Source organism: Triturus cristatus, chromosome 6 (assembly GCF_964204655.1).
Source record: "Triturus cristatus chromosome 6, aTriCri1.1, whole genome shotgun sequence".
In the NCBI taxonomy this organism is placed as follows: Eukaryota; Metazoa; Chordata; class Amphibia; order Caudata; family Salamandridae; genus Triturus; species Triturus cristatus.
The window spans coordinates 851,501,632-851,573,720 of record NC_140589.1 but is presented as its reverse complement, the minus strand read 5'-3'; positions in this window follow the sequence as shown (position 1 = coordinate 851,573,720).

The following is a 72,089-nucleotide window of genomic DNA, read 5'->3' as shown; positions in this document are numbered from 1 at the left end:
GACACATGTATCAACCCATTCTAATTATGCATGAGGCATGGCAATACTCCTCTTTAAAGGGATACTATGGCTCACGCATCATGTGTTTAGTAATCCACAGGGCTGGTTCTTCATCCTAGCAGGGATACTACAGGGTCACCCTATTGTAATAACCACAGTCTATAGCCCAAATGTGGATGACCCTGATTTCTTTACCGAGGTTTGGTGCTTGATGGCTGCTACGGGCCTAGTTACGGTGGTCTGGGGAGGCGATTTCCATGTGATAATTGACAAACATGCAGAAAGGTCCAATCACACCCACCACCCACACCTGGGAGGTGCTAACCAACTGCAAACACTCATGAAGGACAATGATCTCACTGATGTCTGGCGACTCCAGCATGGCAATAGTACAGAATAGACTACTGGCTCCTCACTATAGATGTTGTCTTCTGGACCTCCGGTGTTGCTCACTTTCCCAGGATGCTCTCTGACCATGCGCCTGTTCTGCTAGAAGCCTCCATTCCAGGGCCTGGTCCAAGGACCTTTTTCTGGAGACTTCCTCCAAATGAGCTCAAAAGAAAAAGAGTTTATGGCTGAGATTAGAACAGCTATCCTTGACTACTTTGAACCTAATAAGGACTCTGTTGAGACCCCTTTGACAGTCTGGAAAGCGTTTATGGTGGTGATCCGGGGGGCGTGAATTGCCAATCAGGCGGGAGTGCTGCAAGCATTGAACATGGATGTTGCTTAACCAAAGATGGGCAGCAGCAGATTAGAACTCCAACTTGCTTCTTAGAGTATGAGGAAGTCTCGCTTTGGGAAACACATTTCCTTGACAAAGATGCAAGTGCTCAACAATATGGGGAGAGTGTCAGGGCGGGAAAACCGTAGGAAAGTAACTACATCACAAAACTGGTGGATAATAGGCGGTCAATCCATACAGGCCTTGGAGCTATCCAACATGTCATTACTGCGTTCTGTGCTGACTTCTATGCCTCCTCACTGCCTCATGATCCTAATGCCCTGGCCTCCTCTTTGGAAACAATACAATTGATGTGGCTTGACAACACACACAGCCGGTTCCTGGATGTACCCTGTACAGCTAAGAATATCCTACAGGTCATCCTAAGTATGCCTGGGGACAAAGCATCGGAGCTTGATGGCCTCACTGTAACCTTTTATAAAGAATATGCTCAAATACTCGCTCCTCGCCTCTCGGCAATGTATGAGGAATCTATGATGCAGGGCATATTTCTGCCCTCCCTCAGGGAGGCATTACTTGTTACCATACTGAAACTGGATAAATCTGCCTGTCATTGCAATTCCTATGGACCACTGTTTATGATTAAAGTAGAAAACAGAGGGGCATATTCTCAAGGAGCAATTGCCGAGTTAACGGCACTTTAGCGCAGCCAAAGTCACGATAAATGTATCACCCCATTCACAAGCTGGTGCTAACAGCCCATAGCACCAGTTTACCTGCAATAGCAGCCGCAAAAATCATCACCACAGGTGACCCCGACAACTATTGCTAATGAGATCCAGAGTAGGCGTTCCCGTGCAAAAAGCCACAACAACACCACCACACAATATTCTCAACGACCAGCCAGATCAGTGATAAAATCACAAAACATGCGATAAGGCGTGTTAGCAGCAGGAAATTAACACCTGCTCTGACCTGGTGCAAAGTCGGACAACAACCGGCAGCAGACAAGGGAGCACAGCCCAGAGCCAAACATGAAGAACAACAGATGCACCCGGGCAACTGAACATGCAGGCCGGAGCCCCAATAGAGCAACAACACCAGCCGCCACCACCCCCAAGACCCCCCGGCCCCGCTGCCCCCACCCGGACCAACACTGAGGCAGCGCAGACAAAGAAAGCATCCTGCTGAAAACGCACCAACCTCACAGACCCAACACCTGGGAACGTCATTGCCCACCACAGGCTCAAAAGGACAACCATCCTATGCATCCTGACCACCATTGCCCACAGACCAACGGTACCAACACAGCGGACAACCAACATCCCTCCCCAGACAAAGCTGCTGACTGTGCTGCACCTGTTGGCCTCTGGGATCTGCCAACCAACAACCGCTAGAGTCCGAGGAGTCTCACAGCCAGCCACATCCAAGCCCCCCCAACTATCTTGGATGCCATCATCAGCTTGGTACCACACTACCTATCCTTCCCCCACACAGCACAGGAACAGCTGTAGACCAAGCAAGGCATCAAAGCCATAGCTGGATTCCCTGATGTGTCAGGGGGCAATTAAATGCACACATGTCCTACTTGTGCCCCTGGTGACACTGCACACAATATCCGCAACCAAAAGCACACGCATACCATCACTGTGCAGGCAATAGTGGACCACCTGGGAATCTCCACCAACCTCGACGCCAACCACCCATTCCAAGTGCATGAGTCCTACATCTTCCGACAGCCCATCATCACCTGGCGCTTCCTGGCTGGCACCTACGTAAATGCGCTGCTCGTTGACAAGTACTAAATGAACTCACCACATACCTCAACTCCACAACCATGCAATTCACAACACTGGGAATGCACAAGTCACAAACTCACATACAACATGCCAAACAACATGCCCACCCACCAGACACGACAGCACAACTCACAGATAAGCCATCAACTGCATGGCACCTCAGCCACACGATAGCAGATTGTGGGAAGAGGTGGAGACCAGGCATGTTCGAAGGAGGCAACTGACCGATGAATGGCAATGTACACAATGCCAAGTGTGGCATCGAAGCGATGGCCAGACTACAGTATGCAGATCACACACATATCCATGTCGACATACACCGCTGGTGTTTGGAGTGCAGTGAACAGTATACACAACCATGTCACCCCAGCCTGTGGGAAAGATACCAGAAATGTAGCTTGTTACGTCCCCCCCTGTAAGCGTGAGCAGAGTGGGCTCGCCCAGCGTATGACAGGCCACACGTAGGGGTGTGAATGAAAAGCACGTAGCTCTGGGCGTGGTCCTCTTCCGGAATGTCCAACAACTCTGACAGGGTGGTACCCCTCAGCCCCACGAAGCCAGACACCATCACCGTGAGCGGTGTTGCCTGGGTTCCTTTGCGCCTGCTGCACCTCAGGCTGCAAGGCCCCATACCAGTCCTGCCAGGCCCGGCACACCCAGGCCTCAATGCACACCTGCCAACACTGGCGTGCGTCGATGAGGGCCCACCACATGCCAGTGCAAGCTCCAAGCCAGAGTGTCGTGAACCTGGCAGCCTCCTCAGACCATCATGGCCTCCACGGCACCGGCCCACTGTACTCCCTTCTTGTTGAGGTACCGCCTGCATGCACAGCAGAAAAGTAGGTCACACATTTGGAACTGAGTCTTGATTACACTATGGCAGAGAACATCAATGATGGTACATTTTATCTCACTATACTCCCATCGATGTGGTGCCACCAAGTCTGTGCATAGCAGTCCATCCACAGGTGTCTGTCGGCCCATGTGGACTACTGCCCTCGGGCCATGCTGCGTTTGAGTCGTTCGCACATGTGGGACTGAGTCTTGATTTGTCAATGGCAGAGTACATATCATAGCACACAAGGAGAGGTGTAAGAGGATGACACGTTTCAGTCCGGAGGGTAAAAGGATCATCATTACGGAGGTGATCGAACACTACCGACAACATCCCTGGTGTCACTAACTCTGTGCATCGCAAGACAACGACACGTGGCTGTGTGCCCGCGCTGACCGCTGCCTCAGGCCTCCACTGCGGTCGAGTAGTTCACACTAATCAATTTCAGTCTTGATTTATTTATGGATGATTTGTTATCATTGTACAGGCCTCAACGCAGACTGCATCCCCTTTCAGCCCTGGTGCCACTAAGTTTGTTCCCCGAGACCCATGGACACTTTCTGGTTGAACTTTGGTGGCGACTGAGACCATGGACTTGGGGTTGTCATCGCCATCATGTCGGTGATACTGACTTTGTGGCTAAAATGATACCGTGGCATTCCACTCCTCCATATGCTGCTTCCGGAAAGCTTCCATCCTCTGCATCATGCCCTGGAGGACACCTTCCACTGTCCCCCGCAACCCTCCGCCACATACACCTCCAACATTGATAAGGACCCGCTCAGCTCGTGTGGCCCATCTGACTGCACCACAAGTCACCGTCCCGTGGTGGGGTGCCTGTGCCAGCCGCAGTGCATCTAGTGGCCACTAACTCTGTGCTGGTCAGGTCTGGGACTCCTTCTTCTGAGATAATGGATGGCCTCTGAGGCGATGGCCTTGGGGTCATCAGTGCCATGTGTCTGTGGCCCTGCGCTGTCCGCTGCCTCCAGCCTCAAATGCGGCCCACCAGGGGTCACACATCAAATTAAGTCATGACCAGCCCGGACATCGCATCACCGCAGGAGGCCTACGCCACCACTGCCAGGACCAACTCCAACCGCCAACTGCCAGTGTCAAAACAGTCGTACTAGCACACTGACGGAGTTGCCCAAACATGTTGTGAATGCCATCTTCTGCCTGATCCCCTGCTCAGCACTCCAGGTACCACTAGCTCTCTGCACCATGGATCATCGTCCATTACTGTTTTGGTTATGTGCTGTGGAGAGCTCACGCAGCAATGTCTTCTCAGGCAGTGTAGGAGACCTGGGACGGCGATGAGGAAGATTATGCAGGTGTGACACCCCCCACTGCAGCTGCATCAGGAATGTCCAGAAGGGACACAAACCTAGACATTTTCTTCACATGAGCACGCTCAGCTCTGGGGACCCAACCGCAGCGCACTGCAATTCACGGACACTTTTGTTTGTATTTTGGGTGACCTCTGTACTTGCTCCGGCTCTCTCCATGTTGCTCAGCAGTTGACTCTGTTATGCAGATGTTTTCTGTTTCCATTGCACTGGTGTCCACTGTTCAAGTTGTTGCCAGCACCAAGCACTCCGTGCGAGCTGCCTTTTACTCACCCCACACACATCGAGCACAGATGTCACTGTACATGTGGCCCTGCCAATAATGGGGCATGGCGCATGTGCCTGTAGCCAGTTCAACATGATATCTGCGTGTATCCCTGTCGTCTTGTTGTTTGCATGAGGGCCCTGGGCCCTAGGACATTACATTGTGCTGTGTACAGCGGATGCAGACATGTCAACGCAGGCAGCGGGTTAGAGCTTGGACATGTAGCTTTGTCGTCACCCACATAATTCCTAAGGGCAGTATACTGTGCCGTCGTACGCAGAGCCAACGTGGGTGTGTGACTGATATGTGCGTGCCCCTGGGCATGGTTCTGTACTGCTAATGTGCATTTGCATATGTCTCTAAGGCAGTGTGGGTCTCCTTTGTGGGGTGTAGGTGGTACCTGAAGGGTGATAGACACCCACGTATGTGATCAAGTTCACCTTCCATGGGTTCGGAACACACCCACACCTGTTGGGCCACCTCCTTTTGGCGTCTGAGACCTGGCATTGGGGTGCCATGTGTGGGTCAGTGAAGTGTTGTGAGCCTGCCATGCTTGCGGGTGCTTCATGCTGTGTGGTCTGTTGCAGGTGCTGGGTTCTCCTCTAAGTAGCTTGGCTGCCCTGGTTCTGGTGGTGGGTTGTGTGGGACGTCCATGGGCTGTTGTAGGGCATCGGTGTCGAAGGTGTGGTGGTCCTCTCCAGGTTCACTGATGTGTGGTCTTCTGTGCTCTGCTGGAGTTTTTGTGTGTCCCTCTGCAATGTGGAGGGGGAGATGCATGTTGACATTGTGTTGACATGTGTGTTGGCGCATTGTTCTTGTTTACATGCAGACTGTGTGACAATGTACATTGTGACTATTTTGGAGGTGCAGGATTTAGATGCGGGACAGTGTACACTTGGACTACATGACGTGTGTGAGGTTTTACGCATACATTTTCATTTCACAGTTTCCAGTCCTGTCAGATGTAGCGAGCCTGTTTCTGCGTGTTTGCGGAGCCAGTTTTGTCCTCTGATCTGCAGTGTCGGGGTTGCACATTGTAACACATTGTTGTCAATGTGGATGCGCTGTTATTGCTATGTGTGTGTGCTGCAGTGTGCCATGGGGATGAGGGACATGAGCCAGGGTCATTGTGGGTGTGCAGTGTGCTCTGCTTATTTGTGCATGTGTGCCATTGTGCCCATCTCCCCCGTCCCCCCTGTCCTTGGTCTTTACTCCCCCTGTTGATATTGTGTCAGGTCCTCCCGAGCTGTGTCCGCACTCCCGACTCCTTGCACCGTCTCTGCACTTTTGACTGTGGCCTCCGTTTCCTCCAGCTCCTCCTGTGGCGCAGGACTCCTACCTTCTGTCGCCGTTGCTGCCTTCCTTTTGGCAAAGCTTTGTGCCTGGTTTAGATTTACACGCGTCATGTCAGCGCCTCTTGGCCTCCTCCATTGACCTCCTCAACACTCCGGCTGCATTTATGTTAGTCTGATTGTGGGTCAGTTGCTGGTTGTGTTCTGTCACCTCCGTGACGCTGGTCTTGTTTTCCTGTGGACTGCACCCCGCCCTCCTCTCCCTCTTCTCCTTGGTCTTCCCCGACCCCGTTGTTCCTTGCTGGTGGCCTGTGGGGCTTGTGGGGTTCACGTTGGCCTCTGCGCTCGGTCAGGGTGCATCCATGTTACTACGCCCTTTGGCTTCTTTCTGGGTGTTGTTTTCGCTGCTTTTTGTATCGCGATTGGCCTCATTGCAGCTTTCTTGGCGTTCGTGTTTCACATTTTGGCGGCGTGGCATTGATTTTAACGTGGTCAGTTGACGCGTTGTCTGGTGACTATCGCATGGTTACGTCGTGTTGTGAATAGTTGGTTAATACGGCGTAAATTTCCCGTGATGGACTGTTGAGGGTGCGTTAAGTAACTTTTGCAATGGTTATCACACGTTCTTGAGAATATCCCACAAAGTTTTGCCAAACTGATAGCTTCTTGCCTTCGTCCCTTACTGCTGGATATGGTTCGCCAGGACCAGTCAGGCTTTGTTCCAGGTTGTCCGATGGCACGCAACTTGCAAACCTTATTCACAGTCCTTCACTCAGTGGGTCCCCAAGTTAGTGCCTCAGCAGTCCTCCTTGATGCCACCAGGGCATTTTACTCTTTAGAATCGCCAAACCTTTTCCAATTCTTGTCCCACATCAGACTCAGCAGTAGCTTCCTGCACATGATTAAATTTCTCTTCATGCAGCCCATATCCCACTTGCGGTTCAATAGCTTGATTACGACTGTCTTTCCAGTCTCTCAGGGCAAACCACAAGGATTACCCCTGTTGCCCATAATATTTGCCATAGCAGTGGAACGCATGCCTGCCAGACTGCGGCAGCACCACTCATGCCGAGGGCTTGCATTCACTCCCAGAAGAATATATGTATGCAGATGATGTCACCCTATATGTGCATGACCCTGAATCCTATATTGCCCCAATCATACAGGATATTATTCACTTTGGTGGATATGCTGGAATAACCAGCAACTGATCCAGGCCCATCATTTTCCCGATTGCCCCATATTGGCAACCCTTTGATTCTGATTTCCGACTGCAGTAGGGAAAATCACCCGTCCGCTACCTCAGCAGAGACATAGATGAACTCTGTTGGTCAATTTATGGCAGGCAATTGACATGGTTGAAGATCAGGTGCTGGACTGGAAGAGACTGCCTGTCCATAGCAGGAAGAGTTGTGATTGCCAAGATGGTGGTGCTCCCCAAATCCTGGTACCTATTCATCAAGCTTCTGCTCCTGCTCACTGCCCACATCCGTAAACAACTCTGATCTAACTTGATTGCCCTTAGATTGGCTGTTTAACAGTCCCTTGTGACATTGGAAGTACTGGCACTTCCCTTCAAGTAAGGGGGACTGGGTGCTCCAGACATGGACCTCAATTGCTTATGTGCACATGCACAGTTTGCCCATTACTGGTTGCATCCTACCATGATTCAGCCCCATACAGCCCCTGAACACAACCAATTAGTTCTTCGATATCTAGGCACAGCCCTGTTTCTGCCTCCTAACTGACCTTCATGTGGAAATAACCCCAGTGGCCTGGATTATATGGGCTTGGGATCTGTTGCCTGCCCCATCAGGTCTTGACTGCATGTGCACCCTGAATGTATCTCTTGTGAGATGCTCCTGCTCCCTGCTTTTGCAGTTGCTGGCAGAGGTTTGAAGCAACTTCAACTTCATACCTCTGGTGATGTGTACCCGGATGGCTGCTTTCTCACTCCACAACGTCTACTTGGGGGTGATGCATATACGCCTCTGGATGTACTCACCGGTCACCAGCTGTGTGCTGCTATCCGAGCCTTGCACAACACATTCCCTACAGCTAACCCAACATATGATAATTGCTAGCTCATCCTCACACAATCTCATGAGCCTCTACGCCATGACACAAGATAAGGCCCTGGTCTGTGTCCCCTCAGCCCATCCACTTGGACCGCTGACCTGCAGTCTCCCATCAGGGAGGGGCAGTGGCACTACTGCTGCTAACAATCCAGAGCCCTCTCCCCATAATACAGACTTAGATTGATACATTTAAATACTTACATGGGATCTATAGTATACCAGCCCATTTACACAGAATGGGATTGGCTGACAATGCAAACCTTCTGCTGTGCATTGTGTCTACTACCACTTTCTTGCATTTGGCTTGATAGTGTCCAGCTGCTGTACGTTTCTGGTCAAAAGTATTCAACACTAGCTTCTTAATTACAGATCATACACCTCAGCATTCACTGTTGATAGCCTTATTAGGCTATATGAAGTATATCCCTCCCAAAATATGCAAATGAACCTTTATCTTGCTATTTTTGGCCAATCGTAGGATTGCCATCCGTTGCAGCAGGCACCCTGGGCCACGTCTCAAGCAGTGGCTGCATGATGCTGCCTATTGCCAGGAACAACTGAAGGCCTATTGGGTAGGCCTGGGCTAAATTTCCGTTCCGCTCGCGGAAATTGCGATAATTTGACATCTTCGCGTTCCGCGGAGAGCGCGAAAATGTCAAAATTTCCGCATTCCGCAGCTTAGCGATAATTTTTTTCTTGCTCGCGCTGTAAATTAATACATTCTCGCGCGCGCGCGATCGCCTTACCTGAATCCCCGCGTTCGCCGACAAGTTTTCCCGATCCGGCCGCGTTCTCCACAAGATGTTGGATTGTTGGTAGCCATTTGTGCTGTCTCGTGACAGTTCGCGCCCACAGTAATGTCATTGGTCGCGCGATCAAGTCTTTCTTCTCGCGATCATGCACCGCGAGAAGAGTGAAAACAAGATGGCCGCGCCCGCGAGCAACCGCATGGGTAAGTTGGCGAGCTGCGACCGCGCAGAAAATACTGCGAACGGGCGGGAAAAAACTTCTGCATTTTTGCGATTTTTCCGCATGTTTGCGGAGATTTTTAACATTTTCGCGATAATTTGCGAAAGTCACTTTCGCAAATTCCGCCCACCCCTACTATTGGGAACAAAATCCTGAGCAGTCAAGATCAAGAGACAGTTGGGCCCTGCTTGTAGTCGACCTGGCAGTGCAGTGAGAGGCAGTATCACACTGGGATTGAGATGCTCTTGTATATGAATCACATCAATGCACAAAGGGTTACATTCTCAAAACTTTCTTTTATGAAGGAATGCCTTATTCAAGGCCTAGGTGTGGCATACACGAATTACTAGGAGTCATATTTCCTCATGGATTCTGTGAGCGGAGATCTCCAAATATTATCAACTGTCAAGCAGCCAATTGGATTCCGCAAAGAGGAAAAACTCAGCTAGACTTCTGTTTGTGACCAGGACTCGGGAAAAGGCCTGCTAGTCTCCCATTTGGGTGAGGGGACATCACTAGGAAATCCAAGACCACCTGCCTTGGAGCCTGGAGCACCAGCACCTGCCAGCTTGCCAAGAACAATGTGCCTCATGAGGAAGAGGAGTCAATGCTGGTGTGCAGGAAAAAGTCAGCGACTCCTTTGTGCTGGAGGGTGGTCTCTGTGAAGTGGGCCAAGTGCAATGAGGAATCAGTGACCCCATATGCCAGGAGGGTCTGCTGTAGACAGAATGACATGCTGAATCGGCTGTAGCCCATGGGCAGTGGTGAGCGGTGAGTCTGTATGCCAGGAGGGACCACCGGGGAGGAACCTGACATTCCTATTGGGTTAGAGCCGTGTTGACAGGAGCCTCTCCCTATTGCCTCAACCTCACTACATTAACCCAGTCAGTCACACACCCGCAACAGAACATGTCTGCAAAAGCAGAAGCAGGAATTGGGTTTATATAGAAATAGGAGCACAGTCATGGTTAAGCCCAGAGCTCAAGGTCGCTGGTTTGTTAAATGTGTATTTTGAAGTCAAAGCTGTATTTTCCGTTGTGCCAAATAATCACTCTTGTGAGCATCATGTATTCAACACCTTTTTTTGTATTGTTCTGACTTATTTATCACATTCACTGAAGTAAAATGCATGTAATATGACCAATGCTCAAGAAAAATGCAGCATAATTCCCCATGTAAAGTGTAACTCAGACCTCACTAGGGGCATGTGTGCAGAAGCCTCCTGCCGAGGAGCCACATGCTGAACGCATGAGGAGGCCTCCTGAAGAGACCTTGAGTGTGGTCAGCAGTCCTCTACTTTTACTGCGCCTGACTCCCAAGGCATGCTTTGCCTCAAGACTCTACAGGGCTGGCACTGGTTTCCTGCCTGCAGCATCAGAGCCATTTCTGACCCTGCCTCCTTCACAGCAGCATCACTACTACAGCGACATCGCACCAGAGAATCACTACATGCTTCAGCCTAGCATCGTGCCAAGAACCAGAGAAACCACTTACCTCATGATGATCTGTTTCTGGCCCGCATCACAGGTACCTGCAATGAATAAAAGAAAGAAGAACATAAGGTACATTATAAAACTTTGTGGCATATTATCAAGCCCCTATCGCCACCACAGCGTCACTTTTTGGGATGTTGTGGTGGCAATAGGGTCAGCGCACTATTATCAAGGCAGCGTTAAGCCACTTAAGGTGGCTTAAAGCCACCTTAAGTGGCTTAATGCTGCCTTGATAATATGGCTCCTTTCACGTTAAACTTAGCATGAAAGGTGGCGTGCAGTGGGTGTTGGGGTGGGTGTTCCACCGCAACACCCATTGAAGTTGACGTGCCACCTATTATCAAGTTTGGCGATAATAGGTGGCATCGCCAAACTTAAGACCAGAACAATCCTGATCTTAAGGTGGCGAAATGAGTAGAAATGCTTTATTTCTCCTCGTTGTTGCTTTTTCGATGCGTGCTGCCTTGTGCAGCACACATGAAAAAAGCAAAGTGCCATGGTTTGTTCATGTACAGGAAGGTGTCCCTGCACATGAACACACCGTTTTTCGAAATTCCATTTTGTAACTTCACATGTGTGCTGCACGAAACAGCACACATGAAAGTTACAAAATGGCATTTTAGGTTTGTTTATGTGTAGGAAGGAAGTCCTTCCTACACAATAACAACCCTCCCTGCTCGCAGTCACCCTTGCACTCTGGTGCAAGGGTGCTTGCGCTGGCGCTAAGTTGTGTTACTTAGCGCCATCGCAGGGGGAAATGCCAGGCTGCACCATATCCTTGTTAATATGGTGCGGCCTGGTGTTTCCGAAGTGGCGGAGAGAGGCGTTAAGCCAAGACGGCTAACACCTCTCTCCGCCACTTCCTTGGTAATATGCCCCTTTGTTTTCTTAGTGCAAATAGGAGAAAATTGTCTTGACTTTGATGTAAGAAAGGTGCTGTTGTGGAATCTAGTCAACCAAGAAGAACAAAAGAGACCAAGTTAAGCACAGAACTTTTATGAGACGTCTAGATATTAATATAAAGGAACATGAATATCTCTTATGCAGTAACTTTCCCGAACTCTACCAGATATAAAAACCGGCACAATGCAACATAATACTGTATATTAAAAATTGTGGCTATTAAGATAGTAATTGCATACATGTACTATGTTGTTATGTGTGTAACTCTTTGTTTTTGACATCAAAATAGAAACTTTTATGCGGATAACGCTGACAAGGATCCTTGCATTGTCCACTCATCTCCCAGGCGAATCCCCACCTCAGTCACATCTGCTGCTATTGCAACAACTTTTTCCTGGTGCTAGATCACTCAAGTAGACCTGCAGGTATTTAAGGAACACTGGGGTTGGGTTGGAGCATGGTAGGGAACAAGAGCAGCTGTCAAACTAGCACATAATGATCAAAGGCATTTCCATATTTTTTGTATCACTTCCAGTCGACAACTTGACAGTGGACCAAAACACCATATCCCCAAGGGTCCATCTCTCCTCTTTTGCTCAGGTCTCTAGTTGTGCAGTCATATACTAACTGGTAGGTACGGTCAGGAGAATGGATTTGTTTCCCTACTGTATTTGCAAGGCTGTTGCACCTCTTAAGGTAAGAGACTGCAACAGTATCATTAACAGAAGCCAAAGCCCTAGATATTGCCTTGCCTAGACGAAATGGAAGCATTACCCTGCGAGATATCGCAAGTATGTTAGAAGTATTACAGGGTGAGAACCGAGCTCTTCACCAAGACCTCATGGCCCTACAAAGTCAGTTGAGAAACCACTCGAGAGAACCTGGGAAGGAGCTAAACCAAAGAGTACTCCAATTTTGAAACCAGCTATGCGGAGGTGCAGATTCTGAAGGTCAGTCCACACCTACACAAATCCTCCAATTCATGTGTAAAAGTAACATCTAATAACGTCACAACCCATAGAATTAAGACCATCACCGGAGTAAAGCAAGGTTGCATTGTTGCGCCTTTTCTGTTCAATGTTTACCTGGCCGACATTAACAAAGCATTGGGAGCCGCAAGTGCAGTACCCCTGAAATTTGCAGGCCACCATTATGCGGATTACACTTTATTAGTTGATCACACGGCAATGGGGCTGCAGCATTTACTGGTGGCTCTAGCTTGTTACTCTGTAAAGAATAAACTTGAAATTAACTACAGGAAATCGAAAATAACGCATTGAGAAATGAACTGCCTGACAAATTTGCACTTTTTAAATTTTTGCACTATTTTAAAACTTACGGCTCACATGTTACACAATTGGAGTACCTTAAAGTTTCTGCTTTATCAATGACAATGAGCTTTAAAAAGTTAGCTTTGACGATGATTCGGCTGGATCTTACTGGCATCTGCAATGTAATCAATGTGAAATATATGTCCACTCTTAATTATGACACCTTGATCTTTAAGGAACATATTTCAGGCTAGCTGGACAAAGCCCAATTGAGGTGATACAGACAACTTTTTAATCTCCCTGATGCCGCTCCATCTTCACAGGTTCGTCTGGAATTCGGGCTTTTAACCCCTTCCATGCTGCGCAAATTCCGCCGCTGTGCTGACGGTTTCTTGCGCGGGCGTGGTCATGACGGAACGGTTCCGTCATGAGCACAGCTCAACCGTGGCTCATGACGGAACCGTTCCGTCATGAGCACCGAAGGGGTTAAACAATCATTAATATCAAAGGCTCGATTTCTGGGATATTATGGGAAGCTCAGCACTGCAACTCCAGGGTCACTCAAGGAAATGATTTGCCAAGGCATCCATCACAAAACTCTACCATGGGAATGCTACCTGAGGGATGCAGTGGAAGCCCTGTAGATGACTGACATTCCACTCCCTGATTTATTGCTGAAGCTTACAGCAAAACTACTACTAAAAATGGCAAGGATCCAATTGAGGGTCACAGATATTCAAGATCTGTCATGGAAAGCTCACGCTAACCTATGTTACTCATTGCATCAAGACCCAGAGAGAGCTTCGTATTTAGTTTCCCACATGAAACTGTCAGTTAAGAAAGGATAATTGAGATTGAGATGTGGTCTAATTTCTCTAAATACCTAACAATTTGGAAGACTAACAGGGTCTCTTAAGCAGCAGTGCTGTTTATATAATTTTTAGAAGGAAAGTTTAGTCCACATAATATGTGGTGGCCCAATTTTAATAAATCTTAGATGTTTTTGGCTGAAACCGCTGTTTTTTAATCTTGGCATAAGTCACTACAACATAGCAATCTTTGCATGTTTGAGCAGTACTAGCTCACAACTAACAGCCTGTTGTGTGAAATTTCTTAAGGAAACTCAAACATTATAGACTTTGGCACCAACAAACTCCTGAGCATCAGTGTTGTTAAAATGTGTAATGGAGGGTTGGCCTAAACCCTTTTTAGGATTGGTTTTATTCTGGTTAAATTATTTTTCCAGGCGATAACTATTTATGTTGCACTTTTTATATTTCAATAAAGTAGCATAGGGGTGCCAGGCGGCCCCTCTCCCTGGCCGATTGTGCCCCAGGGGACCCCATCCCCCAGGGCCCAGCCTCTAATATCAGCACCCACTCACAACTGTTGGGGACCGCGGGGGGAGCCTCAAGACCCTTGTGGTCCCTGTCGGCTCCCTGCCTCTTTCAGGAGCCAGCATTGCTTTCACAGAGAGGTAGCTGCTAAACATGCCCTCCCTCTCTGTGAAAGAAATTCTGCTCTGCTTCCAGCAAGCAAGAGCATTTTTATTAGTGCTCTCGCCTGATGGAAGTGGAGCATTTGCTGTGGCTTGGTGGGAGCGGTAACGCTCCTGCCAAGACACAGCAAGCAGCTATGTCCCGGGTGTGGGCACCCTGGGACATAGCAGGAGCTGACCCTGGGGGATGGCAGTTCTCACGGCCAACTATGGCTTTAGGAGGGGGTCATGCATTCCCCCTCCTTGATGAATTTGGCCCTGGGGTGGTGGTGGTCTCCGGGGCCCAGAGGGGTCTCCCAGGCCCCCATTACAAATTAGAAACCCCTAGGGAGGTGGTAGCCCACATGGCATGGGGTCCAGGAGGCCCCCCTATTTCATTTTGTAATATGGGCTCAGTAAAGTGGTGGTCCCTGGGATTCAGGGGGGTCCCTGATGCCCCCCATTATAAATTTGAAAGCCCCAGGGAGCTGGTAATCCAGGAGGCCCTCTCATTTAATTTTCCAATATGGCCCCAGGGAGGAGGTGGTGCCCGGGGGTCCAAGAGGCCCCCCATTTAATAAAAAATTAGCCGCAGCAGCTAGTGGTTCCCAGAGAACGTGGTCTAAGAGGCCCCCCCATTGGTTTTCGGCATGTGGCTCTGGGGAGGTGGTGGTCCCCAGGGCCCAGGGTGGTCTGAGAAGCCCCCATTTTCAAATAAATAAACCCTGGGGAGCTGGTGGTCCCTAGGGCATTAATAAGCCCCAGGAGGGGAGCACTCCTTTAATATGCAAAGCCCACAGGACCTGGCCCACCCTGGGGCTGGTCACTAGTGAAGCGCGAGAGCCTGTGCTTTGGTTTTTCAAAAGGGTTTGACGGGAGTCACAGATCCAGCATGACCTCCACCAAATTTTCTTTAACAAAGTACTTTTTTAGCCCTACAGGGTCCCTGTGTGACCCTTCCAAGAGGACTAGGAGGTGAGGGTATTTCTACCATGCCCCCATTTTTTAAATGCTTTTTGTGGGACTAGGCTAAACCTAAGTCCCAACATGGTTGCTAATACTTCCTCATTTGAAGTGTTAACAGTCAATCAGATCTCAGCACGAGATTAGGTGGGGTCGCAGAACCTCCACGTCCCTATAAATACAAATTTGGATTTTGATTAATATTTCCAAAACTTTTGAATGGATTTGCCCAAAATCACAGTAAGCAGTTCCCTGGCCCAACATCTACTTTCCTGCCAAATTTGGCATAATTTTGTTCAGCAGTTTGGGCTGTAGCCGTGTCTAAATGTCCTATGGGAATTAGTATGGGAAATGCATGTTTTTTCACCCCCTCCTTTTTCTCGCTCCCGCTTGACGGATCACCCCCAACATTACATGTGATATAAGAATCAGGACAGTGCTGTTTTTGGAAAATTTTGTGAAGATTTGTCAAACAACGGTAAAGATATAGGCAAGCCAAAAACGCTTTTCCTATGGAAACTGCGTCCTAACTATAACTACCTCCTGGCGACCGCCAGTAGGTAATATATATATAATATATTCACTGAAAAAACCATAGGTTTCACACACGTTATAGTTAGGAATTAGCATTTAAAAAACCTTGCAAAGTCACTTAAAAAACCATAGGTTTCACACATGTTATAGTTAGGTGGATATTTCACTCGTAAAAAACCAATGAAATTCCACCGTTATAGTTAGTTCAGATAACTATAACTCGCGCGCCCACAATCCTCTGCTCATGACGTCACATATTACATCACTCATGACATGGTCAGTGGCATCACTCTTGACATCACTGATGACATCATCCTTGTGATAGAGTGGCGGTCGCGCGAGTTATAGTTATCTGAACTAACTATAACGGTGGAATTTCATTGGTTTTTTACGAGTGAAATATCCACCTAACTATAACATGTGTGAAACCTATGGTTTTTTAAGTGACTTTGCAAGGTTTTTTAAATGCTAATTCCTAACTATAACGTGTGTGAAACCTATGGTTTTTTCAGTGAATTTGTACGTTTTTTTAAATGCTAAGTTATGTATGTATCATTATTTTTTTATATATTTATTTTTCAATAAACTACGTATTTTTTTTTAATGGTTTTTCACCGTGCGCGCACGGTGCGTGCACCCCCGCGATTTAAAAAAAAAATGTAAATGTTTTTTTCTGCCTTCGGGGTCCTTCAGGGACCCCCTGACAAGGGCTAGGGGGTCAGGAACTCTCTACCCTGCCCCCTTTTCACGTTCGCCACCTTCCTTTTCCACTGTCGCACTGAAAACAAACAAAATGGCGGCAGACACTTCCTGATTTCGACCGATTCGAACGTTGACTGACATGTAACAACCAATCAGAATTACGCTCATGCACGTTAGGGTGCGCGCACGGTGCGCGGCTATAGATATGTATGTGCTTTTAAATGCAATTTTCTCAGGAACTACTGAACAGATTGACTCCATATATGCAAAAGGCACATCCCTGACCTGAGGACTACCTCTCTGCCAAATTTCAAGTAATTCTGTTCCGCCGTTCGGGCTGTACCTTCGACTAAAGGTCCTATGGGAAAATGCATGGGGAAAACACGTTTTGGGACCCCCCTTTTTCTCTGCCCCCGCTTGATGAATCCCCCCGAGACTTTCAGGGTAGGAGCTGAGCTAACTATATCTGCTGAATTTCACTGGTTTTGTATGAGTGAAACCTGAGCCTAAATAAAACGTCCCTGTAACCTTTTGTTTTTTCTGTGAAATTCTAAGGCTTTTCACACTCTATTTCCCAAGTATAACGTCCACGTAACATGTGATTTTTAAATTGAAATTTTAAGGTTTTTAATTTGTATTTTCAATCTGAAATGGCTCTATAAAGTGTATTTTTATAATCTTGTATTTTCTTCAGTGGATTAAAAGTGTCATTTTTTTCATTACATTTTTTATATTCTCAACAATGTCGCGATACCCGAAGTTCTCACTTAACCTGTATTTCTTCCAAAGTGGCTCTTAATGAGGGACATCTCGACCATCAACTCATGCTATGTACAATAACATTTTATGTAGTTAATATATTTTTATTCTGATTGATAATCATTTTTCTGTTGGCTTATTTTCCAAGCTCATTTGTGTTCTCCAGAGAAATTTCAAAACATAGATTACAATTGTATCAAAAAATACTGTACATATAGATACATGACAAAAACACAGTGTATTATACAATAAAATGTACACATATTTCATCACCAAATTTAACATATATTGCCCCATATCAACTCTCACTTTGTCCTTCATACCTCATATTTACACATTTATACTACAATCTTACATTCATGCCACAGACTTATCTCACATACATCTTTGATTAAATACAGGGATATTTTAATGTTGTGAGCTGGGGTATTCCAACATACAGTTGATGTACGTTTCAGTGGTAAAAAATATATAACAACCACCTTCCTCAGGACCCTAAAATATGCATCATAGATTCTGACGACACATTATGGGGTAGTCTGTCTGTCTTGTATCCTCATCACAAGTGCTATGAATAGTTAGAGCACTGCCTCACATGATTTTATTATGGGAAAAGCAGGTCTATTGAGTAACCCTTTCTTATATAGGTATGGGATTGATACACATTGCCTGTAGTGAGCCTTTTTTTATCCATTAGACATAATTGCACTATATTACAGTTCAATAGACATGGGCAGTGAACTCCGCTCCGTTCACGGAGTTTGTGGGTTTTTCTGCACTCCACGGAGCTCGTGGAATACGGAAAACTCCGCTTCGCGTAGTGCAGCGGAGTTTTTACCCCGTTCACGATCGCGAATGGTAAGTTCACGAGCGCGAGCTGCTGATTGGGTAGAATTTCCACCGGAGCAGCAGCAAAACCAGCACAAACTGCAGTTCGCACTGCACTCTGCCACTCGCATAACTTCACGGAGTTTTTTTGTAACTTCGTGGAGTTTCGCGTAGCAAAACTCTGCGAACTACGCCCAGGGCCTGCTCTTCAGTACAATAAGGATGGGACTGCCTCTTCTGGAATTTTCAAAATCTTTTTATTCCCACATTGGCTGGATATTCACATCCTAGCCCCAGTGTGCTCTCGTTTGTCACAAACAACTTTCGGGCAAGTCTTAAACATATATATCGACAGATATAATAGCAGACACTAGTTTTCACGATGACGCGAGAGTCGCAATGACTTTGGTAACCGTGACGATTGCACCTTTTCTAAGCGGTGTAAAACAAATAAATGCACACATTTTACAGTATTTTAGACACTAGTGGTTTATTACTGCACTGCTTAAAGTCATATATCTGTAGTTAATTTGTATAAAAACAATCATTTAAACCAATTTCCGTGTTCACGGTGACGCCGAGCGTCGCAATTATATCGGTAGACGCAATCAAAGCGAATAAGTTGTGAAATCACAAAACAAATGCAGACATTCAATAGCCACCAACACATACAAAACTCATAACTGCAAAATGGTATAGAGCCAACAGCTAAACACATTATTATCTATATGATTGTATAATAGCAGTACAACTCCCGTAATTTCTCTAAAACACAGTGAATAGCTTTTTCACTGTAATCTATAACTGCATGCATCACTGTAGCAGTACGACTCTCATTCAGTGTATAAGTATTTGAGTGAATATGTGCATCAGTCTATCAATGCTTCTGCAATGAACTGCATGACTGCCTCAGTGCATCTATGAGTGGGTGCATCAGTGTCGCAATAGGTCTGTGATTGGTTGCATAAGTCTCTCACTCAATCTGTGAGTAGGTGCAAGAGTGACTTTGTCCATTTTTATAAGTAAGTATATGACTGTCAGACTGAGCGGATACCTGAGCGTCTAGGTGGGTGTCTGAGTGGGTGAGTGAGTGGGTGAATGATTGTCTGAGTGAGTCTATGAGTGAGTGCATAAGTCTCTAAGTGAGTCTATCACTGGAGGCGTGGTTCTGTCAGTGGGTGTGTGGGTCTCTGAGTGTACAACTGATTAGGTGCATAGGTCTCTGAGTGGGTCTATGAGTGGGTGTCTGAGTGACTGTATGGGTGTATGAGAGTCTGAGTAGATCTGTGAGTGGGTGTCTGAGTGTCTCAATGGGTCTGTGAGTGAGAGCATATGTCTCTGAATGGGTGAGTGAATGAGTGTATGCATGAATGTGTGAGTGGGCCTGTGACTGGTCTTTGGGTGGATGCATGAACCTTGAGTGGGTGAGTGAATGGGTGCTTGTATATCTGAATGAGTTTGTGAGTGGGTTTGTGAGTTTCTGCATGTATGAGTGAGTCCATAAGTCTCTGAGAGGATCTGTGACTGAGTTTGTAAGTAGTGACTGTATGGGTGTGTGAATGTGTGTGTGAGTGTCTGAATGTTTCTGTGAGTGGGTGTATGAGTGTCGCAGCGGGTGTGTGAGGAAATATGTAAGTGTGTGAGCTGGTCAGTAAGTGGGTGCATGAGTCTCTGAGTGGGTCTGTTCATTGGTGCGTGACTCTGAGTAGGTCTCAAAGTGGGTGTATGAGCATCTGAATGGGTCTGTGAGTGGGTGCATGAGTGCCCAGATGGATTTGTGAGTGGGTGTAAAAGTCTCTAAGTGGGTATGAGACTGTACGCATGAGTCTATGAGTGGATCTCTAAGTAGGTGCATATGTCTCTGAGTGGGTATGTACATGGGTGCATCACTCTCTGAGTGAGTCTGTAAGTGAGTGCAAATATATTATTATTTTCATATTTTCACCATTATTTGCAATGATGTTGCGATATTCGCAATGTCCCTGCGACGGTACACGAGTGGCCACTCTGGCAATCATGGTGGTGTCGCGAATGTCATGCTAGATTAATAAAATCAATTTTGGACACATGATTGTTGTCACTAATACTCCCATTTCTCAAACATGGGGACAGAGTACCTCCACCCTGTCCCCTTATGTTAGATTTCACAGAAAGTTTCAGCCCCGGTAACCATTCCTGAACAATAAAATGGTGGCCGCAACTTTCTGTTCAGGTTGTGTCCAGCACCTCAGAGCATTCACTATGGTGCACGCATTTAAGATTAATCGTGAAAGTGTTGCAAAATATCTGCGACCAAAGATGTCACTGTAATTTTCGGCTTAAATGTAGCAAAAAGTACTGAACCTATTTGCAACAAATAACAAAAAGCACACTCTGCATTACAACATTGACCTTTCAGCCAAATTTGGTGTAACTCCGTCCAGCGATTCGGGCTCTAGGTTTGACAACACATTCCTACGGGAATTAACATTACAAATGCACCCTTATTTCATGCCCCCATTGCTCGGCCCCACTGCATGGATCGCTCCCAAACTGTCCATGACACACAGAACCTACTTTGACACTCTTTGGGAAAATTTCTTGCAGATTAGTCAAACGACGCCAAAGTAAAACAAGCATTTGCAATGCATCGGTCTGGCCTTTGGGACCTTATATGTATTTAGCTGTGAAGCACATAAGCCTGGGTGCTGAAACATCTACTATTCTTTAACACGGAGGGAAAGTAAGCACCAAACTGCGTGACACGCCAATTATGGGAACACATGGAGAGAAATATTGCATTTAGTGGGAAATGGTATAGTCCAAAGCTCTGTTTTTAATATAAAACCAGGGCCTTTAGTGGTCATATCACTGAAAATACAAGATTTAAAAAATATATATATTATTGTCTATGGGTGCTCGTGGAAGACAATTTCTATGGACTAGAATCTAGAGAATGCTAAAGCGATTCTGGTATTTTACCGACCTCTGCTGGTCATTTCCTATCAAGAAAATTAAATAGAGGCAGTTGCCAGAAAAATTTAAAAAAGAAAGTCCCTCAGCAGAAAGCAATTTTGCTATTTTACTGACCTCTACTGGTTGTTTCCTATCAAGACAGTTAAATAGAGCCAGTTGAAGAGAAGAATGAAGTCGCTATGCGGAAGCAGACAAGTCCGTACTTGCTTTCAGTAGAGTTTTCTACGAATTTTGTATTCTGTTCATTAAAACTCTCCTCAACTAAGAACTAGGTTTAGAGAAAAGCTGCCATACAACTAATGAAGCAGATGACAACACATTCCACAACATACCCATCTATCCAACTGAATGAACACCACAGGCAATCACAACTGCTGCACAAGACCCACTGCCAATACCCACACTGTGGTTTGGCAGCAAGCCACCCGTTCAAAGCAGTCATAAATACATGGGAAAATGATAGACATTTCTGGAACTCCTCTAAAAAAGTCTGAAAGCAACAATGAACTCACGAGCGTGAAAGCAATGTCAGTGGAAACACAGCGGATGATGCAGCAGGACCAGGGGACACAATTTACAATTTATGATCAATCACAAATTACAAGTGAGAAGAGGAGCTGTGAATAGGAATACCAACGCCAGAAAAACAAACAGGGCAAAAACTTACTAGAACAAGGAAACCGAAGGCCTGGACACACCAGCTTGGAACTGGTAAATGATTATTAGGCCATTGGCAAGGAGACAGAGTTTCAGGTGCTTGAGGCCTAATCGCCCTTTCATATTTACATGAGCACGTAATTAGCACGCAGTGTAAGAGTTGTTTCCTACACCCACCAGAGTTCAGTAGCCCATCCTGTTGAAAACTAATACAGCGATATGATTAAGCATTTACTAAAGACATGAATTTCCCTTCCTTAGAAAATGTTTCTTGTCTTATGTTGACTAATGTCTGGACTCAATTTTGTATTGTCATGTCTCCACGTGCTGTGCACGAGAAGAGTCCTACCTTCTCGCTAGTTGCTCTTGTAATCTGCCTAGTAACAGTCTATAAATAGCTCCTGTGTCCGTCTGGCGCATGCCCAGACTTGACCACATCTGTAATCAGTTAGTCCTTGCTTGACCATGTTTTCGCGGGCTCAGGACATTGTCGTCCCCGCCCACATATTGATTCTGTATCGAAAATGTCCATAAAAGGTAAAGAACTTTGCCTCATGTTGTATCCACCCACTTATGAGCCCCTCTGTTGTGTATAAAAGGGGACCGCGTACGCAAGTTCTTTGTGCTACTCTATGCAATACTGAAGAGTGTTGTATGGGTTGTAGGACCACCCTTAAGGGTTAATAAACGTTGTCTTTGTCTTTGCAGCTTCCGTGCCAACTTCCTTCTAACTTTTGTTACAGGAGAGCGAAGCCTTGTATTCTGCGGGCCTAGCTGGGGCCTGTGTTCTTCAATTGGCGCCCGGCACGTGGGGCTCATCGGCGACTCGGATGCTCGAAGGACTGGTAGTGATGAAGGTGAGGAATTTGGCCGGGGATGTGATCACTGCCAGCGGCGTTTTTAGTCCTGGCATCCCGAGGTTTCTTCCTTCCCTTCCGAACTGACCTTCTGGGTGGCGCCGGTCCTCGACTGAGACCTCTTCTGTCGGTTTGCCGCTACAGCCGTTTGGGCGAATTTTATAACTTGGCAGTTGGAATCTGGACACTCTTGATTGGTAAGAACCGTTGTACGGTACTTGCTCCGAGTTTTGAAGCCTGGGTTGGCTATTTGAGTTTGATTTGTAATGACCGGTCATATTTTGTATTGATTACTGTGAGAATATATGCGTTGTAACACATATAGGCATTAATGTGGAGATATTTCTCCGGAGCTGTGAAAATTTGAACGGCACAAAGTTTAAGTGCCATTTTTGATAATACTGCATATTTTGCATTATTTCTGGGCATGCCTGCTTTTAGCGCACTCCGTAAGTGGTGCTGCTGTTTTGGAAACCGGTTAAATCTCGAGGAATCTGCTCCAACCCCCCCAGAGGGGACTCCTAATAGGGATATGTATGTGAAGCATGGTCTTTCCTCTATAATGTACAGCACAGTGTGGAGGAAATACACCAAAAAGGATCCTGAGTTGCGATGGCCTTTGTATGGTTCGTTTGATATGCGTAAGATTGAGTATGTGGAACAGTGTATGTGTAAACGGCGTGCTCGGCAAGACATGTTTGAATGTGTTCGGTTATGGGTGAAGGAAGTGCGTGAACGAGAGAAACGTGAGAAAGCACTGTTTGATAAAGAGCAACAGATAAAATTATCATGTGAGAGCGCAGGAAGCGAAGCGTCGGGAAGAAAGAGAACTGGCGGAGAGACAAGAGAAAGAGCGTAGGTTGCAAGTCTCGGGTCAATATGCTGTCCGTCAGCCACTTTATCCTGTCCTTACTAATCTTGAAGATGATTTTTATTTATTAGATCGCTCTCCGCCCACTTATGTTGGCGCGTCCGCCCCGAGATCGCAGGATTCTGGATCGGTTTCGGATAAGGTAGACACGCGGTCCATGTTATCAACTGACCGTATGGGTGAGCTTCGGAAAATTTCTCTTCGTGTGCTTAAGGGCAAGATATCTCTTTCTGAATTATTGGAATCTTTGGAACATTGGCGGGATAAAGAGCAGCTGTATTTTCTTGAAACTTTTTCTCATGACGTGATTACTGCCTTTCGGAAATATTCTGATGTTTTTGAGCCTGATGATGTAGTATCGGATGCTAAAGCATTACGTAATGGTACTTTTACTCCCTCTAAGGTACCCGATGCGGTCCGGCGGCTGTTTGCATTGCGGGACGCGGCGTCTGAACTTAAAGAGAGAGCGCGCCTAAAGGCAGGGGAGACGGAGCAATCGGATTCCCGTACCGGCGGCGACCAATCATCTACCTCCCATTCAGATAAGAGTGAACTAGTGCATGCTAAACCAATGCGAGAGGCGGCACCTTTGTATGTTCCTCCTAAAGGAGCAGGAACTAGTTCAGATACATCTTCCCCCGATGCTAAGGGATATTTTGTGTATAATTGGGTTTATACTCCCTGGCATAGGGCTGATGTTATGGCATTAAAGAATGCATTGCCTGACCCCCGCAAGAACCCGAAGAGGTCGAAGGGGCCCTGAATTCTTGTACGATGACTTTAGCAGATATAGACTTGTTCTTTGGGCTTATTTTACCACCGGATATGTGGCGATCTGTGCGGAAGGTGGATCATCAAGCCGTTTTTACGTCCAAATGGTCTGAGATTGAGGATGTGGATAGGGAGAGAAAACCCGCGCAAAAACCACCCCAGCTTATTTTAGATCTTCCTACTGCTATCTTGACTAAATTGAAAACAATTATCCCCCCTAAAAAGATTGATTGGAATATGTTAGCCTTGTGTAAACAGAAGGTTGACGAATCAGTTTCAGACTTCTTTACACGTTTTGAGGAGACATTTCATGATTTCAGTGGTCAGTCCCTTACGGATGATACGGGTCGACATCTTTTTGTTGATAAATACGTGGCGAATTTATTGCCAGGAATAGCAGCTCGTTTAAAAGCGAGTGAAAGTTCTTGGTCTACCTCGTCTCCAGCATCCCTCCTGACTATGGCTCAGTATTATGAGCATCAGGAACAAGAATCGAAGGGGCAGGAGGAGAAGAAATCGAAAGATTTGAAAACTAAGGTGATGTTAGCACAAGTATATGGTCCGCCTCGTCGGGGTGTCGACAGGAGTAGAGGAGGATCCTATGGTCCCCCTTCCGTTCGGTCAGATGTTAATAGAAATCAATGTGCGTATTGTAAACAGTCGGGTCATTGGGCTAGAGAATGCCCGGTATTATATGCATCTCGTCAGGGACGTGGTCAGGGACCACCAAGAGGTAGAGGGGGCTTTTCGAATTTCAGAGGGAATTCCAATGATCGTGCTCGATTTGACTCTAACGTGCAGCAACGAGATAGATCTAATGTATTTGATCGACAAAATCAGTATCAAATGTCTGGGAATGACCGCCCTGGGTACTATGATTCACAGCATGCATAGGATTGCGTTGGATGGGGGTTGGAATCAGTTGAAGTACCGGTTGATCAGCAGGGTCCTTATGTTTCAGCAAGCGTTTTGGGTTCTACTGATCGGTTCCTAGTTGATACCGGAGCTACTCGCAGTGCACTGTCCAAACAATTGGTTCCGAGGGCTCCCCCATCTGGCTTAATGGTTACATCGGTAGGGTTTGATGGTACACTCTCTCGCAGCCCTCTTTCTCGACCCCTTGCCTTCCATGTTGATCACTTTTCTGCACCTTGGCCGTTTTTGCTCGCTCCGAACACGCCCGACAACATTATGGGTCTTGATATGCTTAAGCACTTCAGAGCTACGATTCGCTGCTCCCCTACTGGAGTACGTGTAATCTTAAACGATAATCACCCCCCGACAGACCGGATGTGTGTGGTTGCGGAGGATACTGCGTTAGCTTCCCTCCCTCATTCTTTGTGGGCCACTTCGGATACTGATGTGGGACAGATGGTGATTCCGCCTGTCCACATTAGTGTCCAGGAGGGTGCGGTGTTACCGCGCCTCCCTCAGTATCGTATTTCCCAGGAGGGGGAGGAGGCACTCATACAGATTGTGCAGGATTTGATTAAGGTGGGAGTAGTGGAGGAAGTTCCCTACAATGTCTGCAATAGCCCTATTTTACCTATTTTGAAGAAAGATACGGACACCAGGGTTTATCGTTTTATCATTGACTTAAGAGAAGTGAATAAGATAGTGATACCTCAGTATCCAGTGGTTTCTGATATCACAACGTTACTCACTTTGGTCCCGCCAACGGCGACCACGTTTTCAGTCATTGATTTGAAAAATGCTTTCTTTTCGATTCCTATTCATCCTGATAGCCGATATCTTTTCGGCTTCACTTTGAATAATAGGTCTTATAGATTTTGCAGAGTCCCTCAGGGTTATCCAGAGAGCCCTAGTATTTACAGTCAAGCATTGAAAAGGCAATTGGATTCTTTTGTTCTGCCTGAGGGTGTCGCCCTCATACAATATGTCGATGACATCTTGTTGGCGGCCGACACTCCTGAACTGTGTGAGAACTGTACGTTATCCTTGCTTTCCTTTTTGGCATCTCACAATCACAAAGTGTCGAGGAAGAAATTGCAATTCTGTAGACCAAAGGTGACTTATTTGGGTCACCTTTTGTCTAAGGAGGGGCGTGCACTTACACCAGATCGTATTCAAGCAATTTTGGACACACCAGTACCTTCCACACAGAAGGATGTGCGTGCATTCCTGGGTTTGGCCTCTTTCTGTAGGCAATGGATATTGGGGTTCTCACACATAGCTAAGCCATTGTTAGCACTTTTGACAAAAGACACTCCGATTCCTCTTCCCTGGTCCGATGAGTGTGAAATTGCCTTTCAGCAATTACGGCAAGCCCTTTGTTCAGCACCAGTGTTAGGTACCCCTGATTATACGAAGCCCTTTTCACTGTATGTGCATGAGAAAGATGGATGTGCATTATCAGTTTTAGTGCAGATGCACGGCGACAAGCAGCGCCCTTGTGAATATTTTTCGGCTGTACTTGATCCTGTTGCCCGAGCATTACCAGGGTGTTTTCGCTCGGTTGCGGCGACAGCTGTGTCAATACGCCAAAGCGAGGGAATTGTGTTATCTCACAAGCTGTTGGTATTAGTTCCCCATGCTGTGGATGCCCTGCTTAATCAGACAAAGACGCAGCATTTGACCAGTGCTCGTTTAACGGGATATAAGTTGACGCTTTTGGCTCCTCATATTACGTTGAAGAGGTGTGCAACGTTAAATCCAGCCACATTGTTGCCATTTCCGGAAACTCAGTCTGAAGCACGAAAAACACATGACTGTATTCTTGTGACTGAGGAACAGACAAAGGGTCGTATTGATCTCCAGGATACGCCCTTTACAGATGTGGATGGAGAACTGTGGGTGGACGGGTCATGCCTGAAGCTACCAGATGGTACGACTTCAGCAGCGTATGCAATTACCACATTACAAACAATAGTGGAGACAGCACGCATACCGCAGAAATCAGCTCAAGCAGCGGAACTGATAGCATTAACACGAGCATGTGAGCTCAGTGCAGGATTGTGTGTGAATGTTTATACAGATAGCCGCTATGCCTTCGGAGTAGCGCACGATTTCGGCCTACTCTGGAAGGAGAGAGGGTTTCTAACGTCACATGGAACCCAGATAATGTATGGGGAGTTAGTTCACAACCTTTTGACTGCATTAACATATCCAAAGAAGATTGCTATAGTTAAATGCAGTGCCCATAAGAAGGTGGTTGATAAAGTGGGAGAAGGGAATGCTTTAGCAGACCGTGTGGCACGAGAGACTGCGATGCATCCTGGTGCTACTGCAATGTATGTTGTGAAATCACAGACAGAAAAATGGCATGATGCCAGGTGAGAAGTGTTGGAGATACAGAAGACCGCTTCCGATAAGGAACGGGATCACTGGTCCAATGATGGAGAATTAGATGATGAAGGGTGTTGGAGAAGTAAGCAGATGGTTAAATGGAAGTTACCCTCAGCTTTCGTACAACCTATGGTTCAGATGGCACATGGACTAGCGCATGTCGGAGCTTCCGCAATTGTCAAATTACTCACACGAGTTTGGGAGCATCCGGAGATCGCTAGTACGGCAAAAAGGGTAGTGCAGACCTGCATGATTTGCCTACGGTACAACCCAGGAAAGGGTACACGAACTCCAGCAGGAGGATTTGCAACGCCTACTGCACCCTTTGAGGTTTTGCAGATGGATTACATTCAGCTTGAGCGCTGTAACAATCTGAAGTATGTTCTAGTAGTGGTTTGTGCCTTCAGTAAATGGGTGGAGGCATACCTTACGAAAGACAATACTGCAATGACTACAGCAAAGATGCTATTGAAGGAGTTTTTCCCTCGATATGGGGTTTGCAGATTGCTGTGGAGTGATAACGGACCTCATTTTATAGCAGATGTTATCAAGTATGTCCTGAAAGGCCTAGGCATTACGCAGAAGTTTCATGCAGTGTTTCACCCTCAGTCTGCGGGATTGGTTGAGAAATATAACGGTACTCTGAAGCTTAAAATCGCTAAGATCCAAGCTTCAACTTCTTTGACTTGGCCAGATGCTTTACCGCTGGCATTATTGTCAATTAGATCAATACCGCATTCTCGGACCGGTCTCACACCCTACGAGATTGTGTTTGGACGCCCAATGAATATTTGGGGTCCACCAAAACCGCAGTCAATGTATGATGTACCTTGTGTAATGATGAGTGATTATCTGGCACAGTTAACGGATAATTTGGTTTCTATTCATCAACAGGTTCGAGAAGCGCTCCCTGATCGGTCCACAGGTGAAGGTCATAACCTCCGACCTGGCGATCAGGTCATGATAAAGGTGTTCGAAAGGACGAACAGTCTGGAACCGAGATGGGTTGGTCCTGAGCAAGTCTTGCTCGCAACGAGGACAGCTGTGCGAGTTTCCAATCGGAAGAACTGGATCCACTCCTTGCACTGTCGTAAAGTGCCGTCTGGATTGGTGGATCCCGCTGTGTTGACCGACCATCGAGAAATCCTGACTGCGGAGAAAGGCCGTGCTGTGGAACCGAACGACACTGAGGAGCTCTTCCCGGACCAAGCGATCCCTGGAGGAGGGAGATATCATCTTCGACCGAGGAAGTGATTTTTCTTTTTCTGTACCCAGATACGTTGTCAGAACGGCCCTTAGGTTAGTGAAACGGAGAGCCAATGAGGCAAGGGGGGGGATCAGCCCTGCATTAGTGTAGTGACACCCGTCTTGGCCCGCTGGTGAAGAAATCAACGGCTGCCTAAGGGGAAGAGTTCTGACAACCTTGTAGTTTCAGGAAGATATTGACTTTTTACTGCAAGATGGAAAAGAAGAAGGTTCTTTGTGCGACAAGCTTTATTATCACTGTAGCTATTGTTGGTATAACCACATGGTTTGTTGAGGATGTGACTCCTGCCCGTGAGTTGCTTGTTTTGACCACTCCAGTGCCTGAGGAGCACTACTTTTATACCCTTCCGTATCAAGAATTGAAGCATCGTCAGTCTTATTTGAATAACACTTTCATCCAGATGTTGCATCATACCCATGTTGCTACGAATGCTACGAACTGTTGGATATGTGGTATGATGCCAGCTCATCAGAAGAAAGGAGGAACGCCATTCATACCTCTTCCTTTCTCTCATAACGGCTCTTGTAGAGCATGGTACACTTTGCTTTTTGCCACACGGAAACCTACAGTGGGACGATTACTTTTCAGACTTAATAGGGAATGTCATCAGGATAAAGATGGCTATCCACAAGCGAATGGGACAATATGGGAATGGGAAGAATATCGACCAGACAATGAATCGATTCCCTACATCTTCATGAACACCAGAGACACTAAAGGACAAGAGCGCTTTGTGATTCAAGTGGCACAAGCTCAAGCGGACCTGTGTGTCCAGAGTGTGGGTCATATTCCTGTTGGTGTTAGTGATTGTATTATTGTCCTGAATATAGATGGGCTAAATATTAGTACTTTCTTAGCCTCCCATAATACATACTTTGTATGTGGGAATAAGGGTTATTATCGTTTACCAGCCGGCTGGTCCGGAGTATGTTATGTAGCGTTTTTATTACCTCTTGTATTCTTAGCACCTGCATCCTATCATAAAGATTTGAAGCTGCTGAACAATGTAACTGTGAATAGGTATAAACGTACTCTATCTATTGATGATGTTGATCAAACTGATACTAGCTTACAGCAGTATATCGATTTTAACTTAGGATTGTTTTTCTTTGTTGGAGCTGCCCTAAATAGTAGGAAGGTTCGAAGATTGACAAGAGTCGTAGAGGCTGTGACGAATCAAACCGCTGCTGCTCTTGGGAATCTTACGGAAGAATTACAAATTCCTAGAATTGTTGAATTACAGAATCGTATGGTACTAGATGTTATGTTAGCTGATAGAGGCGGAGCATGTAAAATTATCGGAAGTAGTTGCGGTGTGTTTATTCCTGATCATACGCCATCAGTTTACAACGCTATCAATAAATTGCATAAAATCGCAGCTGAGATTCATACAGATTATGGTACTTGGTCCTTTTCTGGATGGTTTTGGGCATTGATCACTACATGGGGATGGAAGGTCTTAACTGGTCTCTGCATTATTGTAGCAGTTCTGTTTTCCTGTTGCATCTGTGTCCAATGCGGTCCTTTACTCTGTTCTTTATGTGTGTAATTTTGCATTCCTGATAAGAAAGCTATTGCCAATGTTACCCATCAGAAATATTTAACCAAAGAGGTGGAAGAGATGATGAAAATTGATGTCTATGATGATTATCCTAATAAGCCAAATGTCTTCAGTAAATGCTGAAAGGGTCGTCTGTTGAAAACTAATACGGCGATATGATTAAGCATTTACTAAAGACATGAATTTCCCTTCCTTAGAAAATGTTTCTTGTCTTATGTTGACTAATGTCTGGACTCCATTTTGTATTGTCATGTCTCCACGTGCTGTGCACGAGAAGAGTCCTACCTTCTCGCTAGTTGCTCTTGTAATCTGCCTAGTAACAGTCTTTAAATAGCTCCTTTGTCCGTCTGGCGCATGCCCAGACTTGACCACATCTGTAATCAGTTAGTCCTTGCTTGACCATGTTTTCGCGGGCTCAGGACATTGTCGTCCCCGCCCACATATTGATTCTGTATCGAAAATGTCCATAAAAGGTAAAGAACTTTGCCTCATGTTGTATCCACCCACTTATGAGCCCCTCTGTTGTGTATAAAAGGGGACCGCGTACGAAAGTTCTTTGTGCTACTCTATGCAATACTGAAGACTGTTATATGGGTTGTAGGACCACCCTTAAGGGTTAATAAACTTTGTCTTTGTATTTGCAGCTTCCGTGCCAACTTCCTTCTAACTTTTGTTACAGGAGAGCGAACCCTTGTATTCTGCGGGCCTAGCTGGGGCATGTGTTCTTCAATCCAAAGCCTTCAACAACACCACTACTATATTCTGACATGTAGCTTTACGACCCTAATAATCCACCCTTAGCGAGGGGGTCTACTGAAGTACTAACCAGGTGGTCACCTTAGGCCACTACAGGCAGTTTACAAACGTGGACATTCCTGTGACTATACATTGCACTGTGGGTGCTGTAGTCTGGGCTTCCTTTCACTACATTGGACTCAAATACCCTATAGCAATGAATTAGTCGATTACAGGCCCGGGGCTGTAAACAGCGTCTGTTATGACAAGGGGTGAGCGGGAAGCGCCAGCAGCACTCCACTGCTAGCCATAAATCCACATCACATCCTCATCATTAGCCTTCTACCGACATAACCTGGCATTAATATTGGGAACAGGCAGTTAGAAAGTGGTCAACAGCTGTAGTCCCCCTTAAGATAATGTTTTATTACATGCGTCTCTCTTATTACAGTGGGGCTGGGAATATTTTAAATAATATGGCACCGCGGGAGATAAGCAGCTTCTTTGTAGACTGACCCCGACAACGTGGATGACGAGGACTGGGAAGATTAAAATGGATTCTCAGGAATAAATAAATAAAAAAAGCCTACCTGTCTCACGTCCGTTCTTATTCTGCGATGCCAAATACCTTTGGGTCCTTGTACTGATTAACTGCACCCGGCTGTGGGAAACCTCCATGGTGGGAACAACATGTTGTGGGGCACACGCGGGGAATGTAGCCACTGTGGCTGCACTGCGGAGTAATAATGCGGGAGCAGGAAGACAGGCAGTCGGTTGTGCTGTGTGCACGCCGGGCATGGGGGTTGTTGTTGGCTGATGGAAAGTGGTGAGGAGGTGCCGGTTGGGTATGCCTGCTTCCAGATCTTGGGCAGGCGACAGTTTAAATAAGTTAAAAGGAGCACCAAAGTTAAGATAAAAGATAGGATTCAGTAGACGAAAAGGGGTAGTGGGGTGCATAAACGAAGAAAACAAAAAGAAGTTTAGGAGAGAGGCAGTTGAACACCCATCCAGCATTTATACATGCACGCATTTAATCTAGGGTCAGACCCAATCCAATGAAAACAACAACATGGCCTAATGCACCAGAGCATCGCGGGAAAGCAATGAAAATAAGGTACTATAAATTAACAAACGAAACGAAAGCAATTATCAGGAGGAAAACAAAGCGAGCCTGGTATGTTAATAAAAGAAGATATTAGTCAATGTTTACATACTTAATAGGAACGGGCTGTTGACACGGCTTTATGCAAGTGCGTTCGCTGCCGTGTGGTCAGATCCACTGCGCAACGTGTGGGCGATGGTGCAGAGGGAGCTGCGTTTAGTTGATCCACACGGCCAGCGCTCTTTGGTTTATATAGAGAGCAGCAGCGGTACGAATCCTGCACCCCTGCTAGGGTCGCGAGTTCACTGGCCAAGAGTCCGGGCCCCAGCATACAGCCATTGTTTGCATTTTGTTCTTCACCCAAGCGGGTTGAGCACGGATTGGGCTACGAGGAGCCCGGCAAAGCATTGGGCATATTGCTGGAGGTCAGAGGAGCGGGGAATAGAGGTGGAAACAAGTAGCACGCGCTGCCCGCCCTGCCCCTCGCACACACCGGCTCCTGCCTCCTAAGGCACCATAGCATCGCAGGATAGCAAAGAAAACAAGGCACTATAAATTAACATAAACAAAAGGAAAGCAATTATCAAGAGGAAAACAAACCGAGCCTGGTATCTTAATAAAACAAGAGATTAGTCACTATTTACATACTTAATAGGAACGGGCTGTTGACACAGATATATGGAAGTGCAGAGCAGCAGCAGCACAAATCCCGCACCCCCGCCTGGGTCGCGAGTTCACTGACCAAGAGTCCGGGCCCCAGCAAGCAGCCATTGTTTGCACCTTGTTCTTCAGCCAATCGGGTTGGGCGCTAAGTCAGCTACGAGGAGCCGGGGAAAAGCATGATGGGCAGGCACACACACACGGGGGAGCTCTTACAGACGGGGAGCTGAAAAGAATGGAACACCGGCCATAAAGAGAGCACGTCATCGCTTGCGCGACGTCATGATAAAGCTGCACGCCAGAAGAAGTTGGGCACTGAGTAGGGTACGAGGAGCCGGGCAAAAGCATGATGGGCATGCGCAGACATGCGGGGGGAGCGCTTACAGGTGGGGAGCTGTAAACAACAGAACACCGGCCAGGAAGAGAGCACGTCATCGCGTGCGCAATGCTGTGATAAAGCTGCACGCCAGAACAAAGTGCGCGAGTGAAGGGGCCAGTAGCCTTGGAAGGATACAAATGACGACATAATCATCATGGGCGGGACAAACAAGCCTTAAACCAATTGGAAGGCAGCATTAACTGACCTAAGCCAATAAAAATGATGGGCGGTAAGTGGGCGGAGCTTAAACGAAGCTTCCACACTAAAGTGTATACTGCATGTCTCGGAGAGACAGCGCAAGCGCTGTCTAGGCGAGACCTAAAAATGAATTTCCTATGGAAACTAGGTCCTAACTATAACTACCTACTGATGACCGACTATATATATGTGCAAATGTTAGCCCAATTGACGGAGCCTGCACTCACGTTGAAGCTCTGGGCTGTGATAAGTTAAAATTACTAGAGCTTGCATATGCGGAACTAGGTTCAGATGCTTCCCATCCTTGATCACAGGTTGCCATTTGAGAAGTGCAATAATCAGTTCCACACCAACATGCTGTTGGATAATTGCTCACATGAGACCAATAAAGAAGGTTCAATCAAATCAACATGGTGGTGTGGAACTGAATATAGCACTTCTCGAATGGCAACCCCCAGCAACTTTACTTGCTGCTCCCCTGCATGTCTTCATAGCCTCCATTCCTACCCCTTCACACATCAATGCATTGGCATGCTCAGCGGGTGTTCTGTGAGGCCCGAAATAAACCCTTTTTAAATGCCTGGGTGACTCTTTAGGACCTTAGTACTATACCTTTGGGAATCTATCATGAAATCTATAGGATTGCATATTATCTTTATCCCTCTGTTAAGAATGGTATTCTGCATGCTTTAATTGCTGTATGTATGATTCAACCTAAATGACAAAGATGTATGTTATAGACAGGATTTGTCCTGAATGTGCTTAGCATTGAAAGTCATATGAACCAATATTTCAAGCTAGCATTTGTTGTTTTAGAATGATAAAAACTTAATAAAAACAGAAAAACAAATATTCTTTCTTTCACCAATTAATCCACTTATTCATATCTCAGTCCACTCACCTTCCTGTCAATCCACTTAGGCAGCCACACACTCATCAGCACTCATCAGTTCATCAATTAAGGCACCTATCCAGCAATCCACCCTGTAATTCACTTACTCATTCAAACATCTAGAATACACTTAAAACTACCAAGCAATAAACCAAATGTTCAAAATTTGCACTTAATATGAATCGCCAGACCTACTGACTTTATCGGTCAATGTCAGCAAATCTTATGTGATGCTTGTAGGTCCCCGCTCAACAAAAATTAAATCTTTTAACTTGGGAACCCGAATATTACCTCAGACTAGGGCATTTTCAAATTTGGGGGATACTGTTTGATTCATCCCTAAGCTAGAGTCAATGGGTGAATGGAGAAAAAGTTGATTTTAAAAGGGCCAAAGCAGCAGTTTTTAACATAACATGTGTATTTGTAAAGCGCCCGTTCACCCCAACGAAGTCTCTTGGCACTGAATAACAGATGTTTATTGTTACCCAACGGACTTATTTTATTGACCTCAGATGGATGAAAGGCTGAGTGGACGCACCGGGATTAAAACTAAGCCTGGGCAAAGCACTACGCTACGCTTACGTACTTTGCGAAGTTTGCGCTACTTTGCACTACGCGAATTGCATGTAGCACAGTGCAAACACGCGTAGCATTGCGTAGTGCAGCAGTCATTTTTTGCTTGCTCGCGGTCCTCAACGTCAAGTTGGCGACCGCGAGCAAGCAAAATGACAACCCGGCAAGACTTTTTCCAAGTTCGCGATCAGCAGCATCAAGTTGGCGATCGCGAGCGTGGGAAATAAACCTCCTGGCGAGATTCTCAACGCGGGAAGGTCAGGTTTCTCATTGCGAGTGGTCACGTATGCTCGCGACCGCTTGCGATGAGAAACTACCAGTCCGCATTGAGAAAGCTACCGCTCGAGTAAAAATCTACTCGAGCGGCAGAAAACTACAGCTCGCACTGTGCAAGATGCCATTTTCAATGATTGCACAGTGCCGGATGCTTGTCTGCACTATGCAATCATTGAAAACAACATCATGCACAGTGCAAACAGGGTACTACGCAGTTCACGAAGTGCTACGTGTAGCTCACGTAGTGCGAAGTGCACTTTGCGTAGCTACGCGTAGCGCTACTCCACGAACTACGCCCAGGGTTAATTCAAACCTGTGACCATGAGGTCGAACACAGGCTCCTCCTGTGGATGCAATAGTCCACTGGGCCACCAGACGTCGCTGCTAGGCTGGGCAGAAGACACATTAGATCATAATTTCAGGTTTACTATTCCAAATTGTCTCAAAAGTGGTCTATGGGAGTGAAATCAGGGGTTAGTCAAACAGAACCAGTTGCAGACAGTTAAAAACATGTTTCTAAGACAACTCTTATGTGTTCCCCAAAGTGTTGCAACTTTTGCAGTGCATGAGGAACTGGGAGTAGGATATGGCTCTCAGCCCACTTCTGCTTTGGATAGATATTTGGACAAGGAACGAAACGAAGTTGAACAAAGAGATATTGAAAGATTGCCTTTCCCTTGACCACTCCCATCGCATTCCCTGGCTCAAGCATGTTAAGGAAGCCTTACAGAGCTTAGGTAGGGCTGAAATATTTAACACCCCTGAGAGTATTACTATTGTTAAGGCTGATCGTAAATAAATAAGAGAACATTTTATGAGGCAATGGACCAATGTCAGAGTAGAAGCAGCCTGTCAGATGCCCTGGGTGCATTAATATATTTTGTTGAAATCAGTTGAAACAATGGAGCCTTACCTTTCAATTGTAAGGAGTAAATATGATCGTTTTTTAGGTCTTGCCTAGCGTCGCAGCGCATGCTCTGCGAGATTTATTGTCGTCAAGTCGACTTTGGAAGTGGGGTGGAAGCTTTGCCCATGCTTTCCATTGGCGCACGTCACATTTTATGCTAAAGCCTCGCTTTCTATTGTAAGTATGGCTTTTGTGTTCCCTCCCTGTCTCCTTTAGGCCCGCCCATCTGAACTCCTACATGAGCACTCTCTCCACTCTGCTGACGAGCTGCAGCGAGGGCATGCTCTCCACTCTGCTGATGGCCTGGGCTGCCGTCATGCAGGACCCCAAGTGGAGCCACGGTGACCTCTCCTCATTATTTCGTGCAGCGCACAGCACCCCCGTGGACATGCCCAGCCAAGGACAGAATGAAGACCGGGACAGCAGCATCACGTGCTCTGGTACTCAGTCGGCGCTCTCTTGATTGTCACCGCAGGTTGTTTTTAAATGGTCGAGCTCTGCAGCTGTGCCTGGAAGGGTCGGGCTCAGTGTGACCCGCAAATGGGGTAATCATTAAAAGGAAAGGCATGCAAACCTTATAAAAAATTCACCCCATAAAAATACAGCCATTGCTGCTTTATGAATTAGCAGTGCTCGGTGCTCTTGTTAAGCATGTATACCACGCAAGAGACATAAACACATTTTATTATCTTCAGTGTAGTGTAGTGCAACTAAGGTAATGTTTCAATAGCGAGCATTCTAAGTTAGAGGAAACCAAACCTGGCTGTTGATGCCGCGCAGAGCCAACCTTAAGATGTCACATATATATTCAAAACCACCATCTCAATGTGTTCTACTCACTTATTTGACCTCACCAACATGGCCGCGTGCCTGAGCCTTTCTAGTTAGGTAAGCAGGGAGGCACCTGTCTGGAAGAGTCGTGTTTCTCAGAATGGATTTTAGCAAGTCCGAGTGTGCCTGCACTGTTGCCAGCGGTGGCCTGGAGTGTGGCGAGTGGGGCTAAGGCGGTGTGAGGGACTCGCGTACACTTACCACTGACTCTCTTACCGGCATTGTCTGGGGCATGGGCTGCCAAAAGTTTACACACCCAAAACCCGCCCAATTCTCCTTTCCCCAGTGAAGCATAACCGAGCCTCACTCAGCGCTGCTGCTGCAGAGGCAGTTGGCAGGTAAGGGGCGAGAATGAAAGGGAGCAGTGACAGTCGTGGTGACGGCAAAGTGCCAGATATAAAAGTGAGGGCTGCAACCAGCTTCCTCCGGCAAACTCTTTGTTTCACCTCCATAGAACACTTATAATACTCTAACCTGTCATCATGTGACCTGACAAGTCAGGAAAGGGAGAAATGTGTTTGTCTTCTATCCAAACCGGGACATTGATAAATGTGGCCACCAGCGTCTCCTTCCCTGGGAGGAATGTTACATATGGTTCCTGGTGTCTTCTTACTCTACAGGGCTGTTCAAGACAGCACCCGGCGCCCTTTTGTATAATAACACTAATAAATGATCTCGGACCTATGAGGGGTGTTATGTTTGACACAGTTTCCTGTGCCTTAAAGGGGTTCACTGCCCCTCCCCAAAGTCTGATTCCGTGTGTGTGTGTTTTTGATGTAATTTCTTCTAACTATTAAAACGCTCTTTTGGTTTCCTTATAAAAAATTATAACATGTACGGAATTAGCAAACATTGGCCGCTGTCTGTTCAAATGACTGGGAAAGTTCTTCGATTTCGGTGGCACCACTGGGTCGCAGGTTCAAATCTAGGTCGAGCGACTGAGCCTGTCATCCTGCCGAGGCCAAATACATGTTTCATGTTTTCCCTAAAGTTGGTACTAAGCAAGGCCGATGTATATACATGGTAAGCCCCAAAACTGATCTTGCTAATCTATAACTTCATCAATGAGTTGTGATTAATTGACTAACCACCACCTCTTTGAGTTTAAGGAATTCAAACACTGCACAGCTCTACAAGTAAATGTTCACTACACACCACATACACTCCTAACACATGGATAAAAGACATTGTCATATACACAATGCCATTTACAATGCCAATAGCTGTAACTTAAGCAAATGCGAGACCTATTGCATTTCCAATGCTTGTTACTTACAAGATGCAAGTTGGTCCTATTGCACTACTTGATAACTTTTCCCTGGGGCAGGAAAAATGTTTACACCCTTGATGCCTACTGCTGTGACAATGTGTCTGGCAGGTTACTCTGCAGTTTATAATGTTTTCTTATTTTTATTCTGTACAGTGGAAGGCCTACATTAACCCTCTCTTAACACGTTCAAAGTTTACTCAAGTGTGACCAAACCTTTTGCTCCTACAATTGCTACTGATAGATATTATTATTAATGTAGCTTTTTTCTTAAAAGCTGCAATGATATTAAGAAATAGCAGTGACCTGTGAACTTTCATGGCTGGATTTTAGCTGAGATTTTAGGTCAATTGGCATCAGTGGTGGCTGGTACAGATCAGGGTGGCTTTTCTCCTCGTTGCATTTCTCCTCGTTTCGCCAACGTAGGGCCAGGATTTTCCTGGTCTTCATTTTGGCGCTGCCTCCTATTTACGCCACCCTTGTACATAGGGACAGCGTCAAATACAATGGGTGCTGCAGTGGAACGACCACCACAACATCCACTGCACGCCCCTTTCGCTATAAACATAACGGGAAAGGGTGCATTATGTACAAGGCAGCGTTAAGCCACGTTAACGGGAACGTCACAAAAAATGACGTTCCCGTGACGATAGGGGCTTGTACATATGCCCCAGTGTTGTTTTTATGATTTTTACAAAAACCAAATACAATTTTTGTTGTTGACTTTGTCAAAGCTTCTTCTTGCCGTGTTTTGTAGTTTTCTAATTATTTCGAGATACCCTTGACGTTCGACTAGCTCTAGTCTCAGTGCTACGAGGCATCAACCTGTTTGTCCTCATTTGTTATTTAGTATGCTTGCGTTTAACTATTAAAACGAAACTGATAATTTCCACATGCCTGCCCATACTCTCGAGAAAAAGACGAGAAATCAATTTCCACAGTACATGAGTTTTATTTCCCACCATTCACGCTTTTTTAACTATTACGTTTTTCAGAAACCTGCTGCAGGTGCAAAATGCAGCTGACATCCCCTGGGAAACGTAATGTAGGATCAAAGACATTTGTGTCAAAGAAAATAAGATTAATTCTTGCAGCAACTTTTCATTTGTTGCAAAGCTCCACTTAAGTGCTAAAACAAAAATAAAACAGTGTTTGCCTGAAATGGATAATGTGTCAGTTAGAAACGGAGACAATTCATTCAAGAAAGATGAGGATGCCATTATTCTGTAGATGACTGGGTCCTGAAGCAAGACAATGACAGGCACTCGAAATAAAATGCCGCCATATCCCTCTAATAGAGTTTAATTCACTCACTTTCCAAACGGAACACTATCCATTCTCAAGTATCTGATTAGAAATGTTCCTTGAATTAAAGTGATAACATCATGGCTTGCTCTTACTCAGTTTTATTAGACATCAGTGCGCAATTTGCCAATAAGCTGAAAACATTAGCAAGACAGGGCATGAAAAAGTGTAAATAATATGCTCCAGACTCTTGAAGGATGTTTCACAAAATGAACGCTTGCTGCATTATTACAGAAATCAATAACACATTTCAACTGCGGTGGGATACGCATTTCGGAAGACATTTTAGAAGGAACACAGCGGTTGATGTATACCGTTAGATTGGTGGCCGCTCGTATATCACGTGTTAGTTTCGTTGAAAAGACGTACGGTTTCGGCATCCCAGTCCTTATTTAATATTTGAAAATATAATTGTCAAACCGTAAATATGGGAATGATTAGGTGGATTGTTTCACATTCTTTAAAATTTTCGTATTTTGAAATATATTTTAACCATGAAGTTATGCTCCCATGTTCATACCATTTCATCAATGATAATACACCTTTTTTTTATTTATTGTTTACTTTTTCAAGGCGCAGGTATGGATTACCACTAAAGGCTATGAAATGTCGACTCTGGGAGGAGATTTACTAAGATTTTGAGCCATGTTTGCATCACAAAAGTGACGCAAATCAGCGCACAATCTTTCTTCCGATTTAGTTTTCAGCACTAAACCTATTTAGCGCTGGAAATAATGTGAAAGTAACGCAAAGCAGAGCATAGCGCTGGTTTGCCTTCCTTTGCGGCAAGGGGGCATACCATGGGTGGGGGCATGGACGTTCGCATGCAACCACCCAAGGTTTCTGATGCTAAACCCTATTTTCTAAATAAAGCCGAAAGGGTTCAGCGTCAGAAAACTGTGCCCTTGAAGTAGGTGCAAGGAATACCAAACGCTTTAATTTCTCCTTCCTTTTCCGGCTTTGTACGTGTGCAGCACTTTACGGCATACATATAAAGAGAGAAAACGTTTGAAGTCAGTCTATACATAGTGTTATGTACTGGAAGGGAACCCTTCCTGTACAGAACCTATGCTAGACTCACCGAGACTTGCTTGCACTATGGCACAAAGGTGTCTCCATGGCGCACAGCAGCTGATTTCCGAGCTGGTGCTAAAGAGAGGGGGGGAGGGGAGTGCCATATTTCTGTAAATATGGTGCTCTCCTGCTCTCTCCTCCTCATGCAGCGCTGCATTTGCAGCTGCTGCACAAGGCTGCATGAGTAAGTAGTAAATCTCGCCGTCCATTTGTTGAAAATCAGATCATTGCCATAGGTCAGCGCAATTCAGAGCAAAGGAAAATGAAAGATTAATGGAAAGGAATGTTAAAAACAGTAAATATGAAGGGATACTGTAATGTGCGAGGGGCATGGAAGGCACTCCTTTTTTTAAAAGTTTGACTGCTACATTAAAGGTGTTCGAAATGGGTGCTTTGGCTTCCGGTCTTCCCTATTTGCATTGCAGACCGGCCATTTATCTTCATGGATATCTCAAGAGGGCAGCAGTGTTCCGAGGCCATTTCTTGAGGGCACGTTGCTGCTTTTGCCAGCTCTGGCACTCTAGAGCACCCCGAAGTTTCTGCCACGAGGCACATAAAGGGCATACAGAGAGACAGAGAGAGAGGAGTTAAAGGGGCAAGAGACGACTGGGAGAAAAAAATGGAGCGGGAGACAGAGGGAGGTTGATTAGAGAGAGGAAAAAGTGAGGGAAAGAGAATGGGTAGATAGAAATAGAGAGCAGAGACATTGAGGCTGGTTTGAAACAGGTTGTGCCAGAGCTGTTTTTGGCTTCCAGTTCTTCCCTGTCTATGTGACCTTCGGTGCAGTCTGCTAAGGTGAACGACCCTAAGTGACGTGACGGGGATAGTCAATATTGCCTATTGGATCAATTTCAATTAGGAAGAGTTGCTGAACAGTTCTCTAAAATATAGATTCATTTTCTGTGGTCAGGGCCATGTTGGTGCAGATTGAAGAGCTGTGGAGTGTCGTCTCTTTGTTAATGACGCAATGTATCATCACAAAAATGCGACAACTACTCCCTAGCAGCTGCAATGGCTTGACTCCGATAGTTTTTTCATTAAACCTGACAAAAAATGTCGCCTCACTTCTCATACTTCCTTTGTCTAGAACCCACATCCCAGCTCTTGTCCGAGTCTCCAGCAAGTCGCCCCCTATCTCCCAACCGCCAACAATGTGAGGTTCTCTTGTGCCAGCTTGGAGAGATATCCTCCTGGCCCCCTTAACTCTGATCAAAGCAGCTCGTTGCATTCAGAGAAGGTCCAGTTCAGTATTCACTAAGGTACAGCTTGAAGTACCTCCATGAACAGCAGGGGGACGAAAAGAAGAGGGAAGAGAAACAAATAAGCCACAGCCCTATGGGTAGAGCGCCATCTTTAATGACATCAAGGTCACTGTCGCCTCAGCCCCTTGTTCCAAAAAGATGAAATCCAGTCTGCAAAGCACTTGCATCTTAAACGGTTCTACCATTTGAACTTACTCCCTTATCTGAATCATTTCTAGAATAATTTTACTCTTTGCTTGTGCTCTTTGTCAGGTTGGGTTCTAAGATAATGGAAGATACAGTAGAAGAATCCTTTGTTTAAAGTTGGTTCTCTATGCCCCACATGACTTTCAAATGACAAACTCCTCTATCTTGAAATGTTGATAAAATGCCAAAGCTGTCTGTGAGAAAATGCGTTTTTTGCATGGTCACCGCTATATTTTTGTGGACTGATGCTGCTGTTTAGTTTTACTTTTTGTATTAGGACACTACTAACCAGGCTCCTGTACACATGCTGTGACCCCCTATAACTTACACTCATATCAGGGAAGGTAAATGTCTCCTCTAGACTACAGTCCTACTGTGCCATCTACTAGTGTGACCAGGTAAACATGACGCTAGGCTAACTGCTGTAGCCTGTATGCTGCAATTTTAACTTGCAGCCCGGCCTGTCAAAATAATTCTTTTTGACAGGAGAAACCTTCCTTTTAATTAAAAATAAATCAACTATATATAGGTCTTGCAGGCCACAGACCAGAGTACAAGGGATTTAAAATTCGGACATGTAGACATTTTAAGATAGCATGCTGAGTACGGTTATGGGCAACGGCGGACGCAGTGACCGAACTCCCCTGCTGTGTTCCCTTCGTGTTTGATTCAACAATAAATCCGGCTGAGTGTGCACAGGCTACTCCAGCACCTGCCGTCGTTGGGTGCCAGCTGCGATGCAGATAACGAACAAACTCAAAATTTGGAGTGGTGCACCACTTGATAATAAAGGTAGTTTGGCAATAAGTCATATAGTCTTGATTTAGTCACTACCATAAGGAGTTTGACGGCTGCTGCTAGTTCTACATCAGATTCATCGCATGCTGGCCCTTATCAAGGAGGCCTACGCAGCCACACTGTACATGTGCATTTTCTCTCTCAGGACCGTACTTCACTCTATGCCCTGAAAAAGTTCATTGTATATGAACGAAACGCGTTGGCTGGCAATTTTCTCTATTTGGATACTTTTGAAAATAAGGGATTCATTACGACAACTACATTAAGACTATATGACTTATTGACAAACTACCTTTATTATCAAGTGGTGCACCACTCCAAATTTTGGGTTTGTATTTTAAGATAACATGTCTGTGAGACATTGGGTAGTTGGTTGAAGGGTGTGTGAGTCCTGCTCAAGCTACAGTCACAATCCTTGTAAGGGTAAACCACAAAAGTCGCTAAATTAACCTGTGCTTAGCCCTCTGATAGCTTGGTATAAAACCAGTCAGACTTAACATAGAGTCAAAGTGTAAAGTATTTATGTAGCACTCAAACAGTAATAAAGTGAAAACACAACACAAGAAAAATCTCACGCCAGTTTAAGAAACATAGAGTGACATTTACGAAACTATTTGGCACCAAAACAACAAAATTCCAATCAGTAGAACCAGAAATAATCCAATTCAAAGATTTAAGTAATGATAATGCCTAAAAAACTAAGTGCTATTCATTGTCAGCTGGTTGTGCTAGACCGGGAAAAAGTCACAAGTTTAGGTCGACTGCGATGGAGCGCAGGCCAGATACAGGGACCAGGTTAGTCCACTTGAAAAGTTTCCTACTCAAAGTACGTTGCTAAGAGTCCAGTTCATGGTGGAGGAGGCCACGAGGAGCAGGGAGGGCATTACAGATGGTCGTTGCTGTTGCATGATGAGCAGACCATGTGTCACAGAAAGTCATTGCTTTATTCCAAATATGTGGTCGGTTGTCATGGACAGTCTTTGCTGGAACTTCCTGCTGGCAGACACTGCGGGCTGTCGATTTCTTACTGCCAATTGTCACTGGTGGTCATTTTAGTGTAAAGCGTCGGGTACACTGGAGCATCACGTTGGCGCCCATCGTGGATAGCAAGATCTTGGCAGCAATGGGTCTGTTTGTGGTTAGGAAGAGGCCAAAAACATCAGGATTTTTTCTTTTCTTCCAGGAGGAGCTCCACTGATGCCAAACCAAGGGTCCAACACCTGGGAGGCAATGTTTAAGGAGCAGGACATCACTCCAGCAGAGGCCAGCAGGGCTCAGGCAGATCCTATTGCATTTACGGGCAGGTCCAGTGCAGCAGGTCACCTGGGAAGTTGAAGGGAGGCCTCTGGAGATTGTTATTTCCCTGGAGCTCTGAACAGGAGGACAGTCAACTGAACTTTGGAGTCACTTCAGGTAGCCTGGTATGAAGGACGCTGGTCCAGTCTCCCTTCTCAGACAGCATGACTTGCCTCAGGAAGCAGGGCAGTCCTCAGACAGCTGGGCATTTCTTCTTCTGTATGTTAGAAATGGGGTTTCTGATTGGCTAGGGTATACACCAAAGCCAAAGCAGAACCCACCTTTCAAGCCAGGTTAAGGGAGTTACATACCTAAGATAACCCCTGCTCACCCCCTTGGTAGCTTGGTAGCGCAGTCAGGCTTATCCCAGAGGCAATTTGTAAAGCATTTGTGCAACACACTCACACACCAGTGACACACTTGGTACACCGCAAAAAGAGACTCCACACCAGGTCATATAAACATATCCTTTGTATTGTCAATAAAACACATACGATCATCACAATCACATAAATACTGTGCCACTAGGCACTTGTCATGACGTCACATAGATCATAAAATCACTTTACCAATTGGGAACGGTCATAATAGCATAGATAGTGCAATAAGGTCAGGACTTATAGGGTGCATACATCATAAACCAACACCATCACTATGCATACAAGGCAAGTCCTGAAACATACTTTTAATCCTAACAATGCCCCATAAAAACAACACATATCATAATAGTTAAAATATTACAGTAACTACTCTGGTGCTGCATAGGTCATAGAACCTGTCCACTACACATCATAGAAAGGTCCTGCAAAACTGACACTTGTTATGCTGACTTCGGGATGAGAAAAACAACATTTATTACCATCATCAAGAAATACGTAAAGGGAGGAAAACCCACCTGAATTACCAAATTTGTATCCGCCTCCCCAGTGCCAATGACCATCCAGCACCCAATGCTGCTCTTGTAGGTAATCGGGCTGCCTACACATTGGCCACAGTGAGTGCGACTAGTAAGTTAATTCCCCCAATGGTAGGTAATAATGCAGCTATCCGTGATCCGGCAGCATTGCTGTGAGTGGTGGCAAGGGGGGCTCATTTCCCCACAGGTATGCCTTTCAATGCGAGTGCTCAGTAGTTACTCACACTTTCTTTTAGGTGGGGTGTGGAGACCACTTTGTGTCTCCTGCTTGTTGGGTTGTCAGCAGCTGCTTGGTCCAGTCCTCACACTGACCCTCAGTGGACTCTCACCTGCCGCAACAGCTCCTCGCTGCTCTCAGGAACAGGAGGTGCAAGTCACTGTTCAGCCAGGCCTTCTCTGTGACCTCTGCTCCTGGAGGCTCCAATAATGCCCCCACTTCGCTATCACCACGGTTGTGAGGGTGCGGCTGGAATCCAATGGTCCTCAACTGCACATTGGACCAATGCTACTGGGGTGGCCAAGAATTAAGTTTCGGCTTCCGTTTCCGGGTGCGGCTGTCGGGAACTGCTTGTAAGGAGAGAAGGGAATCCGAGGGCTTTCAAGTGCTACACTCCCAGCAGTGTCCTGACATAAGGAATGGCCAGCAGGGCAAACCCAGATGCGCACAACACACGCTGATGCCAGCAAGCAGGAAACACTAGCTGCTTCCAGAATCACATGCCATATTTAAAAAAAGGGTGGAACAGGAGGGGTGTCACCCATGCCCCAGAGAACACTGGGGGCACCAACAAGAGGGCACAGGTCGACCAGCACAAAGGTCTCTAGCAACAGTGGCAGTCCTTCGCTCCACCCAGTAGTCAGCAGGTCAGCACTCCAAGCAGTCAAGTACAATGCCGGTTCCTCCTGGCAGTCTGTAGAGGCAGCAGCTTCTCTTACAGATCCATGCAGCATCTCAAAATATGGGGTAACCCTGTTCATATTAGAAATGACCACTGAAGCACATATAAGGCAATTCCTAATGCAAACATATGAGAGAGCAGCCTTACAGCAGTAGGAAACTAGATAGGCTGTTTGTCACTACGAATAGGGCTAGCTACGGCATTCCTTAGGGGTGACTTATATGTAGTAAAAGGGGAGCTTCAGACGTGGCAACCACTTTAACTGCCACATCTCTGCAGCAGTGAACTGCGTGCGCAGGCCCTGCAGTGGCAGAGACCTGAGACAGGTTTGAAAGGCTACTCCGGTGGGTGGTGCAAGCAGTGCTGCAGGCCCACTAGTAGCATTTCATTTACAGGCCCTGGGTATATGGGATTACACTGTGCAAGGGACTTTCAGGTAAAGTAAATATGCCAAACAGGTGTAGACCAATCCTATCAAGTTTACAAGAGAGAACACATGCACTTCAGCACTGATCAGCAGTGGCAAAGTGCCCTGAGTCATAAAACCAACTAAAATAGGGCAGAAGAAATACAGTAGGAAGGCAAAATGTTTGCCGATGACCCGGCAAAAAGGGCCATTTCCAACACTGTAGTGTCCACAGGTCAAGGAGTGTACTGAAGAGTGGGACTGAGGGTCCTAATTTTATACCTGATGCCCGCTTTGAAGTAAAAAAAGCATCTGGGGTTTTCTCCCCACAGACATGCCTGTAATTTCATTTCTCCCTGCCCTTATCCCAGAATGTCTGGAGGTACAATAAGCCAGTGTAACATTCTCTATGTGTTCTGAAGCAATGTCTTTGAAGTGCAAGTGGGGCTGTGCACAGCTCTCCCCACAATCTTGCTACCAACACCTAGTCCCTCTATTTTATGGCTGTCTGGGAGGAGCACACAACAGCCAACTGCCAACTACACCTAGTTAGGTGTCCAGGAAACAGGGTACAGGCATCAAATGGATAGGAAAAGAAAAGTACAACTTTCTAAAAGAGCATTTTCAGAATTTTTGACATAAAATTTGACTTCACCATGAAAGAAGATTTTAGATTACAATTCCTTAGACACCAAACATGACATTTTTACATTCTTCCACATGAAAGTTATGACTTAATTAATGTAACCCAGTATTATTCTGTGGGGGAGGTATACATCGCAGTAGTGAAAAATGAATTTGTGAGTGTTTCACGACCATGACAAGTAAAACATAAAAATACATGTTCAACTTTTTAAAATAAAATTCGCCCTCTCCTATGTGCTTTTTAGGGCCAACGCTAGGAGTAACGTGTATTAAACCAGGAATTTTAGGATTGCAAAAGGTTTATCTTGGCAAGTCGAATTGGCAGTTTTAAACTACTTACAGGCTGCAATGTCAAGCCTGAGATATGGTTTAAGGGGCTACTTAAGTGGGTGGCACAATAAGTGTTGCAAGCCCACTAGTGGCATTTAATTCACCAGCCCTGAGTATATGGTGTACAAGTTTACTAGGGACATATAAGTAAATTAAATATGCCTATCAGGTGTAAGTCAATTTTAACATATTTAGGGAGCGAGCACATGCACTTTAGTACTGGTTAGCAGTGGTAACGTGTACAAAGCTCTAAAGCCAAGAAAAACAAATTCAGAAACACTGGAGGGGTCAAGGCAAAACGTTTGAAGGACTACCCCCTCCCCCAAGGGTGACAGGTATTAGAACTAGCACTGTCCTTACAGTGACTATCAACCAAAGCTGTTTTTAGTGTAAAAGGCTGGCTGGCCAACAGAGAAACAATAGGAAGTGGGATTAAATAGTATTACATCTTAATTCTGCTTTCTCTGGCTAAATCACTCTTTTTCATATTGTTAGATTTGGGGGTCTCTAGTTGGCAGAGATAGGTACCTTTGACCAAATAGGGACGCTTGTGTCTAGTCAGGGTAAGGGGTTACACTCCTAAAATAACCCCTGCTCACCCCCTTGGTAGCTTGGCATGAGCAGGCAGGCTTATCTCAGAGGCAGTGTGTAAAGCATATGTGAACACATACAGTAATACAGTGACAACACTCCAATTGGACACCACACAGGTTGTATTATAAAAATAAGTATTTTTATATTGTCTTAACACAAGACCAAATGACAAAAATCTACAATACTGTACTCAAAAATAGACTCTAAAAGAGTAGAAAATAGCTTAGTTCTCTCAAGTTGTAAATGCAGCACTTTACTCTCAAAGTACCTTGGATGCGTAACGCAAAGCAAACAAAAGGGTTGCAGGGAAGGTGATGCGTTGGTTTCTTACACTCAGGGGAGTGGATGCGTTGGTTCCTTACTGCTGCACAGGGGAGTTGATGCTCGCTTCCTTACTGTGTGGGGAGGTGATGCGTCGGTTTCTTACTGCTCTCCGGTACGATGCGACAAGATGGTGCCTCAATTCGATACTTCTTTCCAGTGCGATGTGTCAAGATGGCGTCTTGGTTACGATGCTACAACGTTGATGCGATGCGTGCACGCCCGACGGCCGTGCGGCGACTCGATGATCTTTGGAGCAGCGACAGGCCCTGCGACGCGCTTCTCCGGTGATGCGATGGTGACATCTGCGATGGTGGCATGCTTCTCTGGGGATGCGCTGCGCTTCGGCGATGCGATGGCGACAGTGCGGCACACTTCCTTGGCAACGCGACGGCGGGGACACGCTTCTCGTCGTTGAGTCACGCTCCCAGCGACACGCAGTCTCTCAGAAGGCCCAGCACAACAGCAGGCACTTCAATTCCCAGCAAGAGAATTCAGGGGGGGAGCTGGTTGGTGAATTCTTGTATCCCTGAAACTTCAGGCAGGAGGCAAGGTCAAGTTCAAACCCTTGGAGATCTTCTGCAAGTTGATTAAAAGCACACTCAGTCCTCTTCTCCTTTCTTTGGCAATGAAGCAACCACTGCAGGCCAATCCCCAAACACACAGCACATGGGTAGTCTCCTCCTTCAGCTTCCTGGTTCTTCTCCTCAGCAAAGGTTTGTCTTGATTCCCAGAAATGATCTAAAGTTCTGGGGTCTGGGTCCCCCCTTTTATACACCAAAATCCTTTGTCTCTGAAGGCAGAGAGTGTCTGTACCTAGTCCAAACCAGTTCTGTGCAGTCCTGGAGCACTTTGTTTACAGGACTCCTTCTTTCCTTTGACAGTGTGGGCCACGGTCATCAGACACACCACAGGAGGTGGAGCCAGCATTGTGGAAGGGAGGCACAGCCCTATTCAGGCCCAGGTGCTACTCCTCCCACCACTCCTCATGCAGATAGGTATATTCAGCCTTGTGCTGACTCATCCTGTCTCTTGGAGCACCCCAGCCCCTGTCACGCAGAAACCAGACATGGAATACACAACCTAGCAGAGGCAGGCTTGGATAGTTAGGCAAGAAAATACCCACTGCATTTTATCATTCTGAGTTCAGGCATACTAAACTGGAATTTCCACCTAGTTCCCTGAGTCAGTTAGGATTATAAGATGTTATAATCAAACTGCCCATTCTGGCCTCTGGGGAACAGGTAGCCTTGCAATAGTGAAAAACAAACATGGCTGTAATTCACTATCAGGACATGCCACACACATCAGGGCATGTCCTACCTTTTAAATACAATGCACCCTGCCCTTGGGCCTACCTTAGGGGTGGCTAACATGTAGAAAAGGGAAGGTTTAGGGACTTGCAAGTGGGTGCATTTGCCAAGTCAACATGGCAGTACCAGACTGCACACAGGCTCTGCAATGGCAAGCCTGAGACACACGTTACAAGCTGCTCCTGTGGCTGGCACAATCAGTGCTGCAAGCCCACCAGCAGCATTTGATGTGCAAGCCCTGGGCACACGCAGTGCACTGTATTAGGGTCTGATAAGTAAACCAAACAACCCAATCATGGAGTCACTAATCCATACATCAATTTAACATAGGGAGCACTTGCACTGTGGCACTGAACATCAGAGGCACAGTGCCCAAAGCATCTATAACCAGCAAAAACACATGAGGCAACAGCAAAAAATGGAAGAGAGACCCACGCCAATGATGCCAGATCTAACTAATATGTATTAAAAGCTCAACTTAATGCCAACGTCAGATTTGTAATAAATATTAAGGACAAATAAAAATAGCTTTTCGAAAGTTACCTTTTCCCATTGTTTAGGGAGAGATCTGGAGTAACCCCCACCTACAACTGGTGCCAGGCATAAAAGTGACACCCAAAGCAATCCCCTTCAAAGCACCTAACCCCCCCCCCCCAAAAAAAAAACACTTTAAAAAAAACATCAAAACACTTTCTGGACCTGTGAAACAGTGGAAGAGGACACAACCAGTTGTCTGTGACTTGAAAGGAGCCTTGCAGGACACAATTTGCTCCATCTTGTACCACAGACAGTGAAGTGGACTCCAAGGATCAGATGCCTGACACCCTCTATGACTACAGAGCTACAAAAAGCTATAGGAGCCTTTTCCTGAAGAGCCAGGCTGACCAATACCAACAGGACCTGTCTTGGGCCCTGCTGGTGGATTCTACTGGAAAGAGTCATGACCCTCAAGTGCTGTTCTGGAGGTACTGGAACCCTTAGCCGCGTCTAACTGGGATTCTCATAACACCTCTAACACCCTTTGGACCTACAAATATTTTGGACTTGGAGACCTACAGACGACTGGGACAAACCACCTAAGCCTATCTTTCCAAAGTGCAACCTCAATTGGCTAAGAGAGCATTGTCCTAACATATGGAGCTTCTCCTCAGCAGCAAAGCTAGTTCAGTGAACCCTCGGTGAGAAGGTATCGAGAGTCATGGAGCTCAGTTTTGGATACAGCTGAAACCTTGCCCCTCTAAAGGGTTCTGAGCTGCAAAAAGAAGGTAAAATCTTTACGGGTGAAGGCAGCAAAAGAATCTGACTGACAAGAAGTGTCCATGGGTGCAAATTTTGAATTTCTTCTTTTCAGAGCTTCCCCTGCAAAACCAACAGCTTCAGTTTAACCTCATCCAATATCTATCTGACTTCGAGAGGACTTTCTTGGATGCAGCCTGCTGTCTTACCCTGCAACTATGTCTCAGGGTAAATCCTCAAATTGGGTCGCACCTGATTGGTGTACCCAACCTGCTATCCTCAATGGTGGGCCACAACCTGTACCTTAATCCAAGTCTATCATAACGTGGACTAAAATTGGCACTTTCTGTTTTTTGGTGCTATTTTTCCTTTTTAGAAGTTCATATTTCTTCTTCCCCTTATGGGTTTTTGCCATTTTTATGTCCTTTTGTTCAATAAATGTTGCTCTATATTTCTAAATTGGAGTGAGATTTTATCTACATTGTGTTTGTTGCTTTTTCACTGTTCTGGTACTTCTCAATGGTTTGCACATTTTTGCTAAGCTAAGCCTGTCTCTTCTGTGCAATAGATTCCAGCGCTTGAGCTCAGGTTGTGGCTTCTGAAAATTTGCACTAGACCTAACTAGTTAGTGACATTTTTACTTGTAGTGGGATATCATTCACCCCAGCTAATAATTCACTTTCCTATAACTTGTATTGTCGACGGGCAATATTCCCTCTAATTATTTTCCTCTGAATTTGTCACTGAACTGTTGTTACTCTCCAAATGCACCCAAAACTACATGTGTCAGAGATAGGCCACAACTTACTCAGCAAGTAAGCGCAGTGGGAGAGCTAACAGATTAAATGGTGATTATCATTCTAAATGTTCTGTTTAGCTCTCATTTAGATGCATATAAAATTCAGCATTGGGCAACCGGATCTAATCTGCTCTGATACCTTTTGTGACATGTAATGAGAAAGGTATTGTTTCTTTTCATTGTTAATCTAGGGCCACACACACTTTACCTTAATTACAGAGGTGCAGTGTTGGGATATCAGGGTTGAAAGACGATCCAGCAACCTTAGTCGTCCAGACCCACATAAGTAAATCATCAGAGCGAGTGCAGAGGTCCATTTTGAACAGTTGGTGGTGATGTGAGTACAATTTGACATTGGCTTCCCTAGCACCAAAGAGAATCCTGTATGTCTTTCACACCTGTGTATTGTTCCTTTTTTTATGGAAGCAGTAACTACAGCTGGGAATTTATTAAGTAGTGAGCTGCCACAAGAGTCCTGCAGGCTATGAAGGAAGCCCATTGAATGTTTAATACTGAATTCAATTGCCTGATTTGAGAAATTGAGAGTGGGCAAGTTATGTAAAGGCCTAATTTGTCTCTCTAGCTAAGCACACACAAACCCACCTCATCCAAATATATATAAAGCCTACAATTTCCAAAGGAGGCCAAAGTACAAGAGAGATAAATAACTCCAAGCCATGTACCTCCTAATCATAATGCACCAGCAGTAATGCATAGGCAACATGCCACAAATAAATAACAAGATGCTCAACGGACAAACTAATGTGTGTCTCTCTCTATTTTTATTTTTTAAATCATTTTTATTTTTGGGAGCCTGCGTACTTTGCACACTAATAATAATACATAAAAGAATTACATATAACTTTTAGTCCACAATGGAAAAAAAGAGATGATATGGGAGAAAGATTAAGATACACAACAAATAAAAAGATCTAAAGTTGTACACTTCGGGGCAGATTCACTTTCCCTGTGCCACCCTTAGAATCCCTTGCGCCACCATAGATGCGCCATATTTACAATATGGCGCACTATGGCGCAAGGATTGACAGATGCGTCAGAAATTCTAACGCATCTGTTGGCAGAAAAGTCACGCAGTGCTGGAGTCGTGTCGCAAGCGCGACGCAACTCCAGCAATGCGTGTTGAGGCCTATTCCCACTACACTGCGTCACTACTTATACCTGCTTGAAGCAGGCTAGGATTTTGACGCAATGGCATCCTAAAAGTGGTGCAGTGAAATCTTGTAGATTTCACTGAGTCACTTTTACGAGACCTTCCTGCGTGGCAACGTCCACCCTGCATACATTATACCTGACGCAGGTATAATGTGACACAGGGCTTTACAACGTGACGCATCTCCCTAGATGCGTCAAGTTGTAAATAGGCCTCATTGTTTGCGCCGCTGTTGCGTCAAAAAGGTGACGCAACTGCAACGCAAAAGTCACTCAAGGGGCTTGTAAATCTGCCCCTTCATTTGTACTGTTTATGATGCCCAGGACTGCAACCAGTTCCTGCTGGACCAGATCCTTAGAACTTCATTAGAGATCGAGTGCCTCTGGTCATAGCTAAAGCAGCTCCAGATTCATAGACCTGTCGGAGCATAGCCCACCTGTCAGTAATAGTCGGTATTGTGGGATTAATCCAGGCTCTTGCTATATGTAAATGGTCATTCACTATAATGATCGACAACAGTGCCTTGGACTCAGGGTGGCCCACATAACACTGCTTATATCCTAAGAGAATTTCTATGTTTGTTAGTTGGAAGTCGTACCCTAAACGTTCAGAAAGAAATAAAAATAGATTGGCCCAGAATTTGTTTAACAACGGGCAGTTCACGAACATATCATTTAAATCAGCTGCAGACAAACTATACTTCGGACAGTATGATTTACAAGAGATCTGTGACTGTGCCCATTTGGAGATATGTTCTGGCGTATAATACAACATCCAAATTGTCTTGAAGTGCTGAAGTTTAAGACTGACAAAAGTAACTGACATCTAAAATAACTAAAACCTCCTGTTTTTCATGAAAAGTAATCTCTGAGGATATTAGACTGTACCATCTTGAAGCTATCTGCAAACTATCATCTTGAACCAGTGAGATAAGTTTTTGATAAAATACACTGAATTCTGTCAGGCGTTTTATATGGACAGGCCAATATTTCTGATGTTCTTTGCTCAATTTGAAGTTTGCACCTATTTAAGAAATAATCCCTGACTTGTAGATACTTAAAGGAAAGATGTGTGAGTGAGTTGTATGTAAGAAATCCCCGGTTATCATGCGGGTGGCCAAAATTATTAATTTCCCAATATTCCCACATTTTTCCCACATTGTCATGTAATATATCTGGGAATAGCGAGTTACCCCACAATATGGTGTACTTATGTTCTGTAGGTAAGGAGTATTTCTTGGAAATTTCTTGCCAAATCCATGCTATGTCCCTGATAATCTTGAAACTGACCCTCTTGTAGTAAATCGGAGCATTGAGTTTATGAAGTACAACCCAGTCTAGGGCCCACTTGCTAGATGATAGTGTGATAAAACGAATCCAGCTTCTCGCCCTGTTAGCAAGCTCTGAATCTGTTCAGCAAATGAAGCCCGAATTGTAAAAGTCTGGTAGCCAATATAATAAAACATATAGCCCGTCCTGCCAGCTGATATCCCCAGATTAAGCTGCCAATCACACTATCCAGGTGTTTAAAAAAAGAGCAAGGTACCCATAATGGTATTGAGAGAAATAAATAGAGAAGGTTGGGTAGTGTGTTCATTTTTATGAGATTTCACCAGTGAAAATACTAAGAAATACAGTGCAGTAATTTGGCCGTCATTAGTTTTTCAAGCGGCTCATAGTTAAAAGATACAATACCATCTACACGGCTGCTCAGTCTTATACTTAGCTATATATAGCTGTGTCTGTAACACCTGAGACTGGAGTACATGGTTGATAATTAAGAATAATCTGTGTTTTAGACAGATTTAATTTATATCCAGAGAAAGCTCCTAAAATATCAGCTTCTTCTGAAATGTCAGCGAGGGCTTCTAATGGATTGCCAGAGAATACCGCAATATTGTCAGCATGGGCAGTTAGCTTAAGATTCATACCATTTAAAATTACTGGCTGGATACCATCATTCCACATTAAATGACTAATAAATGGTTTGGATATATAGAGCAAATAATAATGGAAAGAGCGGACACCCGTGGTGGGTGCCCCTGTGTACAGAGAATAGAGAGGACGAAAAACCACTCAACATAACCTTAGCTACTGGTTTCTTATAAAGTGTCTGGACTAAAGCTATGAATCGTCTACCAAGCCCATCTGCGCTCATTGTTGAACATAGCGCTTTCCAGGTTACCCTGTCAAATGCCTTCTTGGCATCTAGCATAATCATGCCATTCTGTTCTTTCATATGCCCTGAGACATCGAAGGCCGCAATGGCAGTGCTAACATGGGCTGTTGCGTCTCTGCCTGGGACGAACCCCTGCTGCTGGTCTGAGACTAGGCCAAGTATAAGGGGGGCAAGACGGTTTGCCAATATTTTTGAAAATACTTTAGCATCTGAGTTGATCAATGAGATTGGTCGATATGAACATCTCTCCCTAGGTGGTTTGCCCTTTTTAATCAAAAAACAATATCAATCGCCCCCCAAGATTTAGAGCACCTCCTCCCTCAATGATATGTGTAATTAAGTCAGCGAGTTCAAGTGCTAAGATGTCGCTGAAAACTTTATAAAACTTGAGGGGAATTGTATTGTCGCACACCACTTTGCTGGAGGGTAGAGCACTGACAGCGTCTTCAATCTCCCCCAGCGTCATATCTCCTTATAGCAGCAGTCTGCTGAGAGTCCAGCTGTGATAGGTGCCTCTCTTGCACGTGTTTAGAAATACTAAAATTATAGGGGTTATTTGGTTTACTATATACTCCTTCATAAACAATTCTGAATTGCTCTACGATATATTGAGCTTGAGTGTCCATCACCCCTCCATCACCCTCAATTTGTTTAAAATTAGGTCTTGCTTTTTTATCAGAGATTTGCTTCGCCAAAAGCCGACCGACTTTCTTGGCATATTCATATTGTAGAATTTTTTTCTTATTTTAACTAGCGGTGCTTTTTCAGTTAATCCTCTGCTGAGCTTGTGTGGCTTCACTATCAACTTGATATATATTGATTGCGCAGCCGAGTCTTTGGTGATAATTGCCTGTGAATACTGGAATTCTAAATCAAAACAGCCCTGATGACAGTGTCCTGCTTCTTTACGCATACGCCTATTTTGAATAAAAATAAACCTGAGGGTCACCCCCTATTGTGTGCCTTCATGCAGTCCTAACCGACTGCTGCTGCGGCAGATCCTTGATTATTGCTTATAAATTCCACCAAGGCCCCTCTAAGATATAAACAATATTCCAAATTACTAAGTAGGTGACGAGGGATTGAAAATGGGTTATAGCCACCACTTCCTCCATTTTCGATCTGTATCATTATCATAACAGGGTTGTGATCAGAGGTGATCTTAGGGCAGACCTCAAATGGTCATTTTCAGAAGCACTGCTTTTAATAAAAATAATGTCTATATGTGAATATTGTTTGTGGGGGTATGAGTAATAAGTGAACCCTGGTACAGTCGCAAATATTGTCCTTCAGGCGTCATCTAACTCATGCATACACATGAGTTCTAATAAGGAAGCACAGCTCTTGCCCATCCTTGCCAGCGCCTTGCGATTTGTGGTGTCTATCTTATAGTCTATTATACAGTTAAAATACCCCATAATTATCAGATCTCCCACCCAGTCATGTAACTCCAAGCTGAGATAATCATATATTTCAGGGTTGTCAAGATTTGGGCCATACACAACGCAAATGGTTAGCTTCTGTCTTAAGATTATTAACTGCACAATGGCCCACCTTCCTCTAGGATCTGCACAGGACCTAAGTATGCTAACAACTGAGTTCTTAGATTTCGCAATAGCTACCCCCTGGATGGAAACTGTCTGGGAGGTACATAATAGAACATCATATCCACATTTTTTGAGTCTGTGCCTAACTTAATAGGTCAAATGGGTTTCAGTTAGAACCAGTATGTGAGGTTTGAACACTCGGAGCTCCTCACGGATCATTTGGCACTTCTATTTTGGTTAAGTCTTGCAACATTCCAACTCTTGCACTTTAATTTAGACATTGATTAATTGAATTATTATTGTTGTCTCCTTTGTTCTTTGGTTCATTTCAGACTCACTATTGTTTTTCTAAAAACAATCTTTTGAAATGTAATATTGATTTGCCTGGCTCCTTGGATCCAACCCCTCATTCCACCCCTAACCTAAAATGCAGATAAAGTATAAGAAAAACTACCTTTGTGCAGTCCCCAATCCACCCTGGACTGACCCCCTCATATCTCGAAAAAGGAATCAACCTCCTCCTTGCTGTCAGTGACTGACAGCCTTCAGGGAGCACCCCACCCAAACTACCCCTGCTCCCCTCACTCCATCACACCTAACCCCCAACGGCCACCTCTAGAGAAGCATATAAAAAGAGAAAAAAAAAATTCCCAATACATTTCCCATCCATAATGTTTATGTCATCTAGTATGTATGATACATTAAGCTACCCATAATTCAGGGCAGTGGCGGCTTGCCAAGGGAGTGCTGCGGGGCGGTGAGGTGGGGTGGGGCGGAGAAGGGGCAGGTTGGGGGGGTAGTGGACTCTGACTTTTGGCGAAACAGAGTTAAGTAAGTAAATATATAAATAAAACTATTTACATTGCGCATGCTGCATCGCCAATTTCGCGATGCAGCGCACGTAATGTAAATTGTTTTATTTATTTATTTACCTACTTAACTCCGTTCCACCGTAAGTCGGAGTCCACAACTCGCCCACCCTGCCCCTCCCCCACCCGCCACACCGCCCCGCAGCACTCCTTCGGCGAGCCGCCACGGATTCAGGGTGATAGTGACAAACAATCACCCCATACACATTATAGAACATCTAGTTTCCAGCGAGTCAGTTCCTGTTTAGCTTCCAGTTCTGTATGAAAAAATTTTGAGCAAACATCTTCAATCACTTTGAGATGCACTGGTTCCTGCTGGAAAACCTGAGCTCAAATTGCCTTTAGAGGATCTATCAAATGTCATAGTTTCCACCTCCTGGCCATCGTGGCCTTACACAGACATGATCTTACCAAGATGGACATTGAATCTAGCATTATGGGGGCTGTAGGTCAGGCTTTAAGGGAAATTTTTCTGTCAAAGCAAGAAATGATCAATATATACCAGCATTGGACAGGAGTATGATGATTTGGTATGAACCCCGAGAGTGCCAACAACTGGAAGTCTATGAGCCCTCTGAACCTGAGAGTCTATATCTCAGTCTATGAGGTCAGGAATGCTTGCTGAGAGACATTGACCATACATGATCTAGGATCCGTACCTTCCTTCCCCTCAGGTATGCCAAAGACCCTAAAGTTGTTACAGCGTGGCCGGTTTCCGGGATCTTCAACTTTGCCCTGCAGAAACAACAACTGATTCTCTTGAGTTTTGAGTGACTTGACCACTGCGGAGCTGACCTCTATGCCTGCCACTTGCTGTTGTAAGTCTGATACTTCTGAGGAGCAGTGCGACTTTACTGGAAACATCTGTTGGTACCTGTTTTATTTCCTGGCTATCTGCATTTATTTGTGCATAACACTCTTGTGCCTCTACTCTTTGGGTATTCAAAAATTGAAATATTGTAGAGAATGATGGCTCTTCAGGCTCAGTAGGTTTAAGGGCCTTATTTATTGAAAACACTGCAGGAAGGAGGTTGTCATTAGGTGTTAGAGAGCAACCTGGGCAATTGAATACCACTAATGAGCTTGTCTGTGGTTCAGAGCTAGATATTGTATTAACCAAGGCTCCTGACCCCCCCCGATAGTCTCCTGAGAGGATCAGTGGGGCATGTGTTAGAAAGCCAGGAGACTATAGCTTTGACTTCACCTTTTGCAGTGACTGATTTACGCAGTGGGCTAGCCTTAGAACCCATCTTTGAGCGAGTTGACACCAAGCCATTACAAGCCCTCAATTTCCTCATGAGGGGTGATTAATTCCTACTCAACCTTTTCCATCTCTGATTTTTAACTGCTTATTACCCAGGGGAGGATTTTTTTTCACAGTAGCGGCTTCCAGGCTCATTGAAGAGCCCCTTAAATACTTGCCATAACATCTGTTGTCGTCCTGGGTGCAGTGGGATATTCTGCTGAGGCTGTATCTAACATAATTGGAGCAGTAAAATCCTCCTCTACAACCAACCCTGAGCCTTCTTGCCCACTTTGCAAGCTAGGGCCCCCGTGGGTGGTTCCTCCTCACAGTTATCCCTCAACCGAATGGAGATTTGACTATAACCCTGTCCCATACCTTGCTATGGATCTCCAATGGCCCAGTCATCCATTGTGGTTGTATCATTCAAGCCCTCACCTCCAATGAGAGTATGTTGCTCCGCTGTCCCTGGTGGTGGTGAAAATGCAGTGCAAGTATCCGTCTCTTGCTGCTCAGCCAACACGGCACTGAGGAAGGTATCAACCATCTGTGAGACAAGGGTGGAGTTTTCTGATCGGCAGAATTGAATCAAACTTGCTAACTTCCCTGACTGCAGCAGCTTCGAGATCAGTTTCTCGAACCGTGATCCGAGGCCGGTATCAGAAACTTGTGCCACTACTGTTGAGGTTGCTGCTTTTGCTCCCACTACATTTCCATCCTTGCTAGCGGCTGTTGGGGTGGTATTCAAATGGCCACCATGCCGTCCTCGCTAAATGCTGGGACGCTGTGGAGTCATGCCTGTGTTCTGGCAGCCTGAGAGAATGCAGCAGAACCCGGTAAACCACCTCGCCTCCCTGATCAGCTGAAGGAGATGGTGTGAAATCTCAATGTGGCAGCAGCACATCGGTCGCAACTTGAGAGAATGCTCGTCTGCAGAAGTGGCTCAGCCCGTGTTGAGCATTGGGGGAAACAGGTGAATCGAGTGGAGTGGTGGAGCAGTTTGGGTAGCGCACTCACCACAGCGGAGTCACTCTGCCATCTTCCTTCCTCCTGTGTCGCTCTTTCAAAACCCTTATACCGTAAAAATTGGGCAATTCCAGAAATGAAAGTTTTTACACACACATTTGTGCATTGTTCATCCTGGAAAAAAGTGTCGCTCTATCTACGTCTAACACATAAAATGTGGAGTTTAGCACATAAGGACAATGAAAATATAGAAAAACACTGAATAGCAAACTGAAAACTTGTCAGCCATTTGCGTGAATCCTCAGGGAGGGTAAACCATCATGGAACAGACAGCATAGGTTAGAGCTACCTGCTCCCATTACTCCACTCTCATCATGGAGGAGGTAGCCCACTCCAGAGTCACCTGCTACAATCATGTCATGCAGGTTGATCCAAAATGTGAGCTTCGCCCCACACCCAGAAACAAGAAAAGGTTTTCAAATAAAATATTGATCCAGCAGCATATGCCAGAGCTCCCTTCTTCAGTCCACATGTTTTGCAGATAGTAGCTCAGCTGCTAAGGTATGTAGATGTGTATTACCATACCTCAACACGGAAGTGGAAATAGGACAGTCACTGGTCCAGGCTGTCTCTCTTTGTTTTTGACTGGGCTTTTTTATCAGAAATTATTTCCATTGGCTCTCTTGCGACACCTGCACTGCTGTTCACCAAAAGATACAGAATGTGTTTTGAGCCACTTATCTTTTAAAACAAACATATTTGTAAATTGGAAAAAGCTCACTATGCACCAGGGGTGGCTGGTGTTAGTGGGCAAAAGGGGCGTTGCCCTGCCATCCTGAGCCTGAGGGAAAAGGCAAAAAATGTATTTAAAAAAACAAGCAGGCGAAAATAAATTTCTACTTGCTGGCTGCTCTATTACTTTTAATGGTGCAGCTGTAATAAACTGCAGACGTCCTGCTGCACATGTGCCTGCCCGGGCGAGGTCATCTTTTGACCTGCAGGCACAAGCTACAGTAGTGAATTTAGGCAGGGGGTGTGCCGAGTTACAATGCTGTGGATAAGGCTGCTTATCGGGCGTTTACAAAATGGCCCTGGGAGGAGTTGGCAGAACTCTATTGATTTCAATGGCAGGAGGCGGGGCAGGCTGAGAGGGAGAAGGAGGTAGTGGGTGGCACCAATTACTAGTCATCACGAGAGGGGGCAGGCTGTAGGAGGGGTGCAACTCACTGCTCTCTTCATTCCTTTCCTCATGTGTAGTGTGCTTTCACTTTTGAAAGCGTTATGCAGCTGAAGCTGAGCCATGTCTCATTGTGTTTGTTACAGCATAGGCTCAATTAATACAGGCTGGTAGGTGCCTACTTGCACTTTAAGCTGTAATGAATATACTTAACTTTTTTGGGATTTCTTATTTGAGTGCAGTCGAGCTGCCATGTGGTGTTCACGCAGGAGAGTTTGTAGTTAAAAACAACCCACAAATATTGGCGCACATTACCAGAGAGCCCAGGCTACATTACTCAAGGTCAGATTTTTTAAGGCAACAGAAAGGTTAAGTGATTTGCCCAGAATCACAGGATATACTTGGGCAGAGCGCTGAGACTCAAACAGCACATCGTGTTTTTTTCCTAGAACCCCTGGCTCGCTTGAGCAGCTCCGCTCATACAGGATGTTATGTTTGTGGTGAACATGTTCCTTTATTTTAAAGATTCGAGAAATTGAGCTCTGGAGCCTTCTTTGCTGTAGGCGCAAAAATCGTTCCAATGGAACCTTTATTAATCAAACATAAAAAGAGCTTTGAAATGTGAGTACAGTATTTGATTGAATGGGATTTTCAGTTGTAAGAACCTCGATCTGTTTGTGCACGAATATGAAAGGGTCAAGGACCAACAGATATTGAAATGAGCAGCTCCGCCCGTACAGGATGTTTTGTTTGTCCTGAACATGTTAGTTTATTTTGACAATATGAGTCATTGCGCTCCGGGGCCTCCTTTGCTACAATCAATTGTCAAATATTAAAGAGCTTTGGAACATGAGGCAAAAAACAGTACTATATACATGGTGTATTCAGTACACAATGTTATTGTATCACCATTTGAACTGCATATCATTTTTCAACGAATGTATGTCGTCATCCCGCAGTCTTTTCCCCACAGGGAATCACAACGCGGTCGTTACAACGACCGCGTTGTGATTCTGCATACCATTACTCCACAAGTCGGAACAACGACTTGCGGAGGGGGGGCGCTGGATGTTGGAATAGTATAATTTACTATTCCAACTCCAGTCTGTGCGGACACTAGGGAAGGTGTTGGATTTTAAATCCAATACCTTCCCCCCGCAAGTCGTTGTTCTGACTTGCGTAGTAATGGTATGCGGAATCACAACGCGGTCATTGCAACAACCGCGTTGTGATTCCCTGCGGGGAAAAAGTTTCATGGTAAACGTTGTTTACCTTTTTCAACACCCTTACATACTTTTGATTTTTTTTTTTTATTGCGATTACAATAGTTGTACGCATTTTTGGTTGTCGGTATGCACATGTGCCTGTGAACAGCAGGGCCTCAATGGTGGGACAACAACATACTCTCTTTCACATCTCAAAACTCTTCTACCAGGACGTCAGTGGCAGAAACTGAGCCACACACGTTCCTGAAACACATGTGATCTACTCTACATGTTTCGGAAAGACTAGAGCAACCACTTGCAATCAGAGACCTTTGGGCAGACACCAGGCACAATTCAAGTTTCGGCAGAGTCACTGAGTTAGTCATAGCCTTTTATCCTTCAGTTGCTGATAAATAATACTGTTGAATTTGATAATAATAGTAACATATTATCAGTGTTTGAACACAGTGAACTCACCAGGCTTTAATACCTTATATTGAAATAATTAAAAATTATTTTCTCCGATGGTAGAATGAGCCACAAACCCCTTCCAGGCGGCGAGTCATCCCGCCCGCTCCCCTCCACTGTTTCCATTAACTGCGTGCTTTTACCTTAAATCACCACTGACAACATTCTTTGGTGCCTGAAAAGGTCGCAGTTTATTCATCAACATAAAATTTCATACATACAATTTTTAATATTTCCAACGTTCATGGTCATCAACACAGTCAATGACCATGTTCTATCTTTTTCTCTATTGCTCAATGCAATTATTTCTCTTGCATTATGGACCCAGCCTCCTCAATTTTCCTGGAAGAGGAGGGGCCCCTTTTTCTGGGCTTCGATTCACGGGTCTAGGCTTCAGCTTGCTACCGATTTGGAGGGTGTCCGTCTGGACCTGCCCGGGCTGCAAGTGCCTCCCGCTCGCCCTATAACCCTTTCGTGGGCCCTCCCTTCTCCCAGGGGTCCCTGCCATGCGGCATCCCAAGTACCTTACTTGTGCATCTACTCTATCTTTCTTGAGGCTGAGTCCTTGCCATCTTCTCCCTCTGGTCTAAGGTATAATACTGCGCAGAAAAGTTTGGATGATAAGCAAATGAAAGTAAATTTTAACAACCCTGTGAGTTAGAAAACAGGTTCTACCCAACACATTTTTACTACCAAAAAGGATGATGCTGGAATTGATTCTCTACACCTACTCATGCTCGTTTGGCTCACTTTATATTTAACTGGTTCTGTGACGAGAAATCAGCTTCTCCCTTTTTTGTTACCTTGACAAAAACCTGACTCTCGTTCTAGTCCCCTGACGGGTCCTGTTTCAGGTGCACAACCAGTGTTTGGGGAGCAGCACAGCAGAGGTGAGTGCTTCCATCTTCAGAAGAGGCCCCGTGAAGGTTACTGAAAGCACAGCACGTATACCTTCAATGCTTTTTTACCCCCAATTGGTCAAGTTGTTTGTTTAATGTAAATTCATAAGAGCATCAGCAGAAAAAGTATCCATCTGGGTGACTAGCATTGTCACTTTTGGCTGTGCTAAATGTGCCCTGTCCAGGCATCTGGCCATAAATCTCTTACACTGAGGCACCCTGTGTAAGACGTGGGTGTTCGTGCTCACTCATCCGGGAGGGGCATGTGAAATATCCATAGTTGTGCACTTCAGTCGCACTCCTAGACCCGCCACTGCATGTTTAGACGGGAATGGTGCATTAATTATACTAGTACCAATTAACTATTTTCGTGGCTACTGTGTCAACTTTAAAAAGAGCGAGATACCCTTCACCGCACCTTTGTGCCCTAACGTATTATGCTTAACTGAAAATTGTATCCCGGTTATCGCGAGTGTCCTGAAAACTGCTTCGTCCCCTGAAAACTGCTTCGTCCCCTGAAAACTGCTTCGTCCCCAGCTGATGCAACTGCCGTTTACCCCCCACCGTTAATACGGGATGCTTCTGTGAGCTGCAAGTTGCCGGTGATATTCCCTGCACCCTGGATGCACATTTTATAAGGTACATCCAAATCAGTCTAACTCTCCCCGTGTTCAGTTTATGTACCCCTGAGACTGGATGCAAGAAGTCACTAAACTTTTGCGGACAAGGGGAGGGGAGCCAAGACCACCACTCCAGCCGTGCCATGGGGGAATGTAAACTTCGAATTTTACTCGGGCACCATTGCGCGGGATTTTAGCAGCTATTAGCTGCACCTTCGAGCCTGCCTCCTCAGCTGCACTCGGCTTTAAGGCATGAATCGCTCTGCCGCCTACTTGCTACTAAAGATAAGGTGCCAGACGTACTCCTGCGCCTTCTTCCTTCAGGCATGATTGTGTTTGCCGCCTCCCCGCCAATGCACCTTGTCTCCTCTACAGTACTTCAATTCACTCCACCTCCACAAACGGGGCAGAGGTAGCCCCTCTCGTAGTTTTGAGGCCTAACACTTCGCGGGGGTTCAAACCCTGGAGTTTCTCACTAAATCTTGTGCTCTCCTCCACATTTTACCAGTGCCCGCCTAATTATCATTGATGTGCTGCTGCAATAAGCTGAGTCCACTTTGCTCCCGTTCCGTTGAGCTTACCTCCGCTTCGTGACGTCATACACCGCTCGCGCAATAACCACTCCACGCAATTTGTTAGCGTAAAAGGCCATTTATTAGGACAGGGTTCAACAACCATAACAAAACATCAATCAAACCCCCCAACAATCCCCAACGACATATCTCTCCCATACTCCAAATACTCACTCCCGCATCACACAGCAACCTCCTCACTTATCCCATTCGCTTCATCACTTCTCTTCCAACTTCCTCCATCATCTCCATCCATCGCACTCCTGTATGACGCAGCCCCACCTTGCACCAGTATCCTCCTCCCTGGAAGGGTGAGTATGCCCGTCATGGACTCCCCCCCCTTCCCAAGTACGCCAACCAGGGAAACCCCCGGAGGGCGGTTACCTGCCCCACCCCACTCAAGGGCACCTTTCGTCCTCACTCCCTCCGGCACCAAATGGACTTGGTCCACAACGCACTGATGACATCCCTCAACTCCATCATATAATACGCATTGTCCATGTACGAAAGGTGCACCCCGTCGTCCCGAAAAAGAAGGGGCTCTTCGAGCCTCAGAACCGTGTGCGCAATCATCTTGATTCCAGTGTTCACACAAAAGACACGCATTGCCCTATTCAGTTTCCTCCTTGCTCGTTCAACAGCTGCGGGCTTCAACGCCCCCCTCCAAATTCAGCATGGGATGAATTCAGTCCAAACAATGCAGGCGCCAGCCAGATTGCATCTCATAGCCTCCAAGTCCCTTTGCATCAAATGAAGCAACGACACCCCGGATTGTTTCACCAGATCATTTTCCCCCAAATGGATAACGAGCATGTCCGGGCATCCCCTCTGCTATACCTTCTTCGTCAGCCAGGGCAGCAGTGCCCCCCAGTGCATCCCACTCTTGCCCCATCCAATGTACCTCATGATGACTGCTCCGCAGGCCAAGGCTACGACCGTACACCTGCCTGTCCGCATATTTGGAGGCCCAATTCTCAAAGGAATGTCCAACGATCCTGGTAACCGTCTTGGCTCCCGGACCCCCCACACAACCTACGAAGAGAAAAGAAATTAGAACAAAGAAACATTTCCCCACCGCTCCTGCAGCCTTCGCGCACCCTCACGCTCGCTAGCCCCACTTTCGCACATACCGCCCGCAACAACGCGACCGCCACCTACCAATCCGCCTGATCTTCGCCCAGGACCACCCCAGCCGAGCTGCCGCCATTGCCGCGCCAATCCGAAATGAGTGCGTCCCATACAAAGCCGGGTCCTTGCCCAGGCGCTTCACTGCCATTCGTAACACTGCCAACAGCTGAAATACTGTGACCCTCCTAGCCGACGCGCGACAAAAAATCTCCCCCTCTATACTACCCGCCTGCCTGCAAAACGCTCTCCACTCCTGCAATGGGCAAGCCCCTGCCCAACCCGACTCACATAACCATACCCACTTGCTTCTCCCTGCCTGATCGGTTTTAGACTGCCCCGTCCTAAAAACGCCTGCCAGGCGCACCTCTCCTCCCCAACAACTCAGACACCCTGAACGCCCCAAAAAACATCCATATCATGCACAAACAAAACAAAGCCAACTCGGCAGCATCATAACAACAGTGCCGCAATTCCTCCAATATCTCAAATAACAGATCAAACGTGATCGCTTCCCGCAATGTCCCCCCCAACTCCCCCCCACACCCTACCCCAGCCTTTTAACATCCTACTCAACAATTCACTCCTCGCTGGATCAAAACCCAAATACACCATGCCATAAAAGGTAATGCCTGCTAACTTCCCCGCATTCGTAACTTGCGACAGACCTCTGTCCATACAGTCCAACACGAACTTCATCACCCCCTCCTCACAGCTGCCTCGTGACATACGCCAATTCACACTAGTCCACCCCAAAAATGCTCCAAACTCAGACCATGCCAGCCGATACGTGCGCCTTGTGGAGTCCGCAATAGATTTCTCAAGCAGATCCACTACTCTCACTCCCCCCAGCTCCAGATACCCTCCGGCACCTTGGTCTTGCAAGCCTCCGCTCCTGGCGCCAGCTTCCTGAAGCGCTGCCACTGCGAACGAGACAATGCATCCGCAATGTCATTTCTAGCGCCCGGCACATGTTGCGCGCGAAACAGCACATTGAAACGCAGACACAGCAGCATAAAACTTTGCAGTAAGCGCAGCACCTGCAAATCCCTTGCCCTCTGATTGTTCACTAAGTCCACCACCGTCCTGTTGTCCACATGGAACAAGACCGATCTGTTCTGAAACTCCAAACCCCACACGTGAAGTGCGACCAGCAACGGAAAGAACTCCAAAAATGCGATGCTCCTGCCCTGCGTCAACCAATGATCCGGTCACTGTTCTGCACACCACCTCCCGTCCCAGAAAATGCCGAAACCTTTTGTGCCAGCCGCGTCTGAAAAGATCTGCACTTGCCACACCATTTTGTCATCCACAAAATCCAAAGACACCCCGTTGAATTCGCTCAGAAAAACGTGCCAGATCCGCAAATCCGCTCGCATGCCCATGGATATCCGCACTCTGTGATGAGGGAGCACCGCCCCGGACATGGCCATGCCCAACCGTCGGCAAAAATTCCTGCCAGCCCGCACCACTCGACATGCGAAGTTCAACAAACCCAACAGCCGTTGCACCGATCTCAAGTCAATCCTCCGCTGCCCCGCCACATCCAACAGAAACTCCTGCATCTCCCCCGCCTTCTGCTGGGGCAACCTCACCGCCCATGCCACGGAGTCCAAATCGATACCCAGAAAGGACAAACAACAGCTAGGCCCAGCTGTCTTTTCCGGCGCCGATGGAACCCCAAAGTCACAGGCCAGTCACTGAAACTGCCGTAGAGCCTCCCCACACTCCCCCGACTGGCCGTGCCCCACAAACAAAAAATCATCCAAATAGTGGGACACCAGCCGGTGTCCAGTCTCTCTGTGAAAGCCCACTGCAAGAAGGAACTGAAGGTTTCGAACAACGCACAGGATACGGCACAGCCCATTGGCAAAACCTTATCCACAAAAATCGCCCCCCCAAGCTGCATTCCTAGCAATGCGAAATCCGCCAGATGAATGGGAAGGAGGCGAAACGCAGATTTAATGTCACACTTTGCCAATTCCGCTCCCCGGCCACAGGCCCTTACCAAGCCGATCGCATCATCCACGGACACGTACAGTACCCTGGAATCCTCCACCGCGATGAAATCGTTCACTGACGACCCCTCTGGCCAAGACAGGTGGTGAATCAGACGAAACTCCCCCCGCTCCTTCTTAGGTACCACCCCCATTGGAGAGATGATGAGCTCAGGCATCGGCCACGTGTCAAACGGGCCCGCAATTCTACCCTCCAGCACTTCCTTCTGCAGCTTGGACTCCACCACCCCCGGCAATTCTTTCGCCGACCGCAAATTCTCCGCCCATCTCCGCTCCCGAGGACCCTGGTAACCCACTCAAAAACCCTCTGCAAACCCCCAGTCAATCTTTAGCGCCGCCTCTCTGTCAGGGTATCTGGAGAGCCATGGACCCATGGCCTCCACCTTAACTGGCGTAGGAGCCCTTTGGCCCAGCCTGTCCCCTTCTTTTGGTAATCCGCCACTGCTCAGAGGGAGTGGCCAGTGTGAAACATTGTGTGACCGGGTGACGTCCCCCGCACTTAGAACACTTGTGTTTGAATTTACACAGATGGCGGGTACAGAAACCCTTGTTAAAGTTCCAACATGCCCCTGTGGTAGCTCCCCCACTCTTACTTGACTGGTCTGAGGCCGCAGAAGTGGAGGCCTGTCCTCCCGCACTCCTGACACCACCTTGTCCCCCCTCCCCGACTTGGGCGGGATGAGACTGAAAGGACCGATACGTCACCGGAAGCCCACTAGCCGTGTGCGTAGAAGCAGATGACTGCGTGGAAGACATCCACTGCACCCACAGTTCCTGGTCCACCTCATCCCAGGGTTTATTGGGGTTAACACTGATTCTGGCTCTAAACTCCTCGTCTTAGCTGAGCCAAGCGAACCCTCCAAAGTGCATCTGCGCTTTGTGTATAATACCCATATATTTCAATAACGCGATAGCCCTATCTTGGTGCTTTTCACAATATATGCTCGCATAGATCAAAAAGGCCGACATCCAATTCTCCATATTCACCGGCACCCGAGGCCTCCTCGTCAACTCCCACTCCTCCTCCTTCGAACCCTCCTTGGCCTGTATCTCCCTATGCAACAATTTGAACACATCTACATATTTGTGCTTCCAAATCCTTGCCCTCATCTTCTCCGATAAATGTGGCCCTAAGGGCATAGCTAGACCCATGTATGGCAACTTCTTCTTGTGCTTATCCCCTACCTTATCCTTCCCTTCTGGCTCCCCCGGCTTGTCTGTCTGCACGCCAGCCACCACGAACCGCTTCCCCTCCCTCGCCAATTCTGCTCCCTTTTTTGGCGCTCCCACCTCCCTCACCGACACCTACTGACCTACAGGCCTTCTTCCGTCCCCCCCTGTCCCCATCCTCCCACGCCTCCCACCAAGCACCCTCACCTGCAAGAGTCACTGGCATCTCCCGCTCCCGTCCACCGGACACTTGGGCTTTCCTCCTCTCCGTCGAGTCCCACTGCTGCTGGCCTGCGACGCCTGCAAAACACCAATCTTTCTGGTTGCCGTCTGGCCCTTCCCCTTGTGCACCTCACGCACTTCATCTTCTTCCAATTCCTCACTTTCAGACTCATAATCCAGCTCCTCCTCAAACTCATCCTCAAACTGCACCATCTGCACCTCACTCACCACTCTCTTTGCACCCTTTCCTTTCATTCCCGGCACAAATTCACACTCTGGCGCCAACGATGCCCGCTCCCGCAACTGAGGGCAGGCCGCCGCGGACCCCCTGCTGCTTCGCCACGGCGTTTGGAGGCCGTCTTGCACCCCGCTGGCCCACCCTGGCCTCTACTAGCATCCATCGCTGGCTTGAACCACCCCCCCGGACCGGCACAGCCCGAGTGGGCCCCAGCGCCACCAGGTCTCTGAGACGTCAAGTCAGTCCCTACCTCTTCTACCCATACCCACTGACCTCAAGCCTTGGGCTGTCCCCCTCCCCTCCCATGTCCCGACGCCTGATCTCCCGGCCGCGCCGGTTGGCCAACTCCCGATGGCACCCCCCCTCCCCGCCACCTCCCTCGCCGCACACATCTCCTGCCACCTGCGCTCCATCTCCTCAATGATCTTGCGCTGCTCCCGAATGCGCTCCTCAATGGACAACCCCTCCCACTTGTCTCCCCCCCGTGACTCAGCCCTGCCCCTGGGGCCGTGCCCCAAACCCCTGGAGGGGCCCGGGCCTCCCACCCATCCCTTGACGCCCCCCTTGTACCACCGCCACCTTCACTGGGCCTTTGCTGCCCTTGCCCCCCCGCCCCTCAACCCTCCCCTTGCAAGGTCCATAGGCTGCTTTCCCCATGCTCCCTCTTCCCCCCCTACCGAATCGCTCCCAGACAGTTGCAGGGTAAACTCATCCCCCGCCTGATCCTCACTCTCCTCCTCCTGTTCACTGTCCTCACTATACTCAACCAGGCCCACCCCCTGCCCCGATATACTTGCTCCCTCCATCCCTAGCTGTGTCCCCTCTCTGTTCCCCCCCGGGGGCCTCTTACAGCCTATACCAGCCTCCAAACCACACCCCCCCCTACCCAGACCCCCCCACTGGCTCACCCGTCACGTGTACCGCTAGCGCGGGGAGGCTCAGACGCCGGTCCCCGGGCTTCAATGCCTCCCTCTGCTTCCTGCCCCTCCCCCGTGCCGCCAAATTAGCTCTTGCCGGTGGCGGCTCCTCCTGGCAAGTCGCCACTGCAGCCGCCACACCCGCGGATGCGGATTTCGGCGTTCGGGTCATACCGACCCACGCCTGCTCCAACACACCCGGCCGAAGAGATCAGATCTCCCTGCCCGACCGAGTAATTGCAGCGCAGCACGCACTGCTGCCGCATCGGGCTTCGCCCCGCCTCCTACCTCCATTGTCGCACCACGCGCGCCGAACGGTCTACAATGCCGCTGCCGCTCCAGCCGACAGACTGGGCCGCTATGAGTCTCCGCTACCACCGCTCCAAAACAGAACTCCTAACCCACCCTGGGGCGCTGGGGACAGGAAGAGGAAGAACTTCCTCTCCCAGCCCCCTTTATCACCTAACCTAGACCCCTCCCCTTATCCCACCTCTAAATTCCCTGTCCTAGTATCGCGCGAACACCCCAGGGGAAGACTGGTCTGCCGACCTTACTTCCCCTGGGGGCCGCATTCGGGGGCACCGCCGCCCGCACTGACCTACATCTTTTCTCGAGCACTGCCGATCTGGCTGCAGGGTGCTGGTAGACACCCACCACCGATGTCGGGCTTCTTTTCGTGAGGGTGCCAGGTGCTACCCTAGTCCTTTGCCCCTCAGATCTTCGTCTCCTGAGGCCGTGACCGCTGAGGAAGGCGAAGCTCGGCGAGCAAGCCGGGACCCCCGCTGGGAAACGTCAATGCCGCACCACCGGTCAGGATCTGTAGTGCCTGGGACACTGCTGCATGTAAGTTCTTCTCCTTCCTTGCAGCGCCAGCTGGGTCCCGGGGCTAAGGAAAGCAGTCCTGATGTGGGATGGCCGAGTTCAGAGGCCGAGGCCGGGACAAACAGCTCCTGCTTCCCCATGGCACCGCTGTATTGGCTGCATGTGCCTGCACGTTTCGGTGATCACGCTGTGTTCTTTGTTGCAAACGGGGGGAGGAGAGAGGTCCTGGGGCCGGCCGGCCTCAGAATGGTTACTTGTGCTCCCCAGCACATTGCTGTGCCATGCTCGCTTGTCTGACCGGTCATTTGGAATCACCATGCCTGCTCCGCTCCTACCGATGGCGCTGTTTGGTTCCGGTCCCGGGTCCATGCATCTGGTCAGCTTCCGGTGATTCTCTTCTTCTCTCTTGCAAGGAGGGGGAATTGTGCTCATCTCAGGCCGGTGACCCCTTCTTATCCCCCCTTGCGCTTCCTAACTCATCCCCTGATTGGGGGGGCTCTCTTGTCTTATGGGGGCCAGTCCTGGCCCCCGCCGGCCCGGCCGGCATGCTAATAGGGGGCGGGGGGAGGGCTCCCGCCTCTGGCCGGCGTTTTACCCAGGCCCCTAATGGGTCCGGCTTTGCCTTCACCGCCCGGGTCCACACTCCTCCAGATGACAGCAACAGTACATTTAGGTACCTGGAAAACGCCATACTGCATGTACAAAATAAAGTGTTAGATTGTACTTCTCAACCAGCAGTCAATGTAGGCGGTCTTGACTGCATTATATGTCTGCATTGTGCAATAACATATAGATAGTGCTAACCACAACAGGTCAGGCGTTGAAGCGCTTGCCCACGTGATATGTATAATACTCAATGTAGAGTGTTTGGTGCTTGGAAAGCTTATTTGGAACACCACCGTGCATTGTAAAGTTACAACAGTGAAATATATTTTCTGACTTTTTTGAAAACACAATCTTGTTTCTGTGACAAGACAGATGAATGTTTTATTATTAGACATATTTTTGGGAAAAACAG